Source organism: Triturus cristatus, chromosome 6 (assembly GCF_964204655.1).
Source record: "Triturus cristatus chromosome 6, aTriCri1.1, whole genome shotgun sequence".
Taxonomy (NCBI): Eukaryota; Metazoa; Chordata; class Amphibia; order Caudata; family Salamandridae; genus Triturus; species Triturus cristatus.
Genome location: NC_140589.1, coordinates 307,246,639 through 307,318,727, shown reverse-complemented (window position 1 = coordinate 307,318,727; position 72,089 = coordinate 307,246,639). Strand labels below are relative to the sequence as shown.

Genomic DNA, 72,089 nt, shown 5'->3' with positions numbered 1-72,089 from the left:
ACATTGACCTAGACTCGGATTAAGATGAGTATAGTGATTGCCTATGTAAGGGCAAAAGGAGGGTCTGTCGTACTTTAATATTCGGGACCGCGTAGGGGACAGGGCCCTACCCCTGTCTATCTTGGTATTAGCGAACCGCAAATGGTAAATGCGGCATGTACGAGTGCTTTATATATCGTTCTAGCTATGAATGCACTGTGTACACGTTATTCAGCTTCACTACGCGGGTTCCATTTTGGAAGCAGTGGCCATCTTGTCATTGCCCTCACATAGGCTATGATGGAGTTAATACGGGCCTCACAGTACATGGGCTTTCCCCCTGACTTCTCTGTGACCTGGGCAGCTGGCTCTGCTGCCCCCGGGTAAAACCGGTCTCACGAGCTCCCCTTCCTCCGTCCACCTGTGATTAGCATCAGGGTTTGACCCGTCATAAAGCCCTTTCATTCTATACAATCCCCCGGCTAATCTCTTCTACACCTGCTTGTTCCTGCTTTATGACTTGTTTCCCAAAACAGGAGATGCTCATGTTTATTGGGGGGTCTCTTTACATCAAACGTGGGATCTGAACCTTACTGTGTAAATCATTGTGGGCTGGCCGAACTGGAATGTGGGATGGTCATCATGACTCTGCTTTTTCGTTTGTAATGTATACCTTTATATGACCATATCGTAAACCAAGGAATGTGTGCCTGGAGCATGATATTTTGTACTTAAGGAGAAGTCCGTTCCTATGATTTTCAGCAGTCTCCTGAGAACATACACGCTGTTGTACTTCTAGGATACCTGTCATTGGTCTGCAGCCAATAAACAAATCTTTGACTTCACCCAGAAGACTCTGTGTTTCTGTAGGTCCGGAACAGTGTGAACCCAGAAGTCATAGGGTGTGTGCCCCTGCACCGCTGGGTCTAAAATACCCAGTACTTCAACAGTTGCCAGAGTCCAACAGCTGAAGCAGATTTGAAGAAAGTCTTTGATGGCCCTGAGACTTCGGGAGGCAAGCCAGCAAGCACTTCAAGAACTTGGGTTCAAGGATGTAGAGATCAGGTCCAGTACTTCTCACTCCCAAGCAGGAAGCAGCAGGCAGCAGGCCAACACAGCAAAGCAGGTAGCAAAGTGGCAGTCCCTCCTTCAGCACAGCAATCAGCAGGTCAACACAACAAAGCAGTTAGGAAAGTGGCAGTCTTTCCTACAACATAGCAGCTCTCCTTCCTGGGAGAATGTCTTCAGTTCCATCAGAGTTTTGTAATCATGTTGTCAGAGGTCCAGTACGTATACCCAATTTGGCCCTTGAAGTAGGAATACTTCAAAGAGATGCTTTGAAGTGAAGAAGGCCATGCCTTTCCTGCCCTGGCCCCAGACTCACTACAGGGGTCAATGCAACCCTTTTAGTGGGGGCATGAACAGCCTTATTCTGATACAAGTGTCAGTTCCTCCCTCTTATCCTGCCTCAGGATGACCCATCAGCATGCAAATGACTGCTCTGTCACATCTACTCTGCTTTTGTTTGTGGCCGCCTAGAGAGAATGCAGAAAGTCAGCCGCCACCCACCCCAGATGTGTATTCTAGGCAGAAGGCACTACATGATTTAAGTTTTAAAAAAATGCCAACTTTCTAAAAGTGCAATTTTCAGAACTGCAATGTAAAAACCAACTTCATTATAAGTTGTGTTTGTAATTTGTGAGTCCAGAGGCATCACATTTTATTTTCCCATCTTGTCTCAATTGGAAACTATACTTATTAAATGTAATAAGGCAGTCCCCATTGTAACCTGTTGGAGAAATAGGCCTTGCAGTAGTTAAAAAGGAATTTAAGAGTATTTCACTACCAGGACATGTCAAACTTAAAGGTACATGTCATTCCCTAGGTTGAGCCTAAACCGCGCTTCCGCTGTTAGGCGATCTGTTGTCTTTTACTTTGTGGGGTCTGACTCATCTCATGCTTTGGATTGGATGTTGTGTGTGTCATTCAAAACGGAAGGCCTGCAAATAGCTAATGGTTTGTGCATGTCCCACCTCTTTACACACGTTAACTCCCATGGAGTATTGCCTGGTGAACAAGCAAGGAGGTGCACTCTGCTTGTTTTCTTTTGTTTGATTTTCATTATGCGTGTCTCTCTGTGCTGTCTTTGCCTGCCCCACCACTCCTCTGAGATCGCTGTTTTTTTGGGGGTCTTATTTAAATTAGTAGAATATAGCTGGTCATGGGTAGATTAAATGATTTGCCCAGATTCACAGAATTTTGAGCCAACGACGAGGCTTGAACACAGCTCCCCCACTCTCCAGTCGGACGTTCCTATGGCTGTGCCACCCACTAATTTTCTATATAGAATGAGCACTTTTTCAAATGCTCGTGTTTAGTCATTTCTGTCTCAGTGCAGTGCCCATTTCACGAGCACTGCGCTTTATGTACTTATTTAACCTCCCTTTGAACTGACCCTGATGTGTCTCTGGGTCAGATATTTGTTTGATGAGTAAACTGTCTGTTTGCTGGCTTGTGTATAGAATGATACAATGTATGGAGGTTTGTGGCCATTTGGAGACAAAAATTCTTCTCTCGCTGTAGAGTTTAATTTGGCTTCTTTTTCTTTCTCTTTTCTTGTATTTGAACTTTGAATCCGGATGGCACCCTGCTAAATAGAAGGTTTTAAGCGATTTATGTTTTGCGTTTGTTTTCTTGTATACTTGCTTTTTTTACTTTTTCAGTGCCTCCCTGCATTGTGCTGGTGGCCTTCTTCTCATGTACAAATCGCTTCTGTAGCCCTTTGCTCAAAAGCTAATTAGGATCAGCAATTCCTGCTTTACCCCGCTCTATTAGACAGTGGTTTTCTGTGTGAGGTTTTCACAATAATGTTTGACTTCATGTCCACGAATCCAACAGGTACTGAGGAAATGCCATCTGGTTGGTTAATTTACTGCAACCACATACATGCCATTTGGACTGTTATTGTCCATCACGGCTGTCTGTCGACCTCGCAGGTCAGAATATTCGTGCTGGATGTAAGTAAGCCTTTGGATTTGGACTTTGTCCGCAAGGAGTGCTAATAAGGCTTTAGCCACTGTTAGACCTGGCACCATTGGCATGAGTCTCCCTTCCATTTTTCGCTGTGCCTCCTCTGTGTTTTTTGGTGATAGATGCTCTGGGCTCTGCGCCACTCCCATCCCGTGCCGCAGCGCGGATGCTCCCTGTGTAAAGATGACATATGAATTGATGTATCCCTGATTGGCTTATTTGGTCTACCTGTTAGTCTCTAGTAATGTGGCATGTGTGTGCCCAGGGCTGGAAAACCAAATGCTGCTGGTGGGCCTGCAGCGCTGGGTTGCGCCACCCACAGAAGCAGCTTGTAAAATGTGTTTCAGACCTGCCACTGCAGTGTCTGTGTGCAGTCTAGAACTGCCATCTTGGCTGTGAAGTGCACCCACTTCCCAGTCCCTGAACCTTCCCTTGGCATCATGTAAGCCAACCCTATGGTAGGGTGCCTTGTATGCGTAAGGTAGGACATGCTCTGATGTGTGTAGCATGTCCTGTTAGTGAATTACACCCAATTTAGTTTTTCACTACTGTAAGGCTGCCTGTTCCCCATAGGCCAGAATGGGAGGTTTGGCTATTACATTCTATAGTCCTAACTGACCCATAGAACATGGTAGAAAAACGAATTCAATATGCCTGAGCTCAGAATATTAAAATACATCTTTTAGTGAAGTTTATTTTTATATTCTGTGTTTGAAAATACCACTTTTAGAAAGTAGGTATTTTCTTGCCTAAGCCTTCCAGTGTGCTCTGCTGTTATGTGTATTGGCTGTCTGGTTTTGGAGGGACAGGGCAGGCTGAGTCAGACCTGGGTTGAATAGCGAGATCTGCATTGAAGTATGGGGAGGGTTAGCTCCTGGACCTGAATAGGGCTGTGCCTGGCAAGGTGAATGCTGGCTCCCCCTCCCGCTGTGCGTCTGATGGTAGACCCCCTCTTTCTGAAAGGAAGGATGCAGCCTGGTAAACAAAGTGCTCCAGGGCTGGGCAGAACTGGTTCTGTCTGGGTTCAGTGACTTGTAGCTTCTGAGAACAAAGACTTTTGGGGTATATATATCTGTGCTGAAACCCCTACAATTTGTATTGCCCTTGGATCTCAAGACCAACCTCTGTCCGTGGAACTGAAGGAAGCTGCAGGAGAGGACTGTCCTGGTGTTGTGTGCTGTTTCCTGGATTGACCTGCAGTAGTTTTCATTGGACTGGAAATAAGAGGGAAAAGGAGCTGAAAGAGTACTTTTTAATCTTGAAGAGAGAACTAGCCTCCTGACTGAAGTCTCAGGACCAGTAGACTTCATTTTGTCGCGAAGGCCTGTTAGCGAGCCGCCGCAGCCAAGGAGCATTAAGAAAATCATCGCCCTGCTGCTGCTTATGGCTTGCTGGCCTGATCATCGCCCCGCACGCTTACGGGCCTCAAAATTAACGCTACAGCCTGTTAGCGAGCCACCACAGCCGCGGAGCGTCAGGAAAATCATCGCGTTGCTGCTGCTGACGGCTCGCTGGCCTGATAATCGTCCCGCACGCTTGTGGGCCTCAAAATTATTGCTACAGCCTGTTAGCGAGCCACCACAGCCGCGGAGAGTCAGGACAATCATCGCGTTGCTGCCGCTGAGGGCTCGCTGGCCTGATCATCGCCCCGCACGCTTGCAGGCCTCGAAATTGTTGCTAACACCTGTTAGCGAGCGGCCGCGACCAAGAGCGTGAGGAAAAACATCGCTATCCTGCCGTAGCGGCATTTTTGTGGATTATTGACAACAACATCCCACAAATGTGAGTAAAAGGGTCGCAGAGACCATTAGCCTGAACTGAACTTTGCATTCCCCATTTGAACTATTTTTGCAGCATCCAGAGAGAATTATTTTTGCACAGTATTGTGGCTTTCTCGTTATTTGGTCTTGTGATAAGCCTATATATAAATATAACTTATTTTTTGATACCTACCTGTGTTGTGTCCCTTTGTAGTGTTCCTCACTATATTACTGTGTATGGTCATAAACGCTTAACACACTGCCTCTGAGATTAGCCTAACTGCTCGTGCTACGTTACCAAAGGGTGGAGCAGGGGTTGTTAAAGGGGTGCAGCCCTTCACTCTGACTTAGGAAGAAGGGTCCCTGCTTGGACAGTGGCCATCCGCTGCCAACCAAAGACCTCCATTTCTAACACTGAAGGTCAGCGGTGGGGATCTGGACTTGCGTTTGTGACCGCATACAGTAATTATAGTGTACACTACTAGTGAGTGTTGACCATAACGTACCACATACATATTTGAGAATTTTTTCTTTTGATTAAGAGTGCCAGTTGTTGATACAATGGCCAAGTCCAGAGCTGTTGACCCAGAAGAGTTCTCCTGGGAAGAGGAGAAGATAGATACCTACACTTCCAAGGAGCTAAAAAGAAATTGGGGGAAATTTACAGTCCCTACCACAGGTTTTACCAGGAAAGAAGAATTTTGCAAGGCACTGAAGGCCTGGCTAGCAGCCAGGGATGCCCCTAGGAATATGGGAGAGCCAGTGGTGGAGGGAGAGAATGTGGAGGAAGTGATTGATGTAGTAGGCGGTAAAGCGCTTTCCAGCCCGGGCACGAGTGTGTCGACGAGGGGTCTGTCCCCAGAGGAGATGGAGGACAGGGAAAGAGAGAGACGCCATAATATGGAGATGGCTAAAATGCAACTAGAAGATCAGAGGAAGAGAGATCTTGAGAACAAGAAGCTAGAGTTTGAAATTATGAAAATGAAGCTTGAGCATGAGAGAGCATTGAGGGAGCTGGAAATTAAGGCAAAGAATGGAGAGACGCCAGTCCCTCTGGTGGCAGCATACCAGTAGTACAGACAGAGAGCAGAGTATACATTCCTAAAGAGGTTATTAAGGATTCCCACAAGAGTGAGGATATTGGGCAATGGTTTGCCGCTCATAAAATAGCTATGGTGTTCCACCGGGTCCCTGAGAAGGATTGGGGAGCAGGGTTGTGGGGACGGTTTGCGAGTGAGGGGAGAGACACCTTGTTGGATCTGCCCCCAGAAAGTAGAATGGTTTATGAACACATGAAAGAAGCGCTGATGACCCGCTATGGGTTGACCCCTGAGATGTACAGACAGAGGTTTAGGTCCTGTAAGAAGTTGGAAGGTACCACATGGGTGGAATATGTGTCTTTTTTGGAGCGCTGTGTAAAAGGTAGCAAAGTAGAAACTTTTGAGCAACTGCATGATTTGAGTGCATAGGAGCATCTATCTGAAAACTGTTTTCCTGAGCTACGCCAACACCTCATTGATTGCAGGCTGACTAAACCTAGGAAGCTTGCTGAGGAGGCGGACCGCTGGGTCAGCACCAGGGTCCGCAAGGGTCCAATAGGAGACTTCGCCAGAGGTAGGCAGGGTCCCCAGCAGAGAAGTGGGGGGACAGGGGTCAACCAAGGGAGTTCCACCGAGGGCTCCAAAGTAATACCCAAGGGAACCAAGCAGTGGTGTCCCAGCCTCCCCAAGAAACGAAGCCAATGCCCCGACAGGTAGGCCTGTTCCCAGGGGGCCCCCTACTTGTTATCATTGTGGCCAAGTAGGCCACTGGTCCTTTGATCCTCAGTGTCATCAGAGGGCTACTGCCGCACCCCCCCATGCGCCACCCCGCCAGATGGCTAGTGTAGCCTTGGAAGGAGAGGAGATGGATGCCCAAGAGGGTTGGGACCCTGTACAGTTAACCCTGGTCTCCCTAGGAGACTGCGAGATGGTCCCTAAACCTGCACTGCCTGACAACACTAAGAAATTCAGGCAGTGGGTGACCATCAATGGCCATAAAGTGGAGGCTCTCAGGGACACAGAAGCCAGTATAACTGCTGTCAGCTCCCGGTTGGTGTCCCAGGAGCAGATCATTCCCCATGCATTCTGCCCAGTAGTGTCAGCCGACAACTCAGAGAGCCAATGTGAGGTGGCTCAGGTTCCCTTCGAGTGGGGGGGTCTCAGGAACTCTTCAAGTAGCTGTGAGGCCCACCATGCCTGTAGACTGTCTGTTGGACAACGATTTGGAGAACTCCCCGTGAGCTATGGTGGAGAGGAGTTCTCAATTGGAAATGCTGGGTCTGCCTGAATGGGCGTGTGCCACCACTCCATCTGTGGCAGCCAAAGAGGGTGTTGAGAAAAGTCTGGAGCCTGAAAGTATGGCCCAGATCCCTGCCTTAGAGAGAAGGAGCAGGGGGCGCGGGAAACCAGTCCCCTTAGTTCCCACGGCCCAGAAAGGAGCAGCCCTTCTACGGGATGCCCTGGAGCCTATTGGGGAGCAATGCACCAACTTGGGGGACCTGCCTGAGCTGACCAATTGGCAGCAGGAGGGGGGGCCCACCAGGGATGACTTTTGTGAGCAGCAGAAAGATTGCCCTTCTCTTGAGGGTATGCAGCGTCAGGCTGCAGCCCAGGGAGTAGGTGATATGTCTGGTTCGCATCTGATCTATTGGGAGAACAGTCTCCTGTATAGTGAGCCTAAGGCTGCTGAGCTGGGGTTGGCCTGTGTGCTGGTGGTACCTGAGTGCTTCAGAGCCTTCCTACTGGGGTTAGCTCATGACATTCCGTTGGCAAGACATTTGGGGCAGACCAAGACCTTTGAGAGGCTGGTCACCCACTTCTATTGGCCCCAGATGCGCAAAAGTACAGATACTTATTGCAGGACCTGTGAGATTTGCCAGGCAAGTGGGAAGAGTGGGGGGAAGATCAAGGCCCCACTCCAGCCCTTTCCAGTTGTGAGTACCCCATTCGAGCGAGTGGGATTTGACATTGTGGGGGCTCTGGACCCCAAGACAGCCCTGGGCAACAGGTACATCCTGGTCTTGGTGGACCATGCCACCTGGTACCCTGAAGCCATCCCGCTCAGGACAGTGATGGCCCCCGTGGTGGGACGTGCACTGATGGGGATCTTATCCCGTGTGGGGTTCCCCAGAGAGGTGGTGTCTGACAGAGGGACCAACTTCATCTCCCAGTACATGAAGTCTCTGTGGGAGGAGTGTGGGGTAACTTATAAGTTCACCACTCCTTACCACCCCCAAGGAAATGGTCTGGTTGAAAGGTTCAACCGGGCCTTGAAAGGTATGATTATGGGCCTAGAGGAGCCCCTGAGGCGTAAGTGGGACGTCCTCTTGCCATGCCTGTTGTTCGCCTACCGTGAGGTGCCCCAGAAGTCCTTAGGGTTCAGCCCCTTTGAACTGCTCTATGGACACCCGGGCAGAGGGCCTCTGAGTCTGGTCAGGGAAGGCTGGGAGCAATCTCCCAGGAAACCTCCCCAAGACGTATTTAGCTACATCTTGGCCTTCAGGAACCAGACTCGGCGTTTCAGAAAGATTGCTGAGGCAAATCTGGAAGCCAGCCAGGAGGAGATGAAATGTTGGCACGACCAGAATGCCACTCTGGTCGAGTTTCAACCTGGTCAGAAGGTTTGGGTACTGGCCCCAGTGGAGCCCCGCACGCTCCAAGATAAGTGGACCGGTCCATTTGAGGTGGTGGAGCGCAAAAGTCAAGTTACCTACTTGGTGGACTTTCAGTCGCTCAGGAACACCCTGCGGGTCCTGCATGTGAACCGCCTGAAGCCCCACTTTGCGAGGTCTGAAGTGGGCATGTTGCTTGCCACAGATGCTGGAATGGAGGAGGAGAGTGAGCCTCTTCCTGACCTCCTGTGCGCAGAAGAGAAGGATGGGTCAGTTTGGGGTGTGGTCCTCTCCACCACACTGACCCCTGAGCAACAGAGAGATTGTCACCAGCTGTTGGGACAGTTCTCAGATTTTTTTTCCCTAGTGCCTGGTGTCACTGACTGGTGCGTCCATGAGGTAGACACCGGGGACAGCCCCCCCCTGTCAAGCATAAAGCTTACTGGGTGTCTGACAGGGTCAGGGCCTACATTAAGGAGTAAGTCTCCAAAATGTTTGCCCTAGGGGTGATTTAGTCCTCTAGCAGCCCTTGGTCCAGCCCAGTGGTCTTGGTACCAAATGCTGCCGCGCCTTGTGAGGCCCCTGAACTAAGGTTCTGTGTGGACTACCGAGGTCTCATTTCGGTCACCAGGACTTACGTGCACCCCATCCCCAGAGCAGATGAGCTCATTGATCGACTAGGGGCTGCCCGGTACCTCAGCGCGTTTGATCTAACGTCTGGGTACTGGCAGATCGCCTTGACTGATGGCGCAAAGGAGAGGTCCGCATTCTCCACCCCAGATGGGCACTACCAGTTCCGTGTGATGCCCTTTGGGATGAAGAGTGCCCCTGTCACCTTACAGAGGTTGGTCAACCAGGTGTTGGCTGGGCTGGAGGATTTCAGTGCCGCCTACCTGGACGACATTGCAGTGTTCAGTTCCTCCTGGGAGGATCACTTGAGCCACCTCTGGGAAGTGTTGATGGCGCTGCGCAGAGCTGGCCTCACAATCAAGGCCAGTAAGTGCCAGATTGGGCAGGGTTCTGTGGTGTACCTAGGACACCAAGTGGGGAGTGGCCAGGTGGCACCCTTGCAACCCAAGATTGAGACCATCCTGGCTTGGGAGCCCCCAAAGACCCAGATGCAGGTGAGGGCCTTCTTAGGGCTCACGGGGTACTACAGGAGGTTTGTCAAGGGGTATGGCAACATGGTTGCACCCTTGACTGAGCTGACTTCCAAGAAGCAGCCAAAGATTGTGAACTGGACCGATACCTGCCAAAAAGCTTTTGATGCCCTCAAAACTGCCATGTGTACAGCGCCAGTACTCCAGACACCCAACTTTGCTAAAGAATTTATTTCCAGACAGACGCTTCAGAGCATGGGGTGGGGGCTGTTCTGTCAAAAATCAATGAGGAGGGACTAGACCAACCTGTAGCCTTCATCAGTAGGAGGTTACTGCCACGGGTAAAGAGGTGGAGTGCAATTGAGCGGGAAGCATTTGCTGTGGTGTGGGCGCTGAAGAAGCTGAGACCATACCTGTTTGGGACTCACTTCCGGGTTCTGACCGACCACAGGCCCCTCAGATGGTTGATGCAAATGAGGAGTGAGAATCCCAATTGCTGAGGTAGTCCATTTCCCTACAGGGGATGGACTTTACGGTGGAACACCGCCCTGGTACAGAGCACGCCAATGCTGACGGTCTGTCCAGATTTTTCTGCCTTAGTGATGAGAACTTCCCAGGGGATGGGTAGCTCTCCCCACATTTCAGCTGGGGGGGGACACGTGTTAGACCTGGCTCCATTGGCATGAGTCTCCCTTCCATTTTTCACTGTACCTCCTCTGTGTTTTTTGGTGATAGATGCTCTGGGCGCTGCGCCACTGCCATCCCGTGCCGCAGCGCGGATGCTCCCTGTGTAAAGATGACATATGAATTGATGTATCCCTGATTGGCTTATTTGGTCTACCTGTTAGTCCATAGTAATGTGGCCTGTGTGTGCCCAGGGCTGGTAAACCAAATGCTGCTGGTGGGCCTGCAGCACTGGGTTGCGCCACCCGCAGAATCAGCTTGTAAAATGTGTTTCAGACCTGCCACTGCAGTGTCTGTGTGCAGTCTAGAACTGCCATCTTGGCTGTGAAGTGCACCATGAAGGCGCCCATGTGAACAAGGTGCTGGTAATAATATATACTTAGGGCCATATTTAGAGTTTGGAAGTCAGCATGACAAAAATGCCTGTTTACCTGCCGAAGGTCTGTCTATTCGTTTTAGAGTATGGCAGGTTGATGGAGATAAGGCTGTTAACTTTCAGCCATCTCCATCACACTTTAGTCCCTTTGTCACCTGCATTATAACCTACATATGACAGATGGAACAATAGAAAGCCACTACTCTGTCCGCCCTATTTAGAATTTAATTTTAGTTGGCAGAAATAAGATCATTCATCCTCCACACCTGTGTTGGAGGAAAACGAGCATAAATAGTCAAACCCTGCTCACAACAACCTTAGAACCTACTCCAATAACATGCTGCTGTTGCAGCAAGCACTGGACCTTACCTGGCAGCCTCAAATGAGGAATAACATAATCCACTATGAAACAGAAAGTAAATGAAACTTGAAAATAGTTGTTTACAATGCATTATGTTAATTTCAATGCTAAAAGATTATATTTAATCTTCTCCAAATCATATTTAACACCAATGTAGCCACTCTCTTTGTTTAGCTGCTTACCTAAAAGAAATATTCAACTAATACGATTCTAATTTAGCCATTACAACTCTAATTAGAATAGGAAAGTACCTTTTTATAAGGTACATTTGTTTACATAAACATTCAATGCAAACACTGTACCACTAAGCTGCATTTAACTTTTTTCCAAATGCAAAGAGAAATAATACCCATTGATTTTGTTTGAAGATAATAAATTACACTATTGATACTCTAGTGTATATCACAATTTTTCACACACTACACAATCAAAATGATCTATCAATGCATTCCAAGTGCTGATTTATGCAACCCAGTAACTGATATGTTATGCCTTAAATCATAACACATTATATCAATGGGTGAACAAACATACTAACAAACAAAATATAGTGCTCATAGTTAATCTTGGTCTAGGCATGCATAATGTTTGGCATGGATTATATGTTATCCACCACATCATAACAGATGTTTCCAATTGGATTTCTGGTTGGCAGAGGTTTGCACCCTGTCCAAGCAGTAACCACAATCCTAGACATGGTAAATCAGACCCACACCCTAAATTAACCTGTGATCACCCCCTGGAAGCTTGGCAGTGAACAGTGAGGGTTATCTTAAGAGGCAATGTGTAAAGTATTCGTGCAAAAAAGGATCATCCACCTATTTACAATTTGGTTACTCAAGTCTTCTTTCTAGGGACTTGGAACCCAGAGGGTGTTTAAGAACAACCCTCACTTGCATACCTAGTAGGTGACATGCTTCATCATTGGGTTCCCACCCTGGTTTCCGAATGCCCCCAGGGTGTGCTGCGATAACAGATTACTGCAGAGCTGGTTGTTTTTGTGTGATTTCATGAATGTGACGTGGTGATTTAAGATTGGCTCGGGAATTCCTATGATCCAAGGTATCCCAATTTTATTTGCATATTTAGGAGTTCCCGGTCAATGTTAAAAAAATGGTGGATATGTATGGGGCAATTAATTGGTCCCATGTATGCTTACTGTGGTAATCCTGTGTGTGGTCTACATGTTGCAGCCACCTCTGGTAGCCCAAGCATGTCAATGTGGCTTTCTTAAGGACCAGGTTTATTGTGTATGGATACGTACTAAAGCATGCAAGGCGAGGGTGTATGTAGCCAGTACTTACAACATCCTTGCGTTGTTCGATTATGATACGCTTTGTATAGTATCCTGCGAAGAAAAAAAGTTTGAAGAAAGAGAGACAATTAAAGACCACTTTTCAAGGGCTCAGATGGTATCCCCTTAAAGCGCATTTCAACAATCCTTCATCCAAAGAACAATAAAGAAATAAAATGAAAAAAATAATAGCAATGTCAGAGACTCTCTTGCTAAAGGAATGCTTACATTTGTCTTTTCAAGTCTGTATTCTGGACTGGCAAGAGAAGTTATAAGGAATCACTATTTGCAGAAAAAAATATACAGTTTTTGCCCAAAATTAGCTTCTTGATGCCACTCACATTTGCCAATATTGAGGTACTGTGGCCCCCAAAAGAATTCACAATGCGCCAAATTCTGTGCACAGTATAAGGGTCATACCCCTCTTTTTCTACTCGGAGAAAATCCAGGGTGACAAACATTGATCAATCATGCGTGCAAACATTGCAAGTCATAGTTATTCTGCATGCAGTGCTTTCAAACACATAAAACATGTGTGCCTCAGTAGCTTATGAGTGCCTACGCATCCAGGTGTATACATCTCTCAACCCAGTGATGGGATACTGCTCAGACGTGTGCTTTTCTCGTTAAAATTCTGCAATAAGTATGTAAAAAAGAAGAGTTTGATATTAAAGGTATCTAACCCCCAGTTCCGCTGAACGCAAAACTTGACTCCCCAAATCAGGCTCTCCCATGTCACTTACTGTGTTTGTCCACCTCACCATCCATGGCACCTAATGTTGTCCTTGTAGCCCTGTGTTTAAGAGATGGACTGCCGGTGTCTGTCGTTAAATAGGGAATCAGTTTTCCCTCTTCCATTGCTGGCCCCCCTTCTGGGACCGGTCTCACTTTCTGGTGGGGCGGGGCCTCACTGTGCATTCAACCACTTCCTGCATGGGAGAGGGCCAACTGCCATGTGTGGGCGTGGTCCTGTGATTGGAATCCCGCACTGGGGCTTCTGGTAAAAGAAGTCCTGTTCTTGATTCATGGCTATTTTCAAACCTTGGTCAGACCTGCAAATCTACAAATACTCCGTATTCAATATGCTTTGGATCGTGGTCATACCAACAAATTTAAAAATATTCCTCATTTAATATAAATTGGCTTATGGCTATTTTCAAACATTATTTTGACCTGTTAAATCTACAGATGCTCTTCATTCAATATGATTCATAGGTCGAGTACGGGATATTCTTTAAACTTGGAAGTTATTCAATGTCAAGGTTATACTGCTGAGAGTAAGCACAATATTTTTCTTTTTCCTTAATGTTTTGCTCCAGTGATTTGGTTCGGTTCAAGGCTATACTAAGTCGTTAGCATATACCTCCACATCTAACAGTACAGTACTAACGAGTTCTACAAATTGAGGAGTTATTCAGATTACATATTAAGGGGCAGATTTATGTTGGACTTGCGCCTCTTTTACACCGCCGATGCATCACTTCTGTGACGCAGCGGCGGCGCAAAACCAGCGCAATGCTGCGGGGTATTTACAACGTGACGCATCTGGGAGATGCGTCACGTTGTTAAGCCCTGTGCCAGAAGTAGGCGTTCCTGTGCAGGGGGGGCGTTCCGTCGCAGGAACGCCTCCTAAAAGTGGCTGAGTGAAATCTACAAGCTTTCACTCAGTCACTTTTGAGCCCATGCTGCGTTAAAACCCTGCGCCTGTTTGAAGCAGGCGTAAGGATTGACGCAGCATTGTGAAGATAGGGCACCCCCGAGCCTCGCTGGAGCAGCGTCGCGCTTGCGACGCAACTCCAGCAATGCGCTGCATTTACAGCACAGATGCGTCACGCATCTGTCCGTTTTTGCCCCATGGTGCGCCGTATTGTAAATGCGGCTCATCCATGGTGGCGGAGCCGTGACGCACAATAACTGGCGCATCTCTGCTGATATGCAGGTATTCGCCAGTTATTGTAAATCTGCCCCTGTCATTCTTCTTCTTTATTTAATGACTTATTTGGTTTTCACTTATGGTTGCAGAAAATAATATCATTCTCCTTCTTTTTATTTATTGATGCACTGTGGTGGTTTCATATTATGATTTATTTCCTGGTCAATGAATCAATCTGCTGATAGTCTTTGTTGTATGTACTTCATTAGTAGAGTGCGGACCTGCGAGGTTTTTGTGGGTAAAGGGGTTACCAAGCTTGGTGTTTTTAGATATGCTAGATTGTCATGTTTCCATTATATACTGACATAGTTTATAACACTATTTATTTCTGCAAAATACTGCAAAAATCAATCAATCAATCAATTACTTTATTTGGATAAAAACATATCCATAAAAGAACAGTCCGCACTACAATACTTAAAATACAAAAGTTCACATTGATCATAAAACCAGACAGTATAAAACCAATACAATAAAAGTACTATTAATACAGTGCACATCATGTTACGGGCGGGAACAGCAGTTTTCAAGAAAGCACCCACATAAAATACTAATTCATCATCTTCCAAGTTCAAGATAGTCCGGTATGCGACTCCAAAGTGAACAAGTGATTGTTTTTTTTAAAAAAGGTGTTAAAAACTATTTAGTGTACTAAACATAGGACTTGCAGAGGCATAAATAACGTAGTGTAATTTGCCCAGTCTGGCCATCAAACGGGCACGGTAAAAAATCAAGATTAGCATGAAAGCCAAGGTGGAAATATAATCAAAATTTCACTGTGCTAGCCCTTAGACGTAAGAGGAGTTCCCGCTCCCAAAGACCCATAGGTTTAGTGAGATAGGTGACCAACTGATAATTAATGTTTTTAATAGACAAAAAAGTGGCTACAGTTGATTTCCTGGATTCGCTATCAAGTCTCTCCTTTATATAATAAGTTTAAAGTGCCGACCAAAGATCTTCTTTACTGACAGTGTCTATCTCATGTGAGCTTTCAAAAATGTATTCATAATCAAGCCTGCTTAAACTCGATATCGCCTCAGCTAGCCATGGAATGTCCATGCCCTTTCCATACTTAAGGCAATCTCTTATGATTTCTCTTTTGAGGGACGGCGCTGGATTTTTCCAAATGGCTAGCCAAAATAGAGCATGGTGACCCTTTACATAATCTTGAATATAGTGTAGGTTTAGTTCACTATAACAAACATATTGAGTCGTGGAAATAGCGGCTCCCAGGAGTTTACAGCAGAACCTATTCTCCTCATACTGTATGTCAAAGCTCTTTGAGAAGCCCCATACCACAGCACCATATGTTGCTGTAGGTATACACTGACATTTAAAAAAAATTAAAAAATCTAAAATAACATCCGACCTCCTGGGTTGGGGGAGACTAAGAACCAAATTAATTGCTGTGGAAAGCTTATTCCTGCAGTATGTTGTATGATCAGACTAAGAACCATTAGCAGCAAAAAACAGCCCCAAGTAAGGAAAAGTGCTAGTGCATTGTAAACTTTGGTTACCCACAGAGATAATATTTAAAAGGAGCTTCCTCGGCCCTCAAGCCATGATGAAAGATTTTTTTTAATTGGTGCATAGGTCTAAGGAGGCCAAAAAATCAACAAAACCCTGACTAAAAGGCGCAGGGCATTAGGTGTGCGACCCATTAATACTGCATCATCAGCGCTAAGTAGGGCTGGTAGTGTATGGACATTAACTCTAGAGACATCTTTAGTAAGCACTGTTAGGGATGTGTGTAAGTTGTTAATATATCAAATAAAAAGTAACAGGGTCAAAACGCATTCCTGCCTGACCCCTCTGAAGACTTTGATGTCATTAGAGACCTCCCCACCTATATTGATCCTGAACCAGGCTTTCAGATCCCTGTGCAGATATGCTAGACAATGTACTTAAACCTCATCCAACCCACTTTCCGATAAAATGGACCACAGTCGGGACCAATTAACCCCTTCGCTGCCAGGCCTTTTCCCCCTCCTGTGCCAGGCCTTTTTTTGGCTATTTGGGGTAGTGCGCGCTTAGGCCCCTGTAACTTTTTGACCGCATTAGGTAGCCACGCCAAATTTGCGTCCTTTTCTTCCAACATCATGGGGATTCTAAAGGTACCCAGGGTTTGTGGATTCCCCTGGAGGGGTCACAGAAAAGAGCCAAAATACAGCAAAATTTGGGGTTTTTTTGGAAAAATTGGAAAAACGGGCTGCAAATGAAAGCATCTGGGTTTTTCCCTGCAAATGTTATCAAAAAAGGGTTTGTGGGGTTGAAATCACCATTTTCCCAGCTTTTCGGGGATACTTGACTTTTGATAGAAATCCAACATTTTTTACACAGTTTTGGCATTTTTCTAGGACATAGCCTATTTTTGCAATTTTTTGTGCTTTTGACCTCCTTCCAGTTAGTGGCTGAAATGGGTACAAAAGCAATAGTGGATCCTGGAAAGCTATACATTTTCGAAAAGAAGACAACATTCTGAATTCAGCAAGGGGTCATTTGTGTAGATCCATCAAGGTTTTTTTATAGAAACAAACAGTTAAATGTAGGATAAATTGAAATTCAGTTGAAAAAAACAGCCTTTTGTGTCAACGTTTTCACCTGTAACTTCTTCTAATTATGACAGCTCTTTGAAAGCAATTTACCGTTGCATCCGCTGGACATAACTGGTTGTGGGGATATATAGGACTTGTAGGTTCACCAAGAACCCGACGAACCCAGAGCCAAAAACTGAGTAGTAACTTGCAATGGTTTTTTATTATGTACCGGGTATATAGTAATTATTCTGTAAAAAAGTGTACATGGAAAAATCGGTATGAAAGACACCTATGTATTTCTGATTTGGGAACAAAATATAGAGTTTAGAAACAGTAGATATTTGCACATTTCTGAAATTGGGAATACTCATACTAGCATGAGAATTATCAGTCATTTTTTAGAATGACTTCTTTTTTACACAATATCTTTCATTTGGAAAGCAGAAATGCATGGAAAGTCAATAGATAATAACAGTTCCTTTACAAATCTGAATTACCCTAAGTCTCCCGATAAAAATGGTACCTCACTTGTGTGGGTAGGCATAGTGCCCACGACAGGAAACGGCGCAAAACGCAACGTGGTCACACCACATTTTCACAATGCAAAATTACCCTTTTTTTGCAAAGTGCCTAGCTCTAGTTTTTGAACCCTAGCTCTGCGGGCACCTTGGGAAACCTAGCAAACCTATACATTTTTGAAAAGTAGACAACCAGGGGAATCCAGGATGGGGTGACTTGACTGCCTCCCACCAGGGTCTGTTACCCAGAATCCCTTGCAAACCTAAAAAATTGGCAAAAAAACCACATTTTCCACACATTTCTGTCGTGGAAAGTTCCGGAATCTGCGTGGAACCACAAATTTCCACCCACCCCGCGTTCCCCAAAGTCTTACGAGAAAAACGGTACCTCACTTGTGTGGATCGGCCTAGTGCCCGCGACAGGAAACGGCGCAAAACGCAACCTGGTCACACCTCAATTTCGCAGTGAAAAATGCCCCTTTTTTGGAAAAATGACTAGCTGTAGTTTTTGAACCCTAGCTGTGTGGGCACCTTAGGAAACCTAGGCAACCTATACATTTTTGAAAACTAGACACCCAGAGGAATCCAGGATGGGGTGACTTGACTGCCTCCCAACAGGGTCTGTTACCCAGAAACCCTTGCAAACCTAAAAAATTGGCAAAAAAAACACATTTTCTCCACATTTCTGTCGTGGAAAGTTCCGGAATCTGCGTGGATCCACAAATTTCCACCCACCCCGCGTTCCCCAAAGTCTTACGAGAAAAACGGTACCTCACTTGTGTGGATCGGCCTAGTTCCCGCGACAGGAAACGGCACAAAACGCAACCTGGTCACACCTCAATTTCGCAGTGAAAAATGACCCTTTTTTGGAAAAATGACTAGCTGTAGTTTTGGAACCCTAGCTCTGCGGGCACCTGGGGAAACCTAGCAAACCTATACATTTTTGAAAACTAGACACCATGGGGAATCCAGGATGGGGTGACTTGACTGCCTCCCACCAGGGTCTGTTACCCAGAATCCCTTGCAAACCTAAAAAATTGTGAAAAAAACACATTTTCCACACATTTCTGTCGTGGAAAGTTCCGGAATCTGCGTGGATCCACAAATTTCCACCCACCCCGCGTTCCCCAAAGTCTTACGAGAAAAACGATACCTCACTTGTGTGGATCGGCCTAGTGCCCGCGACAGGAAATGGCGCAAAACGCAACCTGGTCACACCTCAATTTCGCAGTGAAAAATGACCCTTTTTTGGAAAAATGACTAGCTGTAGTTTTTGAACCCTAGCTCTGCGGGCACCTGGGGAAACCTAGCAAACCTATACATTTTTGAAAACTAGACACCCAGGGGAATCCAGGATGGGGTGACTTGACTGCCTCCCACCAGGGTCTGTTACCCAGAATCCCTTGCAAACCTAAAAAATTGGCAAAAAAAACACATTTTCCCCACATTTCTGTCGTGGAAAGTTCCGGAATCTGCGCGGATCCACAAATTTCCACCCACCCCGCGTTCCCCAAAGTCTTACGAGAAAAACGGTACCTCACTTGTGTGGGTCGGCCTAGTGCCCGCGACAGGAAACGGCGCAAAACGCAACCTGGTCACACCTCAATTTCGCAGTGAAAAATGACCCTTTTTTGGAAAAATGACTAGCTGTAGTTTTTGAACCCTAGCTCTGCGGGCACCTGGGGAAACCTAGCAAACCTATACATTTTTGAAAACTAGACACCCAGGGGAATCCAGGATGGGGTGACTTGACTGCCTCCCACCAGGGTCTGTTACCCAGAATCCCTTGCAAACCTAAAAAATTGGCAAAAAAAACACATTTTCCCCACATTTTTTTGTCGTGGAAAGTTCCGGAATCTGCGTGGATCCACAAATTTCCACCCACCCCGCGTTCCCCAAAGTCTTACGAGAAAAACGGTACCTCACTTGTGTGGATCGGCTTACTGCCCGCGACAGGAAACGGCGCAAAACGCAACCTGGTCACACCTCAATTTCGCATTGAAAAATGACCCTTTTTTGGAAAAATGACTAGCTGTAGTTTTTGAACCCTAGCTCTGCGGGCACCTGGGGAAACCTAGCAAACCTATACATTTTTGAAAACTAGACACCCAGGGGAATCCAGGATGGGGTGACTTGACTGCCTCCCACCAGGGTCTGTTACCCAGAATCCCTTGCAAACCTAAAAAATTGGCAAAAAAAACACATTTTCCCCACATTTTTGTCGTGGAAAGTTCCGGAATCTGCGTGGATCCACAAATTTCCACCCACCCCGCGTTCCCCAAAGTCTTACGAGAAAAACGGTACCTCACTTGTGTGGATCGGCCTAGTGCCCGCGACAGGAAACGGCGCAAAACGCAACCTGGTCACACCTCAATTTCGCAGTGAAAAATGACCCTTTTTTGGAAAAATGACTAGCTGTAGTTTTTGAACCCTAGCTCTGCGGGCACCTGGGGAAACCTAGCAAACCTATACATTTTTGAAAACTAGACACCCAGGGGAATCCAGGATGGGGTGACTTGACTGCCTCCCACCAGGGTCTGTTACCCAGAATCCCTTGCAAACCTAAAAAATTGGCAAAAAAACCACATTTTCCACACATTTCTGTCGTGGAAAGTTCCGGAATCTGCGTGGATCCACAAATTTAAACCCACCCCGCGTTCCCCAAAGTCTTACGAGAAAAACGGTACCTCACTTGTGTGGATCGGCCTAGTGCCCGCGACAGGAAACGGCGCAAAACGCAACCTGGTCACACCTCAATTTCGCAGTGAAAAATGACCCTTTTTTGGAAAAATGACTAGCTGTAGTTTTTGAACCCTAGCTCTGCGGGCACCTGGGGAAACCTAGCAAACCTATACATTTGTGAAAACTAGACACCCAGCGGAATCCAGGATGGGGTGACTTGACTGCCTCCCACCAGGGTCTGTTACCCAGAATCCCTTGCAAACCTAAAAAATTGTGAAAAAACCCACATTTTCCACACATTTCTGTCGTGGAAAGTTCCGGAATCTGCGTGGATCCACAAATTTCCACCCACCCCGCGTTCCCCAAAGTCTTACGAGAAAAATGGTACCTCACTTGTGTGGATCGGCCTAGTGCCCGCGACAGGAAACGGCGCAAAACGCAACCTGGTCACACCTCAATTTCGCAGTGAAAAATGACCCTTTTTTGGAAAAATGTCTAGCTGTAGTTTTTGAACCCTAGCTCTGCGGGCACCTGGGGAAACCTAGCAAACCTATACATTTTTGAAAACTAGACACCCAGGGGAATCCAGGATGGGGTGACTTGACTGCCTCCCACCAGGGTCTGTTACCCAGAATCCCTTGCAAACCTAAAACATTGGCAAAAAAACCACATTTTCCACACATTTCTGTCGTGGAAAGTTCCGGAATCTGCGTGGATCCACAAATTTCCACCCACCCCGCGTTCCCCAAAGTCTTACGAGAAAAACGGTACCTCACTTGTGTGGGTCGGCCTAGTGCCCGCGACAGGAAACGGCGCAAAACGCAACCTGGTCACACCTCAATTTCGCAGTGAAAAATGACCCTTTTTTGGAAAAATGTCTAGCTGTAGTTTTTGAACCCTAGCTCTGCGGGCACCTGGGGAAACCTAGCAAACCTATACATTTTTGAAAACTAGACACCCAGGGGAATCCAGGATGGGGTGACTTGACTGCCTCCCACCAGGGTCTGTTACCCAGAATCCCTTGCACACCTAAAAAATTGGCAAAAAAAACACATTTTCCACACATTTCTGTCGTGGAAAGTTCCGGAATCTGCGTGGATCCACAAATTTCCACCCACCCCGCGTTTCCCAAAGTCTTTCGAGAAAAACGGTACCTCACTTGTGTGGGTCGGCCTAGTGCCCGCGACAGGAAACGGCGCAAAACATATTGAGGTGACATCAAAATTGCCTATCTCAAAACCACCTGGTTTTGCAAGGGGGGTCTCTTGGCTTTTTGGCCCGGGGCACGGCGGCCATCTAGGGAAACCTACCAAATCCATACATTTCTGAAAACTAGACACCCGGGGGCTTCCAGGGAGGTATGGCTTGCGTGGATCCCCCAACGTTTCCTTACCCAGAATCCCCTGCAAACCTCAATTTTTGCTGGAAAAATCACTTTTTTCACACATTTTGGGGTGGGAAAGTAGTGGCATCACCGGGCTCACACAAATTTACCACCACCCAGCGTTCCCCCAGGTCTCCCGGTAAAAATGGTGCCTCACTTGTGTGGGAGGCCCAAGTACCCGCCGCAGGCAAGGGCCCAAAACGCAGTGAGGCGACATCAAAATGACCTGTCGCAAAACCACCTGGTTTTGCAAGGGGGGTCACTTGGGTTTTTGGCCCGGTGCTTGGCGGCCATCTAGGGAAACCTACCAAACCCATGCATTTCTGAAAACTAGACACCCGGCGGCTTCCAGGGAGGTATGGCTTGCGTGGATCCCCCAACGTTTCCTTACCCAGAATCCCCTGCAAACCTCAATTTTTGCTGAAAAAAATCACTTTTTTCACACATTTTGGGGTGGGAAAGTAGTGGCATCACCGGGCTCACACAAATTTACCACCACCCAGCGTTCCCCCAGGTCTCCCGGTAAAAATGGTGCCTCACTTGTGTGGGAGGCCCAAGTACCCGCCGCAGGCAAGGGCCCAAAACGCAGTGAGGCGACATCAAAATGGCCTGTCGCAAAACCACCTGGTTTTGCAAGGGGGGTCACTTGGGTTTTTGGCCCGGTGCTCGGCGGCCATCTAGGGAAACCTACCAAACCCACGCATTTCTGAAAACTAGACACACGGCGGCTTCCAGGGAGGTATGGCTTGCGTGGATCCCCCAACGTTTCCTTACCCAGAATCCCCTGCAAACCTCAATTTTTGCTGAAAAAATCACTTTTTTCACACATTTTGGGGTGGGAAAGTAGTGGCATCACCGGGCTCACACAAATTTACCACCACCCAGCGTTCCCCCAGGTCTCCCGGTAAAAATGGTGCCTCACTTGTGTGGGAGGCCCAAGTACCCGCGACAGGCAAGGTGGCCTTTGGGATATGTCTGTCTGTTCGGGCCAAGCTACCAAGGGGGTAAGCAGGGGTTATCTAAAGTGCGTATCCCTCTCACCCTGACTAGAAGCATGGGTCCCTACTATGTATGCCAACTGGAGACTCCCATTTCTAACAAGTGCTGTCTCCATAAAACTGTTATGTGTACATTGACATCCCCAGTTGGAAAGTCCTTTAACCCCTTTTAAATTCCTAGTATTTGGTACCAGTGGTTGCCAGGGCATGGGATGTAAAGGGGTCACCAGGACTTGCAGCACTGTTTGTGCTACCCTGATTGGCACAATCAAACTACCAATAGCAGGCCTTCCAGTGCAGAATGAAGGAACAGTGTTAACTGCTCCACTTTGACTTTGCCCTCACCATGTGCGGCAAAATTAATGCACAGCTTCTAATATATGTCAGGAAGGCCTCTTGAGCACAGGTGGCAGCGTGCCTTATATTATAGGTGTGGGTGTGTAAGTGTGATCTTATATGTCCCTATAGTGGCCTTTACCATTAAAGTACAATATAAGTGATAGGCAATCCATGCGATAACATGGACTGGCATCCGACAAACCCACGGTTGGCAGCTCCATTATGGGACCACCTAAATATGTCATGTTTGGTATCAGACCACATACTTTCTCACCCTTAACACAAATCTCATGTCGAGGGCAATTTGGCATGCACCCAGGTGGCTACCTCAGACGTTGCGCACCTGGTTGCACCAGCTTCTCAGTGCTCTGGCTGGCAGCCCTTACTTACTGCCACTGAGACAGGATTCTTACCTCCTGCCTGACAGTGGGATCACTCTCCAGAGTCTGGAACAAAGTCCTGGGCAGGAAGGCGAACGCAACTTCTCCCTTCCAGGAAGGCTAGTGAAGTGGTACATCAAGGCTGTTAGCTTCCAAGGCTTCACCAACTATGATATGCATCAGGGCTGACTCCTGGATAAGAAACAGCCCTTACCCTGCCCCAGGCACATTTGAACAAGGGCAGGGGCGAAATTAGGTATGCAGGAGGTGCACATCTCTAAGAGGCTGGCCGCACCTCTAATGTGGGTGCCTGGTCTGTATAACTAAGGAAGGCTTCTGCCATTTTAAAAAGTGGTAGAAATAGTGGGTTCTGGGTAGGCCTGGGCAGTGAACTTAAATTTGTTCGCACGGTTTGAGGAGTTTTCTGCACACCGCACTCTGCGGAACTCACGATGTGCAGAAAACTCCGCTTCGCGATGTGCAGCAGAGTTTTTTCCCCACTCGCGACCGTGAACGGTAAGTTTACGATACCATTTGCAAGCTCAAGCTGCCACTCGGTTAGAATTTCTACCCGAGATGCAGGAATACCAGCACAAACTGCAGTTCAAGCTGCACTCCGCCACTCACGGAACTTTGTGAAGTTTTTTTGTAACTTCGCGGAGTTCCATGTAGCAAAACTCCACAAACTATACCAGGCCCAGTTCTGGGTAGAAAAGGTGACCTACACCTCCCAGATTTGGTCACCTCAGGTCCGGATTAGCTGTTGGGGCAAGCAGCCCATTGGCCACTTGCACCCACAACCCTAACACTCCTAAATCTAGGATGTAAGGGCTACACCTGACACCAGAACCTCAGTTCTAAGCAACCTGTATCAAAGAGGACAAAGAAGAGACCTGTGACTGCGACAACAGGAGTTGCACAAAGCAAAAGACCAGTTCTCTATCCATGTGGCAAAGCTACTGGAACTACCTGATCAAGACTTGTCCTAGGCTAACTCTTAGTTCCCCCAGACAGAGGGACCTCTGAGACTTCCCAGGACTAGTGGCACTAGTCCCCTGCAAACTGCAGGTAAAACAATTCTCCAGATCTGAAGGATCGCTGGCCATCTAATCCGCTGAGGGATTTTGCATATGCAGATAGTCTAGTGCATTGTGGGAACTGTAGTCCTGCCTTCCATGTAGTTACAGGTAGCAACAGTTTACCCCTGGTACACTAGATGTCAAAGTACCTTTTTCCAAGCATTGCCACTGCCAAGGCCTGCTGGTCGCCAGTTCGGCAAACGACCTCTGCACTCGACGCTGCATCTAGAGGGAACTCTGTCCGACCTTTACTAACATCAGCATGCTGTCTTTTTTCGTCTTGCTCCCAGGAAAGCGGTAAAAGCATCTCTCCCACGGCTCCCGTTCAGCACCAGGGGCAGCCAGGACAACTCTGCACCCGGGCTTCACAGACCAGGTAAAATTGAACTGACTGAGTGTTTGGCCATGTGTGAAGCTAGAATTGATTCAAGAGTGAGCCGGAGAAAATTTACTCAATGTTTTAGGTTATTTTTGGCAATATTAACATTATAAGTGCAGTTGTTTGTGAATAGGAATGGACTTTTTCTTTTGGGTGGGGGTGGTTTTCTGTCTTTAACCCCTACAACCCCTCCCTAAAACTCTCCCATTTAGTAATAAGTATTCCTAATTTTATAGCCACTCCCCCGTCCCTCCCACACTTACTACAAAGTTGTGTACCTACATGTGTGGAGACATCCACAACCATGGCAGAACTCTCCACATAGAAAAGATTGGACCGCAGTAGACAAAAACCTCCATACATAGGTTAATGAATAGCATTTGATAGTACATGAGTAATACTATTGTGCTACAAAACATATAAAAGTGCAGTTTAGGGGTATTGTGTAGTATTCCCCCAGATCTTTGCCTTCAATTGCTTGCTAAACAGAGGTAAAGTGGGTGTTCTCCCTTTCAAACATGCTGCAATTGGTAAACATCTATTGACACATTTAATTTACTCGCAGGTCCCTTTTATATGGTATCACCCATACACAGGGACTGCAAATTAAATGCTACTAGTGGGCTATACCACTCACTGTGCCACCCACTAAAGTAGCACTGTAAAACAACTCCATGCGGACCATTACAACATTGGTGTGAAGTTTTAAACTTTCAATTTCGACCTGGAACACCTAAACCTATCTTTTTAATATGTATACGTCATCCTTAATGTAGACCTTAAAAACCCATAGGGCAATGTATATTTAATGTTTTACATGTTCTGGCAGTGAAAAACCTCCAAAGTCGTTTTACCCAGGTACGGCTGGCTCTCCCATAGGTTAATACTTGTTCACACTGTATCAGTTAATAAGTGCTCAATTCAGTTTGAAACTGGCTATAAAAATATTTCAAGGGCCCATCATTGTGCCTCGACAGGATACCATTTTGAGAGGGTTGCCGCTCTAGCTATTTCAATGCTAGCAGCAGCCACACATAAAAAGCCAAGATTAGCGTGGACGCACAGTGGAAATTCAGAGCTCCAAATCAGCAGTTTCTGTATGTGTTACTAGCTGCACTCGGAATTGCAATTTGTTTTAATATTTTATTCACTGCCTTGACTACTGCATTTACTCATACTGCAATTTTCCTCACCGGGGACCAGCAGAATTAAACCTCCATTATTGTGCAAAGCCCGTCTGCCTATCTGAGAGGTTTACCTCTCTAGCTTTTCAATGCTAGCAGCGGCTACTAATAAAAAGCCAAGATCCGTGCATATGCTCCGCTGATGCCTCAAAGGCAGGCCTATCTGCACCCGCCTGCATCACTACCACGGACAACACCAGTCATGATGCAGGCTCTACATTAGCCAGCTCAAAAAGGTAGTCCTTCTCCTCTCTACATGCTGTCTACACGCTATGAATTACTCTAACCGCTGCCTCAACAGATTATCAGCAGCAGAGTTTGAGGGCCCAATCTCCTGCTGTAAGTGTAGAACAGTGCTTACCATTGCATGGGTCTCTGCATCAATTAGTTCACCTTTCTCTGGTCCCCTTTCACATCCCTCAGCTTTAAAGAAAGAGAAGTTCTGGCTGGGAGGCCTAATAAACATTAACTCTCTACCCAAACACTCTACTGACATTCATAAACTCATCAGAGACAGGAATTTTGAGTTCATATTCCTCACCGAAACTTGACTTACTGAACTCTCTAATTCTGAAATCACCATAGCCATTCCTCAAGGGCATGCTATCAAGGGGATTGGATAGGGTATGCAAAAGAGGAGGAGACATTGCCTTGATCCACTGTGCTAAACATCTAGGCTCTTGGTTCACAGTGAATGAGTTAAGTGGTTAGAATACATAGGCTTCAGTTTGAAACTATCAGAACCGTTCTCAGTGTCAGGAGTACTCCTTTTCCACCCTCTCAGTCCTTGCTCTGAGCTCCTGGACACCCTAGGTGACGCCATTGCTCCACACTGCATGCAGTTTGCCAACTTTACCATGTTCGGTGATTTTAACATCCATGTAGGCGATCTGAACAACACAACGGGGCAAACACTGATGGATTGGGCCTGTACATTAAGTCTGGAGCAGAAAGTACAGGGTCCCACTCATTCAGCACTCCACATATTGAACCGTATTTCTTCTAATTTGTCCTCCCTCAGTACACTGGAGCCTAAAACCCTTACCTGGATGGACCATTACTTCGTTCTCTTCCACATAAAACAGCCTGACCCCTCTACTAAGACACAGTCTATAGATCACTGGGTGCAATACTCTAGACTAAAAGATAATAATGAGGTAAAATTCCCAAACAAATAGAAGATATCCCTCTACTTAAATCACCATGACCTTGAGAAGGGCACTATTGCCTTCAGTAAGGGTATTATTGGTGTCCTGGACAAACTTGCCCCCATTAAAATGTCCAAGAACTCAGGTTCTGCCCAAACCGCTCCTTCGAATTTCGCATTACTAATAGAGGAGAGAATGTCCTGCAAAAGCTTCACTGAAAGTGGGGAGTGAATTACTTTGACCCTGAAAAGTACAATTATAAAGTGGTGCTAAAGAAGTACCATAGATTTAAAATAGATGCAATAACTGTGTACTTTGCTGATAAGATGAAATCAGCAAAAAACTCCTCTAGGGAAATATTTAGCATATCAAAAGAATTCCTCAATCCAAAAGCCATCGTAAATGCCATCCCCCCATCTCAGGAGCTCTGTAATGAGTTAGCCAGGTTCTTCAAGAAGAAGCTAGATGTCATCTATGCAAACTTCCCTAAAGAAGAAGCATACATACTTGAAGTCTCACACTCAGCCACCTTCAACCCCTTTGACTTTATTTTGCTGCAGGATCCAGATACGCTCTAGTGTACTGTTAATCAGGGTCCCCTGATTACCCATGTCCCTCTTCGTTACTACACAAGATCTCTGACTCTTCACATCAACCCACTGATCAACACTTCGTAATCAACTGGATTAGTTCCATCTATATGGAAGAAGGACTTTATCAAGCCAATCCCCAGAAACCAACTGCAGACCCCAAACTCTTGGCCAACTAACGGATAATATCACTGCTACCTTTCCTATCGAGTGCCACTGAGAAGCTGGCTAATAAACAGCTCTCAATCTATCTAAACTTGGAAAATCTACTTCAAGCCTCGCTGTCCGGCTTAAGCCCACAACACAGCAAGAAACCTCACTGTTCGAGGTTTCTGAGATGATCAAGATCATGTTGGACAAGGGAAAAAATGCCACCCTGATACTATTAGATCTGTTGACAGCATTCAACACAGTCTCCCACACATTTCTGTTGAGACGCCTGGAAGAAGTTGGAATAGTAGGAAGTGCCCTGAGATCATTTTGTCCTTTCCTCTCAGACAGACGGTCATGTTACCATCCTTTACATCTTAAGCCGTCACTCTCAGGTATGTGGTCCCTCTGAGTTTGTCCTTTAACTCCACTCTCTTTAACATCTTTATGACACCTTTGACCCATCTTGTTGAATCCTTTGGGATTGTGGTTATATCATATGTTTACAAAATCCAGTTAATTCTCTCAATAGAGTGATAGGCACCAGGCTGCTCAGGATTTTCCTCACATACCTAAGAGACTTCTCCGCTCCTCTAATGCCCATTTACTGGAGGTCTTGAGTTATAGGAAGACGACCAGAGGTGGCAGGCCATTTTCTGTTCTGGCCCCCTTGGAATGGAACCTGCTCCCCCTCTCCTTGAGGATGGAATGGAATTAATCCTGATTCCACAAACAACTCAAGACCTGGCTCTTTTCCCAGCAAAATTATTCGTCAGACCCACTTTTCGAGCTCCTCACTCTGCATATTAGAGGCATCTATTTCCGCAGCGCCAGGATGCCCTTGGGGCAATAGAGCGCTTCTAAAAAACAATAAATAGCAAATATTTTAATAGTAATTTCAAATCCAACTTAATGGTCAAGTCAGATTATATATGACTATTTTGGCAATTGCACTTGTAAAACGTTTTCATTTCCCTGCCTAAAATCAAAAAGCTTTACTGCCAGTGACCATTTGTCATCTGACCCCTGATGGCTCTCCTGTGGTGAGATATGTATTGCCCCCAAACAGTTGACAAAGCACTCTGGTTGTGGGCAGGGGGTCTCCTCCCTTGATCAGATGGTCTGCGGGGTACCTAGTTACTTCCTAAGCCGCAAATGATGCCTATCTTATCACTGGCAGTTGAAGCTCATACCAAGGCCTGCCTCTCTGTTGTCTCTATAGGCAGGCGGGCTCCAAACTTAGAGCTAAGAAAGGGACTGAACCGAACTGGTTTAGGGGGTGGGCAAAGGCATGTCCTCCACCCACAGGCTGGCACTGGGAATAAATGTGGACCCCACAGACCTCTCCTCAGAACACTCTTGGACCTGTGAAGAATCAGAAGGTCTATCCTGCTGTCTGAAGAATCTGAAAGAAGACTATACCTACTTGCCATGCACCCAGAACCCAATAAGGGTGAGTTGGCTGACCTCCTGTTTGAGCTACAAGGATATAACAAGCTTCCAGAGGCCTCTCTCCCTGCAACTGCCCAACTGATCAGTTCCAAATTAACTAACCCTGGACCCTGCAGTTGGCCTCAGTTGCAGTGAGTCGTAACACCAAAGCCGTGCCCTCCAGGTCCTGGACCCTTAGCTGGTGTTAGAGTATAATTCTCCTGTCCCCAAACTGCAAGAAATGGGACTTAGAAATGTTTTGCTAACTCTCTCTCTAGAGAACCTAGGGAGACTGGCTTGCAGGCAAATCAGCAACCACCAATGTTGAATCATTGGTAGGCCTTAACTTGCCAGTTTGCCACACTGTAGGAGATCTGACTTTCAGAAGAGTTTCTATGTCCCAAAATAAAGAGCTTCACTGGGAGTGTCTCAGAGAATTATCCATGGATAAAGATACCTTCCTGAGGACAGACTTCACTTGTTTGGAGCTTTTCCACATTTGTTGATGACTTTGCCAGAACTCTACTCTTCAGCAGCCCTCTGTCACTGAGCTCTGCTTCAAATCCAGCTTGCCCCACCAAAAACTCATTGATACCACTTTTTCTCCATAAAATGTATTAAGTTAGTCCACCAGGATTAACCTGGTCCCTATATACAATTGGCGATCCATTGTGTTGGGACATAACGTTTTACCTTAACCTGGTCTAGGCAACCAGATACCCATGGCTGGCACTTTGTGCTTTTTCTCACTATTTTCAATTCAAACTTTACAAATTCATGTCACCATTTCTACTAATTGAATTTTTGTTGTTTTGGTATCATTTTATTTATTACAATATTCTCTATTTTTCTTAGAGGGGCAAAAAACCTGACGCGATTATGGTCTAGTCCGATGTCAGATGTTTAGAGATGAAACAGAGCTATTCAGGTGCAGTCAGTGGCACCTACCAAAATAGAGAAGAGGGCATTAACGTCCCTCGTCAGCCTTTGCCTTTCCACCAGTGACTGTGGCATGGTGAAAAACTGGTGCACTCTTCTGTTGGTCTCAGTTCCTTATGCAAGCATAGATACTGACATGCATGTGTGATGTCCACATTGTCTGAGCCAATCCTCTGGAAACATCAAGTGACCATGAAATGCAGTGCAGCCAGTATTTTGCCATGGGTAGGGATAAGATGTAGGGGAGCTACGGGTTAATCAAGCTCTTGCTCCCAGCCTCCAACCATGATAAGGATCACGTCAGGTGAGAAGTGGTGTCTGTCAATGAGAAATTCTTTGGACCTTTGCCTGTAAACACGCTCACCCCCTTGAACAGCTATCCCTCAAAATGAGAGGCAAAGCAACAAGCACAATCATCAACATAGTGAAGGCAGAAGAGGTTGTCTGGTGTGTGAGTTCTTTTTTTATGTGGTCAGCCTGGACAATTTTGGTTAGTGTTAGAATGTGTTTTACCTGTTGATGGGTTGGAGTTCAGAACAATCACTACTTGCATCAACAGGTGTATTGCAAGAGTTCTAAGCCTTATTATTAACTTGAACAGGATTAGCTTTAAAGACAAAAATATTGGATGTCAAACAAACTTGTAATAACATTACAAAGGATTTTCTTAAAAGTTTACTTTGAATTAATACATCTAAAAAAAGCATGTTTCATTTTTTCAATATATGTCTGCAGGGCTGGACTGGCTACCGGGTGTTTGGTGTGCTGCCGAGCTGGGGATGATTTCACTGCGGTGGGGGCTGATTTTGTTGATGGGACCTGTGTGCGCTCCTGAATAAACAAAGCAAAACGAATGGTTTTAAGCACATGCAGGTTCCCGTCAATGAAATCAGCCCCCAGCTTGGCAGCACACCAAAACGCCCGGTGCCAGTCCAGCTCTGTATGTCTGTAGTTATATCGATGGCTCCATTACATTCAATATAAGTATGTTGCAGTAGCAGTGGATGGCCAGGTGTGGTGCTGGAAAATTCATTTTAACATATTGTAATGTCTAGGTACAACCAGTTCTGCATTGGCTGTGCAATCCTGTGGGAGTGAGACGTGAATAGCAGAAGCTGATTCCCTGCACCACCAGAACCCTTCAAACTCCTGACACATGCATATAACTCCAGGAAAGACTAGCACCCAGTGGAAAGGGGAAGTGGAGACAAAACAAAAGATCGAATCCTATGGTCCCTTCAAGGTAACTGCATCCGTTCTCTGCATTGCAGATTCCTTCCTTTACACGAATATAATGAGTTTTTAGGACCTTCACCTCCCAGGAATGAACATGACCTTACATAGAACATAAATTGGTACGTGCATTTTTTTAGGGGTGAGTGAGCTACTCAGTTTGTACTACTCCGCGCTCCACTTGGAGCATGGAGTTCAGCAAAATCTTTGCTTACGCCACAAAGCGGAGTTTACTGGCTTTCACCACTACATTAAGAAGTTAACTGCCATCTCTCTCTGCTGCTTGCTAGCTCCAAGCATTGTATGCAGCTGCCTGAACTTGTCTCAGGAAGAGGAAGGTGGTGGGGACGTCTCTGAGTATGACCTACTCTGAAAGGGAGAGGGAGGGCTCTTGGGGCTATGCTTTCCGGGTAACACTGTGAGCTGCAGTGCAATAGCCCAGGCTGCTCTGAGAAAGGGGGGTTCTCAAGCTGACATTCAGCCTGCACTGAAATGCCGAGGTAAAGTCAGCCTGGAAGAAAACAACAACGACCCCGCCGCATCCCAGAAATGTTGACTTTCCATGACTGGCAGGGCGATTTTCCACACCTGCATTCTTCAAGTAAAATCATGTTTACGGACCAACTTTGTTTTCGTTTTTATGAGATAATCAAAAGCACCTTTCTTAACAAGTATGTGAAGGTAACCAGGGGGCGAACATGTCTGTTTCACAAATGCATGCTATTATGCTATGATTCTGCCTCCATCCAGTGCAGATTTTCTCTCTCGAGTGGTGCGGTGCCAGACATTAGCATTGCGGTTCCTTGAATGTGCGTTACCTGCTCTCCTAGCTACAGCTGTACAGAGGAGGACCCCATCCCGTCTCACTGCAGGCAGCATGGCCGGGAGGAAGTGTTTGGATGCCTAGGTTGCACTCTGATGTCTCTCCACGGATGGTTGCTTGGATGGAGCGCTCCACCAGGATGATGTGGTCAGTGTGGAGGTTGCGAGATCCAGTCTGTGCTGCTATGCCATTCAGAGCAGAGGATTCCAAGCACATCAGGAGCCAAACAAACTGAGAGGACAAAAGGGCTGAAATCATTTGCCTATGCAGAAGCAAATGCCAGCCATGCATGCAGTTCAAGTCCTTTCCAAGAAGTGGTGTTAATAATTAAAAGAGCCTATTTCCTTACAGCACAACATGGGAAGAAAACACACTTAGTCATGAGACTACTGCGCCCCTGCCAAAACTGTTTAATATATTCACTGGACTTTTGGCTGCTCAGTGATTTGAAGTATTTGAACACAGATTCAGGTTACAAAAGTGCTTATAAAGCTGTAACAGTGCTTTTTTTCCAAATCGTTTTATGGTGCAGTCGGACACTGTTGATACATTTACCTATAAAGTGTACAAACATCCAAGCATTTATTTACATTGATTATTATACCTGTCATTCCAACTTGCTTATCATTAGATCCTTTAATCTGGCTGCCGTGTTTTTCCGGACTGGAGTTCTAAATCGCTGTTACTGCCAGGCTCTGAGAAGACAGGGTGCATAACCCTCCCCTATGAGCATTCCATCCTCCCCACACCTGGTCCCATTTCTTTGGGCATCCTCTGCTTATATAAACTGGTTTTTCTGCCACCATAGCCCAATCCAAGTCATTATACCATTCCGTGACGGTTGGGGCGAGCTGAGCTCCCCAGTGTTTGGCAATGTTTCGCTTCGCAATCATCATACCCAGTGTTGCCAAGCTTTGGTTTTTCGGATTGAGGTCAGTCACTTCCCATATATTAAGGAGTCATTGTTTGGGCTCAGGTTGTCCTGGGACCCAGCCTACCTGTGTGATTATGTGCATGATTGTTTTCCAATAGCTCATAATCTTGAGGCATTACCATATAATATGGTAGAATGTATCTGCCCTCCCACATTGACGCATACATAGTGGGGAGTCAGTTCTTCCTATTATGACTAGGGTCTCTCTGGGTACGTCTGTCCTGTGACATACTTTAAGCTGTATTAGTCTCAATTTGGAGGATATTGCCACTTCCTGAGGGAATTCTAGGGCTTCCTGCCAATCAGTGTTGTTGGGTTCTCCGATATCTCTCTGCCATCTCTCACATAAGTGTTGCATTGGGTCTGTCAAATTGTTGATTAGTGTTTAGTAGGTCAATGAGATTGCTCTGCGATCCATTCTATCTGTGAGCAACCTGTCCTCCAGTGGGAAGGCCTCCGGGAGGGCAGTTCCCACCAATATAGCTGCCATGAGTGCGTATCTGATCTGTAGGTACCGGAAAGTTTCCGTCACCTGCGCTCCGAGCTGGGTATGGTTTGCGTAGTGGAAGTCCGTGTCACCTGACTTGACCAAATGAACCCCAAACCAGAGGAGTTTATGGTTCAGTCTGGAAAACAGAAAATATCCTTGCGCTAAACTCAAAAGTAAACTTTAGTGAAGATTAATTCAACACTTTCAGTTTCATTTGCTTAGCTGAGAACCTGCTTACTACTGTGAACATGAGTCTTTAACATAATTAGCTGCATGTCAGATGAGCAGCGGCACCAGCTCGATGGCAAGCTTTCACACAGATATTGCTGCCTTTCATGGTGTGCGCCTGGCTCTCGTGTGAGCTGCTGGCATAAATTGTGAGTGCACGGAGCCAATCTAAGGGTGGGCAGGACTCCATGGAATCTTGCAGAGCTTTTAGGTGACTCAGTGGAATTCCGTGGAGTGAAACTCTTCGAGCTCCGCCCAAGCCTAATCTTTTTTACCTAATACCTCTCACTTTTCCACTTAGAATCTAGTGCCTAGAACCCTGAAAATGCAGTGTAAATCCTGAGAGCATGAAACAAATACAAAATACTGAGTAAATAAGGAAAAGGAACATCACTACTTCTAGAACACCACTATAGCACCAAATAGTTACCTAAACAACAAAATAAAAAGGGTTTAAGGCAGACCACACAAGAATGGAATTACATCATACCATCAATGTTTCGCAAAAACTCACTCCATAGAAGTGATAGAGTAATGTCCCAAGGAGAGCCAGAAAAGTCTTTAGAAAAATAATGGTTCTTAACTCTCAATTATTGATTTCTAGTAGAGGAAACACCAATTGATAGTCTTTTCCTTCTTCTGCAGAATATGTACATCACCATCCACATGGTTCATGGAGTCACAGCACTGGGCAGTGAGTATATGCCCAATAATACTTAGTATGCATCCACCTTTTCAACTTAGAAGAGCAATTAGCTGTTGGTAAACATTTTTGCACCCTTTGTTGTCTCCACAGGTACCAAGGAACAAGAGTAAACTAAATAGCTGAAAATGGCAGTTAACCAGCAGCACAAGGAGCAGCCACTGAAGAAATGCTGGAATCCACTTCAGCTGGTGCAGGAAGAAACAGCAGCGTGAGCGTAGTTGAAAAGGTAAGTATTACAGGTTTAAATATCAATTACAGGCAAAGTGGGACTCCTAAGTGCAGCTTTTACACTGCTTCACTTGAGAATCCCAACTAGCGCAGGCTTCCGGGAAGCTGGACCGATGCAGGGTAATAAGGAGAGACTAGACCGGACCGACGCAGGTGAATGCTGACAGACTAGGCCATGTCCACTGCATCATCCGCTCTCCCTACTTCTGGGTTTTCGGCTTCCCCGCCCACCTTGAACAGGGTAGGAGCCTTGACACATGTATTTTATATTGAGTGAAACTCTATTAGGGAAAATTAATCGCAGCAGAAGGCCTAACACAAGAGAGCCTTTAGAACCTGCTTTATTACAAAACACCATGGTTGTTGAACTCCAAACAAAAGGAGCATATGAATTTCACAAATTCCACAGATCCCTTGGTAATTATCCTGGCATTTACTGGCAGGCTTGGAACCTGTCTGTGGAGACTTCCTCTCCCCTTTTGGCTTAGAACCAAGCTGTTTTAGCCCCTTGTGAACAATGTTAGCTAACCACTTGTCAGCCATCATTGCAAGGTTCTTTGCAAACCTCTCTGTCAGATCTGACAGGTACTGCACAGGTAGGGCAGAGCACTCCCCCTTGAGTCACTCTGTCACTATCAACTGCTTTAGAGAATGAAAATCTACGACCTCAATCGCTCTTACCCACTCAATCCAGTTGTTCAAAACACCATGAATCCAGGTTTTAAACGGAACCCCATCCACTCTCTTGCAGTCCCGGTACTATGGGGGCACTAAGCTAGCTTTAGCCAAAACGGTCTAATCAGAGCTTCTTCATTTGCCCGTAGACTAGCTGATCTGCCAATGATGTTGTCCCTTCCAAAGGCATGCTACCCGTAATGACAGCTGCCTTAGGGGTGTATTCTGGCCACATACAAAGATGGCTGCTTTACTTTGGAGCTCCACGCACCGGCAGCATGTGCAGGGAAGCAGCAGACCATATGAGGCCGCGGGGGGACATCAAAGTGAACGAACATCACCCCTCACAGCAGCTGTATGGGTACCTGGGCTGGAGCTGTAGCAGCGGGCCTGCAGAGAGTGGTGATGCGCTTGTCTTGAGGGCATGCCATCAGTGCCTCTCTATACCCCACTCCAGGATGCTCACTCACAGATCGGGCACCACTGCCCCAGCGAGGCCTCATGGGGCACGTAAGCCAGGGGTCCATTGGTCAGGCCCGGCCACTTTGTCCTGGCCCGCAAAAGTCCACGTGCCCTACTGGCTGAACCAGGGGACTAGAGCGGCTCACCCCTTCTGCATACACGCAGACCTGTGGAGAGCAGCCGAGTAGACAGAAGAAAGTTGGCTGCCATCTTAGAAATGGGCCAGAGGGACCTGCCACCGCCTGCCGAGAAACCACGGGAGCTTAGCCTCTACCTAAGGTCACCGGTGAGCAGCTTGCCATCAGTCCCCGTTGCCTCCCCACATACAAGAGGCACATGGGGGCACACCGCAAATAAGTATATGAACCTGGCAGACCCACCCCTTCGGCTCCCAAGGCATTTTGGACTGCTCTCCTCCCCCATAGAGGGACCATCCTCTAGATACACTACCTCCCCCCAACCCGGGACCTGGGGCCACGGTGCCTGGTGCTTCCCACCTGGCCGCAAAGGCCATGCAGAAAGAAGAGATCCGGCTGCCATTTTGAAACAGACAAGAGGGACCTGCCATAGCCTTTAAAGGGACAGCCTTGCTCTCACCTCAGGACTCCTATGAGTGGCTATTCATTGGCCTCCCACAAGCAAGAGGCACTTGGGGGCCCAAACCTAATAAGAACAGGAGCATGGTGGGCCCCCTACCACCCATTCCTAGGGTCTTCTAGACTTCTCTCCTCCCCCATTGAGGGCCCCACCTACATACACACTTCCTCACCCTACCTCACAGCCCAGGGACATGGCATCTCTCACCTGGCCACGGAGAAGGTAAAGGTGGACACCAGATGTCCAGCAGCCACGGCCTCAACAAAGGCCCGCTCTTCTGTCCCTCATGGGCCATTCCTGCCCTTGAGACCCTCTCCCTCAACCCCCACCTTCAGCAGCAGGCTATCGCCGGTGGCACCCAACTAGGCGAGGGAGAAACCACCTCACTCGCAGTCACCTGGGAGCTCGTTGGCGGCCCCGCATACTGGTACAAGCCCTTGAGGGGACCCGCTACTGGCTGAGGATCCTGAACTGCCACCCCCCTTCCCCATCAATCAGGCTGCGGGGGGACATCCTGGCTAGCTGAGGGTGCCATTTTGACTATGACACACACAAACACAGCTCCCACTCAGGTAGATGGAGCCCTACCCCTCCTTCACGCCCTCCTCAGGATTTACACTGCCCCCCCTTCCAGCTAGGGGGGGATAGACTTCCAGCCTGCCGACCAGACTATGATGCCCCATTCCAGAGACAGGGGCTGACCTATGCACCGCACACAGACACTACCTGCGCTGGCCTGGAGAGAGGGCGATACCTGCAACTTCCCAAGAAAGCACCGCTTCCTGTCTATCAGCCAGAGGAATCACTGTCACTCCCTCTCGGATCGGTGGGACTCCGCCTCATCCCTCCTCCCCTGGTTAGCCACACTCCACCTTCTCGCCTTGGGACTCCGCTTTGGAGATGCCCCCCCAGCAACACCACCGACAAACCCTCCTTCCAGCTGCTCTTCTAGGAGGCTGCATCTCAACACTACACCATGGCTGCCCTGTGAGGGGCACCGGCTGCTGGTCCATCCGTGGCTCCCCCGGCCCACAACAGGAGTCCACAAGAGAGCACAATCTAAGGAACCGGCGTGTTCCTTAGAGTAACGATAGCGTGTTTGACACTGACACACTGATACCGCTAAACGCCCAAATAGGCGTGCAGGTGAAAAAGCGCTATAAACAAGGTACCTTCACATTACGAGTGGACTTAGGCACCACCACTAGCAATAATGTGCAAAAATATGTGCACTTCCTTATCTCACCATAGCACACCGTAGCTCCTGAGATATAGTTACAGTGCACTTTGAGAAGAGCACAAGTGCATGATGAAATTGGAACAACAAACGCACTGTGACTACATTCTTAACAATCATTTTTATCTTTGTATGTTTGTTTGTGTCTGTTCTTCCTTTCTGATATTTGTTGGGTTCCTACAGTTTAGAAGGTTCCTGCAGTAACAGCAGGTTACAAAAATGTTTCCCTGTTTTTTCACATATTTGACCTCCTGGTTAGGGTGAGCCTTAGCGTGCTCATACTACCAGGGTCCACACTCTGGTCCTGAAGAATGCCTAGCCTTTAGCACCGTATAGGCAGAAACATGTTGACCACACACAGTGAGACCTAGCTGACCAATCTATCCAGCACATACATCGCTCACTTTGTTTTTACCGATGCCTGGTTGACCGACGAATAAAATTATTTTTGGACACAACCAAAACACTTTTAAACTCACTTCACAATCACTTGCACTTGTCACCCAGACAACACTAACCTGCTCTGCAGTAATCCTGGTGTTGAAGCACACCGGGGAGGTACTCGACCATCCTGGTGGGGCCCGATGATGAAGCATGTCACCAACCAGGTTGGTGAGAGAGGGCTGTCTAAAGAATCAAGTTTCATTCTTCATGCTTGCTCTTCTCCTAAGGAGGCACACTCTTTTGTTGTTTTGACTATTCGATTTGGGGGACCAAGAGTGCTCCTTGAATTCCCTCTCTCTCTTGTTGTTTATTGACAACAATCCTCACAGTTAACTTGATTGTTGAAACTTCCACAAATAACATCATTAGACTGAATTATTTAATCCAAAATGCGTGCTTCTTGAAAAAGTTGTTGTGTAATCTCAGACCGCATAAATTGTTTCCATCCAGTGCTAAATGGGTATATTGTGAACTCACTACTTATTCCCCACCACGAAGCACTGTGTGTGACACACTGTGCTTCAGCACATCTGTGTGCATCACATGAACTCTCCGTTTGATTACAAAATGCCAAATATACTTATATAAATCACCTACCACCACTTTCATAATATGCAGTCTGGTGTGTATTATTTCCTCATTTGTAAAGTGCTGGCTTGCGATAGGACTACTTTCGGTGCTAAGGTTAAATTCTGACAAAGCCTCGTCTTCGTCGACTTTGATGTGACTGCACAGTCATCTAACGTCTGTTTGTTAATTGGTGCTCGTATGGTTAATGAGAACGAGCAACCGCAACCAGCGGGGACGGGGAGTTCAATGACCGGCTAATGTCGGAGGACCCTTCTGTTTGCGCCTGGGGGGAACAGGGGGTGCGTGCTGGCGAGGAGGGGGGATTAGCACACTCATTTATCACCCGACTCCCTGATTGACCCTTGCCACCTTAGCACCTGCTCCCTCCCACGACCCCTTTGTAGTCTATGGTGATCTACGGCTCTCTGAGTACGCTTGCCCTTTTGTGGTTTGATCAACTGATAATTATGTTTCTTATTGAAATGCAAAAAACGGAATATAGATCGGCAGGGCCTCGGAGAGGAGAACGGTGAATGTCATCGATATGAGGGAAGGACAGGGCCGGTGAGTGATGAGAACCGCGGGGAAGCAGGGGCTGCACTTGCAACGGAAAGAAGATAATTACCACTTGATACTCGATGGAATGGCCCTGTGCAGCTCTGTCACGCTCGAGCTGCTTTGACAACACGAGGTTACAGAAAACAGACGCTGCTCTATAAAGACGCCACGTTACCGAGTCCGGCCGCCACGTGGTTTGTTAATGCGGAAATGAAAATAAGCTTTTGTTACCCGAGGACAAACTGTGTCCCATCACATACTATCAATGGTCCATCGTACATCTTTTCAGGTTTTACAGTTTGTTGTTCCCCTGAAAACATGTTAGAACTACAACTACCAAAGTGCACACAAAAAAACTAAGGTACAATCCTCGGTGAGTGACACAGCAATTATTGGGCAAATTAAGGCCTCTGAATGCGTTTATGGCACGCTTTAAAAAGTGCATTTTTGCTCGTGTGTCATTTGAGCTTCAACTGTCAACATCACTTTGAAGTGAGCAGCTATCTGGATATGGCGTACAATTATGTTTTTTTTTTAAAATCACAAATCCGACTGACATTTTAGAAAGGTAAAAGCCTGGGCGTGGTAGTTGCAAAGATAAATATGATATGATGTAGGGGACGAGGTAGCCAGACAGCTGAACACAGCCACGTACGTTTGAACAACCACCACCTGATGAGCCAGGGCAGGTGCTGAAGTCACATATGAGTTAGTTGCAAAAAACTAAGATCCCCATTCTTTCCCCCGAGGCAACTCGAGCAGAGGAGAAAGGCAGGCTTTGTGCTCTGTTTCCAGTTATTTGTCTCCGTGTGGGAGAGTGCAGGGTGTACTGCTGTGACACGCGCACAGTCGAGAAAAGTTCTCAGAAAAAAGCACTTTGCTCTGGTAACTTTCAAACTGAAATTTTGCAGGGCAGTACATCCTGGCCATGGGATCCACGTCGAAAATAAATGTATTTGGGCCTGCCCACCTCCGCAGAACCAATTGAAAATAAACTATATTTCACACATTTAATAAGTAAAAGAAGTACTCGTGACAACGACTTCGTCGTCGATGCAGCAGCCAGCCCAAAGGGGCACGCGCAACATTTATTAGAAGACTGAAGAATGACCACCACTTAGGGTAGAGGGGCAAGATGTTTAAACTGGCAGGTCCACTCTACTTCAGGTTTTATTGCATTACTTATATTTATTGTCACGGGAAAGCAGTAAATCCTGGAGGAAAAGGTTCAGAAAAACAAGAGGAGGAAAAAGAGTCACTAACAGACTAAATTTGAATGTTCCACTGCAGTAATATTCGTGATCCTATGGCCGCGAGCTCAGGTTTCATACAAAACAGTTTAGGAATGAAAGAGTACGTGTAGTTAGTGTATAGGAAGGGGCCACGCCCCTCTCCTGTGACAGACAGCGACGAAGAAACTGTCCGGTTACTGGGGAGGGCGCTGCTCCTTCCAGCAGTCTGTCACCGCGCGACACATTGAGAGCAGCCAATGAGCTCGGCGCGTGGGCGTGTCCCAGCAACTCCAAGCTCTATGTATGTAGAGCAGGCGGGCAGCGCGCTCAGAGCGGACCTCGTCCTCCTGGCGCAGCCCACCGCAGGGGAGAGGCAGAGGGAGCTGGGGTGCAAGCAGGGGTGCAGCCGGCCGGCGACAGGGGCTCAGTAGCCGCTGCTGCACCCATGGAGAGGAGGCGGCGGAGGCGGCTGTAGCGATGCCAGTCTAGTCAGGCACGGCTCGGGTACGCACGGATCTCTCGGTCTCCGGACTGGTTGCCTCCAGTAACTTGTGCTCATATTTCATGCTCTTTATTGTTTCTGTGCCGAGCAGGAAACGCGAGCGGGCTTGTTTAGGCAGGTAGAGGGGGCAGGGAGTGCGGCTGCTCTGGAGGAAATTTCACAGGTGAATTGTAGACGTCAGGTGAATGGAGCAGGAACATTTTGCAGCTCTTACAGAGTTCACAAGACTTACAGCGACAAGCAAGAGGCGCTCGGTTGTGTTTTGTGGTGTATTTGTGTCACAGCTTTGCGATGCACGGTTAAAATTAGATTGGCAAAACGACACACCTAGCTCATAGGAGTGACACGGTTCTAGTCGAGAATTGGCGATAAAATGCATACAGTACAAATCGATCGCGATTAATTTTCCATGGATGGGAACTGACACCTCACACCGTCATGCGGGTAGGTTAAAGGCTATGCTTTTCAGAACCAGGAAGATTGAAAGTTGGCTTATTCGAAGTTAAAAATAGCAGCTGTTTCGTTTCCCAAGCAGGCGTGATTCTATAACCCCGCGCCCCTAGCTGGTGGTGCGCAGTACGGAGACGTCCCCCGGGAGGGTCCGTCTCATCTGAGCAGGTCAGCGGCCGGGCAGGATGTATTCACACATCAAAGACAGCTCTATTGACAGACCCACTGTGCAGAACGGTGGGAGTTTATTTTAGTTAATTGAAGGTGTTCAGAGGGCAGCGAGCAGACAGACTCCCTAGTTCTCCAGGAAGGAAGACAAGGAAACTCCTAAATGTTTGTGCTCAGAAGGCAAAGATAGGTGCTTTGCGCGTGGCTCTGAAGCGGGCAGAAGTGCTGTACATCAAGGCGCACATTTTTTAACTGCTGTTGTGTTCTGTGTTTTCTTCACTCGCAGCCCTGGCGATTCCCGACCATTGCCTCGTCCTGTCATTGATGGGAAATCAACTGGATCGCATCACCCACCTGCATTACAGCGAGCTGCCCACCGGGGACCCCTCGGGGATCGAGAAGGAGGAGCTGAGGGTCGGGGTGGCTTACTTCTTCTCGGATGAGGAGGAGGACCTGGACGACCAGCGCGGGCAGCCGGACAGCCGCTACAACAGCGTCAAGGAGCAGCAGCACAGCCCGGGCGCGCAGCAGAGGAAGGGCGCCCTGCAGCATCAGCACCACCCGCAGCAGGCGCACCACCAGCAGCACCTGGTGCTCAACGAGCTCGAGTTCTCGGCCTTCAGCTGCCAGGAATGCATCTTCTCCAAACTGAGCGACACCCAGGACTTGCACGTCTACTCCATCGCGGGCCTGCTGAGCGTTTGCAAGCCCGGGGACCTGCTCGAGCTGCTATTCCTCTGCCCGGGGGCCGGCGAGTTCACGCACCCGCCGCCTCCCCCACACTGGGCCGTCTATGTGGGCAACGGGCAGATCATCCACCTGCTCCGCGGCCAGATCCGCCAGGACAGCCTGCACGAGGTGGGCAGCAGCATGGGCCGGGTGGTGAATAGCTGGTACCGCTACCGCCCCCTGACGGCCGAGTTGGTGCTGCAGAACGCCTGCGGCCACCTGGGCCTGAAGAGCGAGGAGATCTGCTGGACCAACTCGGAGAGTTTCGCCGCCTGGTGCCGCTTCGGCAAGAGGGAGTTCAAGGCCGGCGGGGAGCTGCAGGCCGGGGACCAGCAGTACTTCCTCAAGATGCACTTGTCCGAGAACAACGTGCACACGCTGCGCTTCCACAGCCTGGAGGAACTGATCCGGGAGAAGCGCCGGGTGGACGCCCGGGGCAAGCTCCGCGCCATCAAGGAGTTGTCCATTGTGGACGATGACAAGGACTGAGGACTGCTGCCGAGTCGTAGGCATGTCTTCGCGGGCGCCCCCTGCTGGACGCACTTTCTTTTTTTAGGAAATCATCGTGGAAGCATTCCGGGAACCAGCATATTTACACCATGACAGGGATTATGTTTGGCTTCGAACCGCGGCTTCCGGCGTTCATAAACTATAATGCAGAATGATTGGTCTAAAAACCAGATAAATGTATTAGCTGTGACGCATTTCCCCCGTCATCAGGGCTATTCAGACGTCATGATCACATGTTTTGTCATACATGAAGATCCCCCTTGATGATCAAAGGAGGTGCCAACCTTTCATGTGACTGCACACTTCAAGTGTGCACACCTGCACACCATACTGAACTACTTCAGTGTAGTTAGTTTTTAGACTTGTAGTGGTCTTTGCTAAAAGTTCATTTGCACTTAGCCCTGATAGCAGATTTCCTGTATCAGTCATGTTCAAGAGAGAGAGAGACTTCCAGAGTTAGTAAACTAAACCCAGAAGTAATTGATGTGACCCTGAAGTAGCTCAAGATGGCGTACTACCCTGAAAGGGAAGACAGTAATTTCCAAGTGTGTTGCCAGTGGTGTTCATGTTTTTATTACCATTTTAGCAACATGCTGAATAAAATTTCAAATTGAAATTTTTATTTTCATGGCTTTAATCCATGATCGAAGAACTAGGGTGCATAAATGTTGGTTTTTGGCTAATAGTTTAGCTGACATTGCTGTTTGACTGTTTTGAACCTCTGGATCAGATGTGGCTTTTATGGTTGTAGTTTGGCAGCAGCCGCTTGAACCTTGGGTGCAGAAATGAGTCATTTGCTAAATGTCATTTCGGTTTTTTCGTTTGCCAGGTCATGTAATTATACATTTTTGTTTAAGTTTCAAGGTTTGTCTTCTTAAGGGTGTTTATCTCATATCACCATGTTCGTACATGAACTGTGTATCTCCTCAGAACTAAACAGTACCTAAAAGGTCAGTTCGTCTTGCAGGCCCCTCTTGGAAGAAAAGCCAATAGGTGCTGTAACGGGCAATGGTGTGCGAGATGTTGTGTAGCAGAAGGGCAGGCCAAGATGTCAGAGAAGCCATGTAGGGCCAGCTCCATATTGTGGTTTCTCACCTGACTCTGCAGTACAGATGTAATGCACCGTAGAAATGCTGCACACATGCAAAATGCATCCAGCAGAACCCAAACCAGAATACTTCTGCAAGGTGTCGTTACCGCCCTCGTTTGACGAAACACCAGGTATTTTTTTTTATAGTCAACAGCAGATGTTGAAGTCACTGGGTACCAATATGCACAGTGGAACAGGAACCATTGTATTTCTAAAAAGCCAAAGTTTCCAAGTGGGTGCGTTCTTGTTAAGTGTGAATATTTTATTTTTTTATTGGTGATACTTGTCAGCTTCGAGGGTAGCAGAGTGCTTCGCAGCTTGTCAGGGCATCCCACTTCTTCATTTGTCTACGTTAGCACCAAAGGGATATTGATGTCTGGGGTATTTTTGCATGTCCAAATTTGTGTACAATTATGCATTCGGCTGGTGCCAATGTCGTGATTTGAAAAGACTGCAGATGACAAAACCTCTCTGTGCCATAATCATCAAAACCTTATTAAACCGCTCTTTTTTGTAAAACACAAGTCCCTGATAGAGTATTTCTCTTCTAGTGCCTGCCTTTCATAATTCAAATGCCATTCATTTGTCATTGCAAAAACAATTTGCAGTGTATCTTGACGTTAAGCAGATTGGAAAGTGATATAAAGAAATCTATGTGTCTTTCTAAGGCTGGTTGGGCTGGGACAAGGGGGTTGCTTGTCAGTTACTGGATGAAATGCATCAACACCAGAGACAATGGGCACTTATTGCATTCCCAGATATTTTTTTAAGTCGCTCCATCTCTTCCACAATACATGCTTCATTTGTGGAAGAGCAAAAGGGAGTGTGGTGTCTGAGACAGCTTTCTTACAATAATTAGGTGGTTCTCTGAGTTATTGCACCAGCTGCAGACCTTTCTTTGTGGTCTGTGTCTGTAACAGCTGCTCAAATTTCGGTAAGTGGCAGTAAATTGGGTAGGACTGGTGGCATACAGCACCTAAATAACTCATTAGGGATTTAAGCGCTAAATAAGATAGATGTATTTTTTAGCTGACAGACTTCTGCCTACAGTTCATTCCAGGCTGCTGCCTGAAATCAACATTGCAGAATGGGCGTGTTTCAATGCATATATCCAAACATACACTTCCTGGCTGTGCCCTCCTTCTCGTGTAAGCAAACTTTGACATACAAAGGCTGAATAAGAATGTGTAGAAAATCGTTCTTTCTCTCCTGATAACTGGGGCAATGAAAGACTTGTACTAAGAAATCACCAAGTTAAAATGGCCGTTGAAGAAATAACTTTTTATTTGTAATCCATGATAAGATATTTACAACCACTTGGTGCCTACTCATGAAAGAACGGCTTTGAGTTCAGACCACACAGAGTTCAAGGAGGTGTCAGCATCAAGGTGGCCACAGTGGCCTAAAGGCACACTTTACTGGTATAGAAATGTATTGACAAAATTATCTTCTCGTCCAGACATTTTGCTGTTTTGGAAATGAATAGTGCATTTAACATGAAAACATGGCAAATTACAAGAGTAAACATTATTGTAAGCATTTTCAGAACCCTATGAGCTCTTTACCCATTATGCCCTTTAAGGTAATCTCTCACCAACTACACAGTTCATATTTGCACCTTATGGGTATTTTTGGAATACAATTATCCAGTTTTCCCTTCAGGAAATAACAGATATATGTATTGCGCACTTTTCTGAGTCAACGCGTGGAGTCATGAATGAAGCCAATGGTCAGCTTCACCCACTAATGGCAGGCTTTCTTTAAGCCAGATTTATTTTTTATTCCCGTTGTTTCCATTTACTTTGTCACATTGTTTCTGCCTAATCTCTATTTGAATCCTGTATAAGTATGGCGACCCAGCCTCCCTGCCCAATCCTTCTCAGAAAGCAGCAGCAGCATGCACTATTGCAGTGTCTTCAGGCATGGATGCTTTTTCTTGTAAGCGTGTCTCAGTGTGCCCCTCCCCCTTCCCCCACCATCCCTGTAAAATTGGATTGCCGTCCTGTGAATATTAATGCAACTGCACGACTGAACCCCCAGCCTTCCGAAGCGGGCCCCCTGCGACCCATCTGCTGATGTGAGCCCTCATTTCGGTGACATGACAGCTGATACAGAAAAACAAATGATCCCATCAGCCCCATGACAGCTTATTCTACTCTGTGACTGGTATTTGGTGTTGCATTTGTATCACAATATTGAGAGTAAAATAGCAATTTCGCAAGCTTAAAGTAGTGTGAAAAGAAAATAAGTCTTTTCAGGGGTTGGCTAGGTAAGGCAATGTATGATTTGGAATTTTTTTATTCTCAGTTTTTTGTTTTGTTGGTTGTTATTTTTCATAGTTGTATTTTAATATTTTTAAGTACATTGTATTTAAACAAAATTCAGCTCTTTTAAAACTAGACAGGTCATTAATGCGAGTATGCTAAAACAGAGACGTCCTTGCTCCTCTGATAGAGCTATCGCCAGAAAATTTTCAAGTTTTCTCACTGGGGGCAGGTCATGTTAGTTCTTTCCTTTTACTATATAAAACAACAATTTCAAAATTATACTTCATTGTTATAGTGACCATAAAATATTAACCACTACCAAACCTCCCCCAAAGCAGCCGTAAGCTATAGATAAGGAAACTGAGGAATAAAAAACTGTCTTAGATGAGGAAGGACACTCTCTATACTCACTGTTAGCATGAAACACAAGGGCCGTGTGGTTCTGTCCATGCTGTTCATTCAGTGGCTTTCACTCTTGCAAAGTCCTGAATTAAAACCCGTTGTCAAGGTCCCACCCTCTGGCACTCATTGTGTGTCTCAAGGCACAGCGTATAAAAGTCCTAAAAGGCCTGAAGATGAGGCTGGTGCACCAGGCATTTCAACATCTGGCTAGCCAACTGCCAGATCTACTTCACAAAGTGGTATGTGGGTTGTGGACTGGATTACACAACCTAGCATATGTTAATTTTGACTCCTTTTTCTAAACATGACTGTTCACCATAACAACCTCCCATCTTTTGCACTTTTTCCATGAAGTAGAATACATAATACCATTTTAAAAGATGCTATTTGATTGACACACAGAGATTAGGCCTGGGCGAAGCACTACGCTACGCTCGCGTAGTTTGCGAAGTTTGCGCTACTTCGCGCTACGCAAACTGCACGTAGCACAGTGCGAACACGCGTAGCGTAGTGTTGCGTAGTGCCGCGGTCATTTTTTGCTTGCTCGCGGTCCTCAACGTCAAGTTGGCGACCGCGAGCAAGCAAAATGACATCCTGGCGAGACATTTTCCTTGTTCGCGATCGCGAGCATGGAAAATAAACCTCCCGGCGAGATTCCCAACGCGAGAAGGTCAGGTTTCTCATTGCGAGGGGTCGCGTATGCTCGCGACCGCTCGCGATGAGAAACTACCAGTTCGCGTTGAGAAAGCTGCAGCTCGAGTAAAAATCTACTCGAGCAGCAGAAAACTACAGCTCGCACTGTGCAAGATGCCATTTTCAATGATTGCACAGTGCCGGTTGCTTGTCCGCACTGTGCAATCATTGAAAACAACATCTTGCACAGTGCGAACATGTTACTTCGCAGTTCGCGAAGTGCTACGCGTAGCTCGCGTAGTGCGAACTTCACTTTGCGTAGCTTCGCGAAGTGCTACTTCGCGAACTACGCCCACCCTTAACAGAGATAACAGCCACACTTACATCATATACTCAATATACTAAAGAAGAAGGCGATCACACATGTTCTCATGATGTTCTCACAATGGACTGGTAATCTACTCTGCAATCAGCTGCTAATTCCTCTACAATGTTAAGAACAATCACCATCTGTAAATACACCAGGTATATAACTACCAACATTAACATTCTCTCAAATGCATTAGGGCAAAACCCCACAATTTACCTGTGAGTAATTTGTGATTTCACCACAGTATACACCATCATTTTCCTATGCTTATAAGGTATAAGGTGCCTGCCCCCCTGTCTCGCTCTCCACGTTACATCTTGTAAATGTAAATGTAAATGTACAGGAATTTATATAGCGCAAATCACCAAGCGGTCTCTAAGCGCTTGCTTAGGGAACCCGTCCTGGTATTCCCCTGTGAGACAACCCGGCAGGGCATCCGCAAGGTGAAAGCCAGGCATCCCGCCGCAAGGGGCCCATGTGGAGATTAAGCAAGCTATTGCCCAGAGTCGCAGAGTGTGAACCCATGAGTCGAGTAGGCACTGGAGCAAGAATTATCGGGTCCATGGACATTTATGGACTCAAGACCCAGCCAAGCCGGGAATTGAACCCTGGTCCCGGGCTGACCTCTGCTTCCAAGTCTGCCTCCTCTAACCAGTGAGCCACACTTCTCCACTTACACTTATAGCTGTGTAAGAGAAGGCCCTGCAGAAAAACGAATTACCTTGAATAGCAGTGCAACATTAAGTAAGTCATACAGCAGCACTTTCATCAGTATAGAAAATAGACTGATATAATATTTCTGCAGCTATTGAAGAGTGCTCTATATACTATGTTTAAAACAGAGCAGAGGATCTCCTGCTCTCCCACTTCTGAGTTATACATGAGTTTTCTAGAATAATTTACAAGCAAATGACCATGAGATGGCTGTGCACTTTCATCTCCTTGGCTAAAGTAGAAAGACAAGTATTTTGATAGTGCATTGAAAGTTGTCTTGTGGTCTCTCTACTGTGTCTACGTCAGAATGAGTGGAACACGCCCGTTTCTGCATACCTGCTTCTAAAGTGGATATGCAACAGCGGTTTGCACAACATTTATGTCTTTCCAGAATGTCTCTTGTCTATTATAAATAGAGTTTTATCTTTAAAAATACACACTGACTTGTGGATGGTTTGCTCCTCCAGAGGTATTTAAACAATTATTTGTTTTGAATTTACTTTATTTAAAACGTATACACAATGGCAGGGCAAGTCATGCGTCAAAGAGCCTATGGATAAAAAAAGCAAACTAAAAGTGAAACTATAAAAGGAAAAATACATCCTGCACACAGTCATGTAGAACAATTCATCATCAATGCTTTAATTTTATATTTAAAACGATTCAGGCCTCTGTTAATAGTGAGACTCATGCTGGGCTTTAAAGTCCAGCAAGGAACCTCCTCCTCCTCCTCTGAAGGTTTTGCAGGGATTTTGTCTTATGTCTTTTTCAGATCTGCATCTGCCATCTCACTCCACATACCAAAGCAAATCGTTTGAAGTCACAACATTACTCTTGAGAACATCAAGTCAGAGTAGTTTGGGAATCCTTATGTTCCAAATTCAGGCATCATTTTCCTCACTGTGCCTGTAGCTCTGATTTTGTTCTCTTTTATATTGCATTTTATAGTTTACGCTAGCTTGCCTCTAGACTGTGTGTTTCACATGTACCTCTCAAATTCAGTGTCCTGCCATGACAGCATGCTATGCATAGCTTTTGTCTGCAATCCCCATATGATCTATTCAGTAGCTGCTTCCTTCTCCTCAGATAACTTGAAATCTGATACACTAGTGGTTTGTATTAGGCCTGAATCAATGGAATATCCTTTTGCTTTTTCAGCCTTAGAAACAAGCTCAGTTCTGTTTTTTCACCTCTGTAGTTTTTGAATCACTCTACTAATAGAAGGAGCATTAACTCATTTCACTTCCACTGTCCTTTTGGAAAAACAGTTTCTTCTAAATTATTGAATACTCCATCTGCTTAGAAGAATTTTGAAAAGACAGGAACATCCACGGTTGTAGTATACCAAGGTATGTACAGCATAATTACTGAAGCCATAGAGGCTACATTCATCTTCAATACATTGTCAGTGAGATAAGATTGCAGCCACATTTACCTTTGTGCTCATCGCAATCAACCCGAAGCCATCAAAAAGTGCCCATCCAGCCTCTTTTATTTTTCATAATTCCCAGTACAAAGGATAACTTCTGGAAATCACCAATACTGTAATATCTCCACTTCCATATGTTTTATGTTTGCGAATAAAACTTACTTCAGCGAATACAAAATAATGATTTTTCTCCTAATTAAATAAACGCGTAGTTTCAGATTAAGGGCCAACAGTAATAGCTAGTACATCCTGTAGAAAAAGTGCCAATATATGCTACACTTTCTTGTTATATTTACATGTATATATCAAACCAGAATAACAGATCACCATGACTTAGTTTCACTCTCATCTCTACTAAATCTCATTTGCTTTTCCTGTCATTCAGTTGTTAGGCTAGCAGTAAAGGTGGTGGTTGTACCTGTCCCACCAAGTGGAAATATGCACAGTAGCTGCTTGTTATCTATACATAATGTATGTATGTGTGTATATGTATTTTCAAAGGACAAACTTCATTCTAAGGCGACAGAGTATTGTGCCTTAAGAGTTGGGTATATACAAGAGGTGAATGAAGGTACATCCTATGTAACTGTAGACAGGGCGTTCTGCACTTTCACCCTCATTCAGAGATGCACAGTAATGGTGGAGGGCACATTCAGCACATGTAATTACTGGTAATGTGCAGCAACACACCTCCAGTACAATGCAATTACGAGTTAAACCTCAGGAAAGGGGATACTATTGTATAGGCCCGTTTTAAAGGGTGTAAAATTGCACAGAATTTCCAATCCTATGGGTTTTAACACTCTCCTTTACCACCTGCTTTGAGGGTGGGAGGAGGGGGTCTGCTGTGAAGGGCAGAGGTGGAGGGAGGTGGTGAGGATAGTGTGAGGAAGGGAAAGGGGTGTCCTGGATAGAGTAAGCATTGCAAGCTAACCTTTGTAGAAAAGGAGGTGGTCAGGGTAGGGGGAAGAGGCCTAGCTGCTGATGTAAGCAAAACCTAAAGCAATTTTACTGGAGGTTTTTTACAGCCAGTAAAATTGGATGACGCTTTCCTGCTCCTGGCCAGAAACCCAGGACCATTTGTGATCGTGCACAATGGAATTCCATACATGAAGTCTATTCCACCCAACTCATAATAAGGGCCTTAGTATTTAGGGGAATGGGGTGATAGCAATGCATAATTGTGAACAAGATTCTTTTTGAAAAGTTATGTTTTCAATGACATCCGTATGAAGTAGACAGGAAGGGTAACAGGAACATCATGATTCAAAATATTCCGCATCTGAAGGCGATAGCCTTTGTGAGAAGGCCTTTCTTATTTCTTGTTCCTTTGACACCGGCACACTTAAGCGCCACATGTAGTGACAATGTTCTTTTGGCCTTCAAAGAGTTATAAACTGGACATTGGGGTAATGTGTCTATTTAGTTCCCCCCAAAAATGGTTCTGGCTTCGATTCTCACCTGTCTACATTCACCCTATTCCCAAAAATTGTAACCACTGCATTTAATCAGAAAACTGTTCAATATGCTTTAAATTGTAAATACTTTAACAAAAGAAGTAAATGTTCTTTATTCACAGGGTAACAGGCTCTCTTTGAAGCCTGCAGCACATTTTTAGATGTACAATTCTGAAACTAGTTTTAGATATGGTACACCTCAAGTACTCTGCTTTCCCTGAAATGTCTTAACCTTTTTCACCTTTAATGTAACTCTCTTCTATTGCATTCTTCTTAAGTAGCCATCTTTAAATTAAAGTGACTGAGAGTATTTTCAGTCGGGACTAAATGATCATCCTGGAAATGTAACACTTCAGATTTGTCTCCGACTGTGCAGAGACCGCTCCCTTAAACACAGAAAAAGTAGAAGTAAAGCTAAATTCTCCCCAAATCAAGGTGTACGAGTCCTTTGGGGTTACAAATGGTGTAAGAAGCCACAATTAGTAATGTAGCTGTACTTGGTTGTACCAAGATCTCAAACCTGAAGTAAAATTAACAGTAGCAGCCTTCAATATGCTCACTATTCCCCATAGTAGGTGGACCATATGCCATAATTTGCTGTTTGCCAACACTATAGCTGCTTCTTTTTAACAGCTCATTATTTCTAATTTGTCCATTGCCACGTATTTCCCAACATACCATGTATATCTTTGCTAATAAATAATTTCAGTTTCCTAACCATATGCCTCAGAGTTTAGGCAGCATGCTTAAACGCTCTCACTTCCTGTTCTCTGGATTGTTAATGACAGTTCCTTCACTTGCCTTATGTGGTCCTTCAACAACAAAGTCAAAGTTATACAAGTCATGTCTCATTTGACTCTGGTTTAATTCTCATTGGTCATCCTCTCCTTACGCTGTAATTGTCACAAGTATTCTCCATCTGTCAATCCGTTTTCGAAGGCACCTAAACGAAGACGGGACCTCGGTGTGAGGTGATAACCCCAGAATCACCTATATTATGTAGGCCTGTGCAAAATTTAAAATAATTCCACCAGAATTCACAAAATCCCCAAATTTCGTGTTTGATGACATTTCTTGAAGTTTTGGATTTTCAACCATGACGACCTGGTTTGAGCAGAAATTTTCTCGCTGAGAGTCATTTTCTTCTCAAACCCCTTTGCTTTCTCTATCTTGCCTGACTTTTGTGCTTAAGGTATCACCTCACATGGAAAAAGTCATTTGAAAAACTGGAAAACCGCATTTCATGCTAAAAGCATCACTTTAGAAATTGTCCTTGAATTTTTGTGATCAAATTTCTGCCATTTCGCACACCCTAAAATTCTTATGACAGCAATATAATGCTTTTGCAAAATTGATCCAAGAGGTTGAACACACCTTCTCTTCTAATCCTATTATGAGCTATGTACCGCCAAACTCCTTGTATCACTAATGAGTATTTAGCAACTGTTGTGCGTTCAAAATTGTTCCATTGGCTTTGTTCGCGAAAACATGAATATTTTAGGTACTCATTAATTACTTTTTTCAGGGCTAATGCTTTGGTGGTGAAATTACGCTTCGGCCGGTCCTGTTACAGGTGGATTAAGAAACAGGTAGAATGAAAGGCTTGTATCCGGTAACTTATAAGGTTGATGGAGGTATATGAGGATAGTTGAAAACATTGTCATAGCATAAGCCCCCTCATCCCCGCGGAGAGGGGAGGCCCCTGAGCACCAGGGGCCCCTCAGCAAAAGGCGTAGGTGATGGGCCAGGGAGGGAGTGTCACCTGCATGTACCTTGTAGGGGCGCACCCTCAAGTTTTGTTACACCACTGGTTACAAATCAGCTACTTCACTCAATTGGATTTCAGCATAGGCATGCCCCTGAGCCTGTATCATGGCTATAGCAGCCAAAGTTTCTATGATCCTGGACAGGGGGCAAATTGAACATTCTTTTGCTCTTGTTCAAAGGACCTTGCACAAGTTAATTTCAGACTGTGCTAGTCCAACTAAGAAATGGCTGGATATACACATCACTTCACACGAGCTAAGCTGAATGTAATTCTATATTATTTAATTCTTAAGTACTACCTTTTTGAACTGTAACATTATCTATTCATGTAAATTGGAGACTTGTTTATAAAAATCCTGCAGAAAACCAGTTTTTAGTTTTAATTAAAAAAAAAACCCATAACATTCACATAATTACTGCTCTGACCGCAGTGACAATACTGGCGTAAGTGAAGGTTCACACAACCCAACAAACCAGAAATATTGACTAAGACGTGTCACCTTCCACACTGACTGCCTTCTTGCCATAAACTAAGGCGCAATGAATCTGACAGCTTTAGCCCTTCTTGTAACTGGGCACCTCTGCTGGTAAAGTGCTTCAGTTTATCTTGAAAGTGCTGATTTCATTCAGAAACATTCTGCTGATAGAAGCTGCATTGCAGAGTTTACTTTACAACAGACAGTATTTATACTAATACTTAGTTCTGTTAATGTTGCTTCAGGAGACGATGCAAATGTTTATGCCACACATCATACATTTATAATGCTGATAAGTTATTCCTTCCTTAAGCTAAGTCAATTTTGGATATTTTTTCACTTCCAAAGGATGAGAAACTGAGTTAGCCTCTTCTGGGATTCAGAAGCTGAAATGCTCTTGTAGGCAGATCTCTACAGTATGTGCTTTAACATTGATTAATTTTGATAACTTCCAAGAGACTAAATAGGTAATTTAGGATATGGCGCTATGTCTGAGCCGCTATGCTCTGGCACGCCCTCTATGTGTAGAAATCCCCACCTGCCCGGCTTTCACATTAGTGTGTGAGGGATCACTCCTCACTACCTGTGGGTGGCTTATGGAGGGAGGTGTGGAAATGGGGCTTAGAGAGAAGGGTTGGAATTGAAAAAAGGACCTTTAGGGAGAAAGAAGGGAAGAAAGACGAGGGAGGTTAAAATGGATGTGAGAAAGCAAGGGGAAGAAAAGAGTAAGCGGAGAAGGAAAAGAAAAAAAAGAGTATGTGATAAGAAATAATGTAGGAGAGAAAGAAGAATAGATAAGAAGCGGAGAAGAAATAAGGCAATAACAGAAGAAGAAGGAAGGAATGAAAATAAGTAAATAAATAATACATGACTGAAGGGTAGGAGAAGAGATAATGTGAGTAATCGGAAGATAATGACAACATGTGGAGTCGTGGCTGATATGCCGTATTGTTTTTTGACCCATATATGATTGCGGGTGCACGTCTTTATCTCCCTGCTAAAGCCTTAGTTCTGCCAAATTCAGGGATGTCTTGAAAGAGGCAGAACACTAGTGGAAACGGCTATCTTAAAATAAACACATTAGAAACCAAAGTTGCGGAGTGCTGAAACATAGTAGCATCTGAAGGTATGTTTGTTTTTTGTACAACACACATTTCATTTTGCTCTGTGCAAGTGCAGCGTTTCCTCACAGACATCATTGCCCAGGAAATAGAATGAAGCAATCACAGCGTTTAAGTACTAAAAATAGAGCATGCTGTCTATTCGTGTGACCTTTTGTCAGTCTGTAGGTCAAATGGGGTTGGGCACTTCTGTTTACTTTTGTGACCTTCTGTCTCTGCATGGGTCAAACAGACAAGTACAAAGTAGCTCACAGTGGTGCAAAGCTAGTCACTCTCGGTTGCACGACAGTGCAACTGTATTGCAATCGGACCATGTTGTGGACATTTCTATTTAGAATGTATCATGTTAGCATCATTTAAGTGTAAGAGTGCAACAGCGATAAAAGCAGTTGTATATTTTTATAACCAACCATGTGGTTAGTTCAGCAGAGAATTTGGATACCTTTTTATTGAGATTCGTACCAATTCTATGACTTGCTGGAAAGCAATAATTTTGTATTTCATATTTCATGAACCAGAGTAGCTTTTTGTGCCTCGTGTATTCAACTGTAATGATGGGCGACTTCTGATATTGTGTCTATGCCTCTCAGAGTACACATTCCCTTGAAATTGAAGCACCTAGTGGATGGAATATGTCAAGCCTGTATTCATCACTGAGAGAGAAAGTAAACCTCAGATCCTCACAACCACAGGAAGGTATCTGCAGACAGGACTTTTTGAAGTGCAGCAGCATATGCTCTTCTGTCCGTCACTGTCACTCAGAGTTTGTAAACTGAATTTACATAGCTTGACACTTTTTTTTAAGTCCATACAATAGTGCTGGTCTGTGATCCCAATATTCTGCCTTTGAAAGTGTTTGCTATGAAATTCTCTATGTGCTTTTCCCTTCATCCATGTCTGACTACATTTTTATGCATTTCAGAGGGTACATTTTTTTCCCAAGAGAGAGCACAGAACCTGAATCACTAAAACATCTCTCTGACCTGCACTAGATAATTCAGTAGTAGCTGACATGCACTGATGCGTATGTATGGACCTGAGCCTTTCAAAGTGTGCCATAAGCATAGTGAATGAACATAACATGAGTGAAAGAAAGAGCATCTCATCTAGACACCCTCCCGGATTTGGATATATAGGTGTGATGCTTTTACAGTTACAAATAGAACTAAGAGCACCATATTACATCTTTCAGAAATTATTATATGTGCTTTATTTATAGCTAACACATGGAAGGTGACCCCGTCAAATTATTGCAAACAAAACGTATTGTTGAGTCATGACGTTTAATGGTTCTATTATAACACCCTTCCTAAATACATATAATGACGTTTTTTAAAGGTATGTGGTGGTAAGGCCACAATGGTCCCCCATGAACATGTGATATATATAAATGTAAACAAATTTGGCGTAATTCCGTTCAGCAGTTCGGGCTGTAGCTGCGGCTAAAGGTCCTATGGGAAATTGCATGGGGAGAACATGTTTTGGGACCCCCCTTTTTTCTCGGCCCCCACTACACGAATCATCCCGAGACTTTCAGGTTAGGAGTGGACCGGAGCTGGCCAAGGTTTTGAAAATTTCGCGAAGATTCGTCAATCGGTGCCAAAGTTATTGGGAATAGAATGTTGCGAATTTCCTATGGAAAATAGGTCCTAACTATATCTACCTACTGGCGACCGCCAGTAGGTAATATATATATATTATCTACTGGCGGTGGCCAGTAGATAGTTATAGTTAGGACCGAGTTCCCATAGGAAATCTGAAAAGTCTATTTTGAATAACTTTGGCGCCGGTTGACTTATCTTCGTGAAATTTTCAAAACTAATGGGGCGCTCCGCTCAGCTCCTACCCTGAAAGTCTCGGGGTGATTCGTCAAGCGGGGGCTGAGAAAAAAGGGGGCCCCAAAACGCGTTTTCCCCATGCATTTTCCCATAGGACCTTTAGTCGAAGGTACAGCCCGAACGGCTGAACAGAATTACTTGAAATTTGGCAAAGAGGTAGTCCTGAGGTCAGGCATGTGCCTTTTGCATATATGGTGTCAATCTGTTCAGTAGTTCCTGAGAAAATTGCAGTTAAAAGTACATAAATATCTATATGCGTGAACCGTGCGCGCGCGGTGCGCGCACCAAATGTCCGCGAGCGTAATTCTGATTGGTGGTTAGATGTCAGTCAACATTCCAATCGGTCAAAATCAGGAAGTGTTGGACGCCATTTTGTGTGTCACAGTGAAAAAGAAAGGTCGAGAACGTGAAAAGGGGGCAGGGTAGAGAGTTCCTGACCCCCTAGCCTTTGTCATGGGGTCCCTGAAGGACCCTGAAGGATGAAAAAAACATTTTATTTTTTTTCAAACAATCGCGGGGTGCGCGCACGGTGCCCGCACCGTGAATAACCCTTAAAAAAAAAAACATTTTAAACTGTTTATAAGTTTATAGAAGATATTAACTATGCTGTTCAACTTTATCCAAATAAAAAAAAAGAGCTGAGCCATTCCATATTACAGGATACAGTCAATCTATAACTATATACATAGGTAGTTTATTGTAAAATAAATATATAAAAAATATAATAATACATACATAAATTAGCATTTAAAAAACCTTACAAATTCACTAAAAAACCATAGGTTTCACACATGTTATAGTTAGAAATTAGCATTTAAAAAACCTTGCAAATTCACTTAAAAAAGGTTTCACACACGTTATAGTTAGGAATTAGCATTTAAAAAACCTTGCAAATTCACTGAAAAAACCATAGGTTTCACACATGTTATAGTTAGCTGGACATTTCACTCGTAAAAAACTATTGAAATTCCCCCGTTATAGTTAGTTCAGCTAACTATAACTCGCGCGACCGCAATCCACTGCTGATGACGTCACATATTACATCACTCATGACATGGTCAGTGACATCACTCATGACATCACTGACGACATCTCAAATGACATCACTCATGACATCATCCAGTGAATATGTGTCTTTCTGAAAAATAAATATTTTTTATATATGTATATCTAAAGGTTAATGGAAGAATAAATGGGTAAATAAGTGGCTAAATGGATGTCTTTTTTTGTAAAATTAATTGTGTAACTGACTTATTAACAGTAGCTAAGTGAATACAGTGATGTAATATGTGACGTCATCAGCAGTGGATTGCGACCTCATGGCTCACTTACAGGTAACCAGTTTGCAGATTTCAGAAGAGGATTTGCTTTACCTTTATATTACATTCCCCTGGATCTCAGTATTTTCAAAGTAATTGGGGGCCATGCTTAGTCCTCATCCACATACTGAAAGTGAGCATGTAAATATCTCTGTATCGTGCTTTGAACTAGGGGTGGCCGAATGTTTAATTCTGCCTGCAGAATTGGTGGAATTTGGCGACTCCACATTACTCTTGCAATGCGGAGTGCCAACCAAATTCCACCAATCACCATGTGGTGGAATTCTTTTCTAGTGAGGCTGCAGACATGCCAGCATGAGCAAGATTGGCCATCCCCTAGCACCATTTTCGAATGCAGGCAGTCACGGGTGGTCATCATCAGAGGCCTGCTTCTCAAGTAGATTTGCTACTGCTCAAGTAGATTTTCTTCTTGATGGGCAGCAAATTCAACTCAAATGGCCACACGTTCTTGTACATCACATGGCGCTGTTCCTCACTGATTTTTCAGCACCGCTCCTGCTACTTGTGCTAAATTGCAGCGTGAGCAGTGTGACATGAATATTTCCACCTGGTGGCTGAACTCTTGGAAATTCTTGCATAGTATTTATGTAACTCCGTGGAATTTAGTGGAGTGAAACTCAACGACTTCCGCCCAACACCTCCTTTGAACCAGGCAGGAGTTTCAACAATGGTTGAGTGCCATTAGCATGATGAAAAGCTAAACATGATGCCAAATGAATAGATCTTTTTAATTATTGGCAACGGATAGGCACGGAAAAAGATTTGTAGCATTATCAGATTTGTCGGGCAGCAAAGTAGGTGCAAATGCAGAAACCGAAACTGGACACTTCCTGATAGAAAAGGTCTGTTACATGTCAACCTGTGCCCTCTAGTACCATTTGCCAGAGTCAGTGTATCAACATGTTGTGGTCTACAGCCTCAAATTCCACCAAGAGGTCAAGTAATTGAGACCCTTTAAGATCATTGTAACCTCTAGTTCTTGCCTGTATTGGTCTGAAAGTATTTGGCGGGGTCTAAAAGTTGTTTATGACAAAGGGCTTCACCTGTGCTTTGGCAGCACTTGTGCATATCTTGGATGGAAACAGCAATTTTGAAAAAGGCATCTACGTATTCCAACTTTAATTGGTGTGGTTGCTTTTCCTGAGGCTCCACTTCACAAGGGAAATTGAAGCAAGTTTCCTAAATGTTGCAGGTAGAAAATGCAACCTGATGTATCACTGGGAGAAACCAGCCTCTTCATTTGCTACCAGTTAGTGGGTGTTAAATGGCAGAGATATTCTGTTGGGTCCTGAAATGTTTTGGTTCTGGCTCTAATGACACATGAGGCAATGTGTTTATTTACTTAGTGTGTATTTATTATCTTAGTTTTCGTCTATCCTTCCTTTGCTAGGGAAAATGGACAATCAAACTGTGATTGTAAGCCTAATTCTTTGCTCAATAAAGTGTAATCATCCACCTTTTGAAGAAATCAGTCTCTTCTCGGATTTCAGGCCAATTTTGAACCTGCTCAATGCTTCAAAATTATTTGACAGAGAATTCAATAGCAAAATGATTTGAAAAATAGCGCAAGAGAATCAATAAATACATCTGTCAAAGTTTGCCTGACATGGCAATGCTCAATCAGTGTTCTGGGTTCGGTGGCCCTGATCCATTTACACCTGTTGGCTGCTATTGTCTTGATAGACCATCATATATTGTTGCAGATAAAGAGTAAATGTACAGAAGCTGGAAGAAAATCTAAATTCATGTTGGACATCTTTCCAAGGTGACTCAGGATATTCAGCAAGGTAAGTTCAGCGTATGTTTGTTGCACTTTGATCTCACAACCGTAGACTTTCACCAGGCTCTGCATAGCTTTCTCTTCAGTTGTTTTATGCTAGAGGTACTGTGGTGGTTATGGTGTACAGAGGAGATTACTTGAGGTATGTTAGTGACTCACAGCTATGATTGCTCATAGAAATGGGTAATGATGGAAGGACTTACCCTTAAAGGTTTTAAAGGCAAGGAGCTTTCCTTAGGCACATTTCCCCTTCTCTAGTCCTCTTCTCCTGACCAAGTGTGTTGGGGATTTCTCCATTGGCTAAATGAGTTATGAAGAACCTCAGGATTTTCTTCGAACAAACACTTTATTTGGAGACTCATATAACTGAAGAGGTAAAAAGCTATTTGTTTAGTTCCCTGATGAGTCAGTTCTTATTAGGCTGCGCCATGCCTTCATACCATATACTGGGCATCACACCTGACAATAGCATGGACTTCCACAATACAAAGTAGTGACCAGGACATATTGTGTCTGAAAATGCTACATATTCCCCTAGCTTTTTTGTGTGTACAGGTTTCATATACCTGAGACTGGTCTTTAAAAGGTATAAACCCGGAAGAGCCATAAGTGTAAAATGCAACATTAGTATGCATAAGCATAGGATAGGGAAAACATTGCCATCCCATAAAGAATAAAGAGGGAATTTGATGTGTAGCAAAATGCTAAAAACATTTTGAGAATATCTATAGATTATTTTGGAGGAACTAGAAACTATGATACGGGTCTAACCTCTTGCCTTGAAGCAGTGGTCTTACCCCTTGCCTTGAAGCAGCCTCAGGACTGCTAAGTGCATGGAAAATAAATGTAACTTAACATTGGATATTGCCACTTATTTGCTACTTTCAGTCTTCCATATGTGAGAGTGATTGAAGGCTTTACTGTAGGCAGTACTTCAGGAGTGCCTGCTGCCTCATCTAGTAATGTGCATGTATTATTGGGTTACAGATGCTTCTAGACATATAGTTGCTGTTGATGGTTGATTTTTTAAACTTGTGAGTTACTCTGTTTGTGTTCCATTTTAAATGTTTTGGCTTAATGGTATTTGATGGTTATGTTTATTTGCGCGTCATTAAAAATAGTGTTAAGCATTCTCATGTTCTCCATACTGAAAGGAGTATTCCCAATATGTATATTAATAGACCAAATTAGGCTACGGTGAACAGTTCCTCCATCACAATATTGATAAATCTGTTTGGCAAACTGTAAGTCAGGTTCTAAGCCTGTGAACATCAAACAATCCCTTCTTGATCTACCTGATATAGGGGTGTTTCTGTTTTTAACTGCTTGTTAAGGTTAGCATTGAAAATGTGATAGCTGTGGTCTGTCCAAGTAATCTGTATGAGGGAATCTGCTTTGAAAATGTTTTATTGTGTTACACAAATGGCAGCTAGAGTTTACTCTGACGAATGTGTTGGTTTATTGACAAGGTGAGACAGATTAGGTGAATCAAGGCATTTAAGCAGATTCTTTGGCATGGGTAAATCTGGATTGTCCACCCGATGACTAAGATTGCTTAAGACTGTAAGGTTACTGTGCGTTGGTGCCATGGCTGCAGCACCCCTAGCGCCAAGTTAGTGATAAGTCTCTCCAACACTGTTTGATTGTATCACTCAAGCATCAAATTAAATATATATTCTGGAAATCAATACATGCTTTTCAGATTTGGTATACAGACATTAGTACAACCAAGAAAAATATTCTAGTTTAGTTAGCTGAGTTGCACACACAAACGCTACTTACAGGCTGCTGGAGTGCTTCCAGTAGGTCAGGAGCTACTAGTTGGAGAAGCCTGTTCTTTAATCATCATATGCTGTTTTGCCACAAGATAACTGCTGATCGATAATGAATTATTTTTCAAGTTGCATTTTTACCATCTTTGACAAAGTTTAGGGTGTATGCATTGCTACCTTTCAATGAGGTTTCTGTGTGGATAATTGAATCTAGCGCTTTGTTTTAATATTAGGTCATGTCATAAAATCTGTTCTCCCTCTTACCTAGCATTTAACTAATTCTATAACTGGACCAGGTTCGTATTCCCTTTCATTTATTATAACCTTGTGTCAAGTCTTGGGGTTGTGGCTGTTACATATGTTGCATGTTTATTGTAAGTGTGGCAATGTGTGGTTAAGGTGGCATATTCGTCCTTACCATTGAAAATCCATAATCACCCTTTCATGAGGCCCACGGAAATTACCTGGCAAAATATCTGACAAGCTGTTCTGCCTTGTTACAAACATCTAAACACTGAACTGAACACTCAGATGTTGGTACCATGTCCAATTTTGGCAAAATATATATTTTATTTAGTTGCGCTCCAATCTCTTTTAAGTAAAGCTCTTCACCTACCAATGTCTTCCTTTATTCCATCTAATAAAGAATTCTAAATTAAACATATCAGTTTGGTACTGTGTTAGAAAATCTAAGTCTCAAATACGTCATAGATGTTGCTGGTCAGGTGTAGGGGATTGATATCTTCACTACATATATTCTTTGTGATTGAATTGGTAACTTTGCTGGAGGTGCAGACCTGGCCAATTAGACTCGGAAACCTAGAAGCATATTCTCGTACTTGCTGCTGGAATATGAGCACATGAGAACATTGTGAGATTTTCTAACATATTAACATGATTTCAAGGACAGATCTGAAAATAAAGATTCTCAGGAGTCTTTTGAACAGCTTTCTGGAAGAGAGATTTATTTACGGTTGGTAGTGTGGATACCAACAGAAGATTTCCATAACTGAAAGAAGGGCTTCAAGAGTAACTTTGAAAATCTGTTTGCAGGCAATCCAAGAATAATAATTTTAGATACAGTTTAAATTAAAATATGGGGACGATATCAGGATTCGATTCTAAATATCTCAGTAGTATCGACTACTATATGACTAAACCCATGGTTCAAATTTACACTCAATATATTAATGAGTTTCTCGATTGTTGAAAATGCTGATGTGTAAGGTTGTTAGTAATGATAGATTTTTAATATTTTGAATGAGTTATTGATTTAAAAAATGATTTTTATAGTGTGTTTACATTGAGTACACCGGCGTGGTACATTTTCTGTGTGCCAGTTATGTAGGCATAAGATTCACTCTGAAGTTCCCTGGCAACGTTGGTTCAGAAAGATGGCATTTCGTCAGTAACTGCATTGTGAAAAATGTAAACCCCTAAACATCTAGCTGTGCCCAATGGAGCAGTTGAAGTTCAGAGAGACAGAAGCCAGTGGTCTATTGCTTTCTCCTTAGCACAATATTAGATAAACAGATTTGAATAAAAAAGAAAGGCTTGCTTTTGTTCCCATTAAGGTGTCATGTAGCCTGGCAGTTTGGGGTGGATAGTTCTCACTGAGAAAGGATCTATGCATATGATTGATTTCTGTCTAGTGTTGCGCAGTCAGCAATTCAAAAATAATTGACTGAAATCTGGGCCAGAATGATTACTGGTGGCTAAGATTTATTCAAGCATTCCAGCCATCACACGTTCCCTCAGTGACACTCTTTAAGTGTGAAAGGTAGCTCTAGACGTGGGCCCCATGACTAGTGTGGCATAGGGCTCAAGTTGCATCTCACTGATGCGGCCAAATGGAGTTACAAACAATCTTACGTTGGTTTTGTTATCATTCAAAGGGGACATGCCACTTCAGTTCAAGGTGGACTGCTCTTATTGGGCAAGCCCAAGGCTGATTTGCATGACGTTTATCCCTGTCTCAAGTATGTATGTACATGTTATTTCTATAGCCGGAAGCAGCCAAAAGGCTGTGAAGCTCTCTACAGGGTCAAAGGTAAACATAAAGTCAGAATGATAGGTGAGGTAGCTGGTTTGTAGACTGACCTCAGTGATTATCAGAGGCTAAGGATTATGTCCCACAACCTACCCATCACTTTTTTGCATTTCTAAGTTTTAAACAAGACATTCATGAACATAGCTTTCCAACTATTTACATATCCTCAGATAACTTCTGGGCCCATGACTGTAGGGAGGTAATTATAAACCATTAACACTATAGGAGAGAAGCAATAATTCTTCATTAAGAAATAACTACTACTTTAGTGCAATAAAGTAAAGCAAATTAAACAGCAGAAATTAATTATCCCTAACTGAATTGTGTAAATCCCAGAAGGAAACTTAGCAAATAAATTGTATTCTTTTTAAAGGGCATGATCACTTACTGTAGTATTTGTTTTTTACCTCATTAAATGCTTGGATTCTTTAATCTCTGAGCACATTCTCAATGTCCATTTGGGATGGCATGGCTGACCTCGGGTAGTATTGTATGAATCATGGAGTTGCTACGTAAAGCAGTAGAAAAGGGAAAATACAATCAAAGACCACAATGACAGAAACAGAAAGAAATATTGTGTAGTCCACAAATCTGCTATCTCTCATATAAAGTCATGGGCACGGTTTTGTTTTTCCCTGATTAAGGGGTTGTGTGATTAAAGAGATCAATTTGTTGGAATTTAAATTACTACTTTCTAGGCCATTCTATACTGGCCAGTCAGTCTGTACCTAGTTCTGCACAACATAGTGGTATCTGTGCATAACAACCTAGAAAAACAGTGTGTTGTCCACTCATAACACATCTCAATTATTCAAATTTTCTGTGCACTTCACCTCTGGATAATGCGACCGGCAGGGCTCCCTCGTACATAGTGGTCAAAAAAGCTTAGCCATGCTGCTATATAGTTAAAAGCTTGCAATCTAAGTCATTTCGTTGTATTCATGATGCCGCAAATCAAATATATATTAATCCCAGACAAATAATTCTAAAACCATGACAAAGGCCACGGGGAAAACCTTGGGGATGTGTGGGTGATCCACCACTTTTGCATCTTTTTTGCACCTTTTGTCTTTAGTAAAAATGAAGCTTTCTTCATTTCTACATCCTACAATCATTATGGTCAGTGGGACAGTCGTGAACTTTTTTTGACCCCACCTCGGTGTGTGTTGTCTTCATTTAACAAATTACTAACAGCATACATATTTGGTGTGTGTGCAGTGTGCATACATGTGGGAGTGTTTCTTAGTGTAAAAGGTTCAAGATAAGCATTAAACTGTAAGGTTGTAGTATGTTCCTGAAAAGTCAGCTAATTTGCGATGCTGCTGTTTATGTCAACTTGTCCACTGGGGGAGGGGGTGGTCCTACTAAGAATGTTCATCGAACTGCTGCTATTATCCTGATGCTACACTATACTGGCTTTTTTTCTGCCAGGTATGTCCGTGTATCTGTTTAGAGTATTTTTATGTTATACAAAGGCATCTTGGTTTTACCTTATAGGACATATGGTACGAGCTGAGACACTGTAGCATTTGGGAGATGTATAGTCATTGTGTCTCTGTCTTCTACACACCTGTTAAGCACCTTTGCTACAGCTGCAGACATCGAGGAGCACATTCTTAAAGTGCTGTATGTAAGACGGCTGGCAGAGGAGACTAGCTTGAGTGATGAGTTTGGAAAGCTATGTAGTATAGGGTGCCGTTTAAGCATTTTGGTATTTTTTTTATTAACAAAAAAGATGATAGCTCAGTGACTCAATGCACCTGTTGCAGAGATATATGTCTCCTGAAGGTTCCAGGTTTAACTCTGGTACAAGGAGTACACCTTTCCTCTTTCTGAAGTTGACATCAATGAGTACCTAACATTGTGAAATAGTAAATTATATTTGAAAAGTAATTTGAAATCTAGCTACTTACATACTACATAACAGTTTAGTTCTAGCACAAAGCCCTCATTCCCATTCCTATTGTAAGTTGAAAGCTTGGTGCACTTAATTCTTGATTCAAAATTGTTTGCCCATTTTTTACTCACCCACAATTTTTACGCCCACCTAAAATCCTCTACGTACCTCCTGGTGAAATTTCCATCTGGCAAAACAGGCCAGAACGAAGGAGAATGTCATTTTTTAGGTTGTAAAGCCAATCCTGCTCGTGATATCGTGATACCTCTTTTTGGTCTGCAGAACTCAAAATGGGGGAGGGGGCAAAACACCCTGGGAAAAACGCAAGCTGCAGTAGGAGTATTTCTCTATGTAGTTTTACCTCCCTTGGTTCACAGACATCTCAGAATAAGGACCATAGAGTGCTGGTAAATCCTACATCCAGAGGATGATTTCACTTTGCCAGGCTCATTGTAACATCAGTGATAGCAGTCAGTAGCTCATTACAACCTTTTCTGATAGATAACCTTTGTATACCAACTTAACTTCACAAGGTTATCTGTTAGAGCAGGCACTGCCATTTACACATTTAGGTCACAGTTCTCAAATGCGCCCTTGGAAAGTTTGAACATTTATTCATGAAAGCTTACATGGATGTTTTGATGGAATCTCCAACCGTTGGTAATTGCGCTACTGGTTGAGGGGGGTGAAACCCTACTCAAGCAGCAACTGCAATCTCTTTCTGGGAAAACATAAGCAAACCCCCTTGTGCTTGACTCTCTGGTAGCATGGCACAAAAGCAATCATGCTTATGTAGAGGCAATGTGTAACTCATGCAGCACTTCAGAAAGTAATAAAGTGAAAACACACACAAATTAGTTTCACTCCAATTAAGAAAGATAGAGTAAAATGTAATAAATCATTTGAGCTCAAAACGGCAAAAATGCAAACAGTAGAACCAGAGATATGAATTAATAAAGATTTGGATGAAACTAGTGTCTAGAAGCACAAAGTGCCAACTGTGGTTATCTTTTTGCACTGGACCGGGGCAATGTCACAAGTTCAGGCCGGCTGCGATGGAGCATGGGACAGAAACAGGGACCAAGTTAGGCCCACTGAGCAAACTACCTTAAATCCTGGTTTGCGGAGCATTGCGAGATCCTGTGTCAAGGATGCATCAGACAGTAGTGGCTCTGAGGAGGATGTGAGCTGCGATGTAGAGTCCAGCATTATCTTCAAGGATACCGTTGATGATGGGCTTGTGATGTGAAGTCCGTCATCAAAGGTGCATTGTGGTCAAGGTGGTTGGAGCCTTGTCTTCCTCTGAGGCTCTGGTCAGGAGGCCAGCCAATTAGCCTTTGGAGTAACCCTGGTGGTCCTGGGAGGGTCTTATCTTCATAAGACTCTCCCAGAGGTGTTGGGAATTTTCAGCTTTCCTGCCCTGGCCCCCGCTTGTCTGGGGTCACAAAAGACTCATGTCGAACCCTTTGTGGGTGTGCTCAGGCAGAGCCTTTGTGATATGGAAGTGTGGTAGCTTCTCCCCCTCATCAAGTCAGAGATGGTCCATCCTGCCAGCATCTATCTTTCCTTTGTCTTACTGTCTGGGGGCAATACACAAAGACCAACTGCCATCTACACCAAGTCATGTGACCCGGGATGTAGGCTGCAGGAACCAAATGCTTAAATCAAGAAAATACAAACTTTGTAAAAGTGGCATTTTCAGAATTGTGGTCTAAAATCACACTTTACCATTACAGTGGGCTATAAATTACAATTCTTCAGACATGAAACTCAACATTACCCCCCTGCTCCCAGTTGAAAATTATCACTTATTCAATTTAATAAGTTAACCCAATGTTATCCTATGGGAGAGGTGGGCCATGCAGTAGTGAGAAACAAATGTAGGTGTTTTTCTCTACCAGAATATCAACATTTTCAACTACGCTGCACCCTGCCCCATGAGTTGATTAGGGCTTACCCTATGGGTGACTTATATGTATTGAAAGGGAAGGTTTAGGCCTGGCAAAAGGTTTATTTTACCTGGTCAAAATGGTAGTTTAAAATTGCACGCACAGGCTCTAATGGTCCTGAGACATCTTTAAAGGATTACATAAGTGAGTGGCATGGTAAGTATTTCAGGCCCACTAGAAACAGTTAATTTACAAACCATGGGTACATGTAGTACCACATTACTAGGAACCTGCAGGTAAATTAAATGTTCCTATGGGGTGTAAACCAATTTTGCCATGTTTAGAGGCAGGAGCACAGGCAATTTAGCACTGCTTACCAGTGGTAAAGTGTGCAGAGTCTTAAGGCCAACAAAAACACTAATTGGGTGTAAACCAATTTTACCATGTTTAGAGCGGGAGCGCAGGCACTTTAGCACTGCTTAGCAGTGGCAACGAGCCCAGAGTCTTACGGCCAACAAAAACAAGATCTGCAAAAATTGGGGGGTAAGGTAAAACGTTTGGGGGAAGGCCACCCTAAGGCTGTCAGGTTTAACACAACCTTTTCACATCTTTATAAAAGCTTTCATGTGGTGATGCACTGTGAAAATGCAATGACAGAGTGCATCTGCAACTAGTAACTTTTTTTTAATTCTCCCTATGAAAAATATATTTTATCTTGGAAAAATAACATATCCTCTTCTACCACATCAATTGTGGCTTGATAACTCTTTAGTCCTACCCTGAAAACAGAATAACTCCCGCTCTTGCTGTACTAATCTACAGACCATTCTGGTTTGGGAAACCCCCTGTAAAAAGTTTGAACATTTTCAAGATTTTAGATGTTCTCCACTTTCTTTAGGTGGACCTGCAACAGACTGAGGTGAATCCATCCTGGAATGTTAAATGGTAGCGGCAGTTTCAGTCGATAACCTTTCAAGTATTTGCCCGGCGGTAATCGCCTCTCATACCACTCAATAATTTACCAATAAAAGAGGCAGGCGCCGGAGACTGGAAGGCAGGAAACAAAGTTTTATTCCGTCGGAGCAGAACACATCAGATCAGACAGCAAGGTATCGTCACGAGGTGCTCTAACTGCATCTCTGAGACCTGGTCTCTTATACACTGGTTTATTGCTTTATTACACATAGTATATTCTTGAGATTCTCTTGATGCCTGAAAGAACATCCCCTGAAGCCCCGGCTCAGATCCGATCCCACACATAGATACAGTAGAAGTTCCCACCCTACCCGCAGTGGGAGATGGCTATCGCGCAGCAGGGAATTCCGCTAATTCCCGGCGGTGTGTGCAACCGGCCGGGTCTCAGGGGGTAGGGGCTTTGATCTACTGTAATCCCTTTGATGCGGGGTGTTTCCCTTACAGTAGGGGCAATAAACTGCATCCGCAGGGCTAGGTGATGGCCTGGGACCAGTTCGGACAATGGGGCGCAGGGGAAGGGGGTTATCAAAGGAGAGGCATGACCATGTATGGGATGTCGGTCGGATGTGGTTCCGTAGCAGGGTCGCGCAGAAGGAGAGGGTTTATGGCCTGTATGAGAGAGCGGGGGTGGCCAGCGCGTGGGGGATGCTTGCAGCGCCAAGGGGACCGCGCTGGCGATTGACAATGAGTGGGGTGCCTAAAATGGCAGCCGTGCGTTCGCTGTGCGTGGTGCTGGGGAGGGGCAAGATGGCGCAGATAATGTTCAGTTTGCAAGCTAAATTTCCACAGTCCTCCCTTTTAACATATCTCGCCAGCTTGTCCGGCCAATATTCACCTTTGTTAGCCTTTCAGTTACAGTATCGTCAATGTTCGTCACACATTTTAAAGATACAGAGTCGTTAGGGTAGGCAGGAGTAATCTGACACATTTGTACATTGTCTCATACAGTTTGATAAAGTAGGCGAGGAGGAAGTACATTCAAAGTTGCAGTATAGTCGTGTACATGGCTGGTGTTGTATGAATGTTACTATACAAAGTTACATTTTCTTAACTTCTCAGTGTACAGTCGGAAGTGATTGATGCAACATCATGAAAACTTGATAAGAAGATAGTTAATATAATAAGGTGGTTGGGAGAGGATTTTCAACTTTGACATGGGTTCTTCTTTCCAGTGTCCTTGTTTTATAAAGAGCTATCACTGGTAAGCTCTCATTGTTGTTCTTCTTTCGTTGGCACTGTTGAGCACCGGCGGTGGAACTAAGGTCCAGCTCAAATCCGATTTCTTCACGTGGCAGGGTGTGACCACTCACTGTTCTTTGATCACAGTCCTGTTCCTTAACACAGTTCACCACAGGTACTTTTGAGACAGGGTGCCGGCCTTTTGTTCCTCGGTAGTAGGTCAAAGTCATAGTCCAAATGAAAGAGGAAGAGAGAATGGGGTGGCATGGGATCGGATCAAAAATGCGGACCAAGGAGAGCAGAATCTTTTCAGCACTGGGCCCATCAATCGGGCCCGACGGGTTGAGACTTCAGGCACGCTGGTCAGTGAGCAGGGGCCTCGATGTAGCCCTTCGCGCTCATCGTTCTGATAATGGTGTCTCGTCTCACACCCTTGTTGCTTCGTCGCTTCCCCCTTGGTCGATGTCATAGATGCTTTATGATCCGCAGCCAGACTGTGCGTCACGTCCGACCCCTCTCTTCCGATGGCTGCAGGTTATCCTTGAATAGGTTATAAGAAACGAAAGTCTTAGAGATCTTGGCAGGGAAGACATTTACATACTTCATTCTCTCTCCCAACCACTGAGTAGTTGCGGAAATGCTCTTATCTGTTACTACATGATTGGTGCCTATTAACTCTGATGTTAATGTGCGTGTTACTAATCTATTAATTACTGCTGTGGTGCAGGGTTCTGTGGGTGTCCCTGTCCATCGTCTGGCCTTCTAGGTGTCGGTTTCTGCGCCTTATAATACAAGGTTTGGTAATACCCGTAAGTGCGAGGTGCTACTGTCATGCGTTCATGAGTATCCTTTTCATACAGTAGGTGACCCTTTATCAGTTTAAAACAGGGCCATCAGCTGTTTCGTTCGGGATACTCTGAGACGGCTAGTATAGGGCTGGAGTTATCTCTGGGAGAACAGGGTGCTTTAGACATTCTATTTCGGGCTAATTGGTCAGGGGTAATTCTGGGTGGTGGAGATGGTGTCCTTTAAGAACAAAAACCACTGACATATAGTCCCCGTGTTGAGGGTCAGATTGGGAGACATCAGTCGCCTTACCTGTCCTTTCCTTCTCAGCCGATTAGGCTTAACGTTCGCAGAAAGGAGAGGTAGTAACGTGGTAAAGTATGGTCGTTTTTGTTTCTGTCAATTTTGTTCGAACACCACCGTGTTCGGGCCAATTATACACTTACCAAAGAGGTGTATGTCGTTAATTTATTCAAGAAGAAAGAGGACAAGAAAGAGCCTTTTGCGAGGGAGGGGGGGGGAGAGAGTGAGAGAGAGAGAGAGAGAGAGAGAGAGAGAGAGAGAGAGAGAGAGAGAGAGAGAGAGATGGGTAAGATAATAGGCCACTTGGTGCACATACAACATGGAGTAGCATGGGTCTGTTCCATGTAAGAAAACACAAGCGGGGAAAAGACATAAATTCGGTGGTCACGTACACACAAATGCCGGATAGGGTGTGACAGTACATGCATCAAGACGGGGACTCAGGGCTGCGTTGAGCACGGGGGGCCTCTCCTTTCCTGTCCTCTATTCCTATGCAATGCTGCGTACCTTTAGTATTTTGTAGTTTATCTTATGGGTTGTCTGACCCTTTATTCTCCTCCCTTAGATCGGTGGACGAGCACTTCAATCATACAATGACGCTCTCTTCAAGTGACCCAAACATGAAATGCATACACATTCATATCGTATAATCGTAGTACACACGCACAATCATATCATACAGTTTTTCATGTTCCCAATGATGGTCTGTAATTTTTTTTTCGCACTATCTCGCAATATTTGTCTATGTTTTCCCTGATATTGAACTTGGTGCGGTCCGTGTCCACTCCACTTTTCAGTCGGAACTTCGTCGTGACCTATAGAGGGGGAAATAAGAGGGGAGGGGAGGTGCAGTATTCAAAATACCCCAGCGCGCGCAGACACGAAAGGTTCTACCTACCATGTACCAGGCTAGCCGCAGGGGTGGGTAATACCACGGACCTATTATTCTTTAGTTCGAGGCAAAGATGCTCTAGTTCATTCAACTCCTAAATTCGCGTTCCCTGGTCGTGCATGTATTTCTCAATTGGTCGTGTATTATGGTGCAGGATACCATACCTTGCATGCGACATATACCTTAAGTTATAGTTCATTATTGATTTGACAATTCTTGGAAAAAGGGCAGGCGTGATGGGTACAAATTCCGTTATACAAAAAGATTTTTAGGCAAATTGTGTCTGTATTATCTGTATGCTTTCGCTTAGGAGTAACAATCATTTATTTAAAAGAAAAACCTTCAACAACCCAGATGATTAGTCATGACACTGATTTCGTAATTCCTTTTTAAGAAGCCCTTTATTTAAAACAATGTCAGTATGGAAGTACGGGCCTACAGCCGCCATAGACCGGCCACAGTGTGAGAGGCGTCGAGCAACATGAGCAACACTGGATTAACATAAAAATCGGTTCCCCCCTTTTCCCCACCATCATGTGTGTAAGCATCGCATACATATATATATATCTCTTTTTTAACACAAATGTCACGTGACTGGAACGCCACAAGGAGTTGTAGGCCACTCCTACATCAGCGCCATCTTGGGGCGGGGTCGGGTCAGTGCACAGTCTAAGTCTTTCCATGAATTAGCTGTTGAACCTGAATTCCTTTCGGTAGTTCGAGAACTTTCGTTAGCGTCAACTTTGCGTCAGCATGGCGTCACTGCAACCTTGTAGCAATGCCATGGTTCGTTCTTAGGGCGGGGCAGCAGGCGGGTTCTTCCGCCGACGCTCTACTTTCTCACTGCACCAAGCGGAGGCAAGGCGGCTGCCGCCCGGGGGCAAAAGAGCAATGGCGGTGGTTTTGTCCTTACCGGAAGTCCGCAGGAGTCGAATGTCAAATGACTCCAACCAATTCTGCAAGGCTGAGGGGAGCGTTC

At 44.9% G+C, this 72,089-nt stretch overlaps 1 protein-coding gene across 1 annotated transcript; it reads left to right on the top strand.

Moving 5' to 3' along the window:
* The first annotated feature begins 40,644 nt into the window (after window positions 1-40,644).
* Window positions 40,645-44,297, top strand: LRATD1 (LRAT domain containing 1). Its single transcript, XM_085610670.1, has 2 exons — window positions 40,645-40,828; window positions 41,731-44,297. Exon 2 carries the CDS (start codon window positions 41,769-41,771, stop codon window positions 42,660-42,662), a length of 894 nt encoding a protein of 297 aa, XP_085466796.1. The 5' UTR covers window positions 40,645-40,828; window positions 41,731-41,768; the 3' UTR covers window positions 42,663-44,297.
* Window positions 44,298-72,089: the final 27,792 nt, after the last annotated feature.

Excerpts from the sequence above, each read along its gene's own strand:
- LRATD1 (XM_085610670.1), top strand. The coding sequence starts at position 41,769 with ATGGGAAATCAACTGGATCGCATCACCCACCTGCATTACAGCGAGCTG.